The sequence below is a fragment of the Eucyclogobius newberryi genome, unplaced genomic scaffold (assembly GCF_026437365.1).
Source record: "Eucyclogobius newberryi isolate DKJ021-1_F unplaced genomic scaffold, fEucNew1.0.hap1 SCAF_7, whole genome shotgun sequence".
Classification (NCBI taxonomy): Eukaryota; Metazoa; Chordata; class Actinopteri; order Gobiiformes; family Gobiidae; genus Eucyclogobius; species Eucyclogobius newberryi.
The window spans coordinates 9390754-9462842 of NW_027316389.1; the positions used below are offsets into that span (position 1 = coordinate 9390754).

The following is a 72089-nucleotide window of genomic DNA, read 5'->3' on the forward strand; positions in this document are numbered from 1 at the left end:
GTCACATATTGAAAATCAGGAATGTTTGGGCCGTGTGCATTCCTTTGTAATCAATAAGGAGTATTATACTGTGAACTCATGAGGCACACGGCCACCACTGTCCATTCAGTTGCAATTACAGTTTGATTTTGAAACGAAAATCAAGTTTATAGAGCACAAAATCAAATTCAAAAGTCAAAGTCAGATCAAAGTTAAGAGATGATGATGAAAATATATAATTAAAAACAAAATTATATTGTCATTCATGCGTTTTTAACCTGAAAATAGAACAATTTGGTGAAATTAGGACAATACAATAAACTATTCAAATACACAATATTGAACCTAATTTCACATGTGTTTTAAATTGAAATTATAACAGGCGCCATTTAATTTTGCTGTAGTGATCCCTGGTCGGATGCATAGTTATTTATGGGGTATTTTTTGGGCATCAAACGTTTGGGAACCCCTGCTTTATGGAACTGCCTATTTGCAATTCCAGCTGCAAGTCTCCTGGGGTTTGTCTTTATCACCACCTACAGACCCACATTCTTCTAGAACAGCTCAAGCTCAGTCAGATTCGATGGTGAGCATTTGTGAATAGATCAGATCTTGCCACAGATTCTCACTGGATTTTGACTGGGGCCATTCTAACACATGGTTCCCTCCATCTTCCCATCCACTCTGAAGAAGATCACCCCCACAGCACCACCAGATTTGACAGTGGGAATGTTTTCAGAGTGTAGGTTACGTTCACACTGCAGGGTATGAAGCCCAATTCGGATTTTTGTTTGAACCGGATTTTTTTTTTTATGTGGTCGTTCAAATTATCAAAAAAATGCTGTTTGTGTCTGGTGTGAACAGAATGCATCCAAAAAACAGAACAAAATGTCACACGTAGCGCACTGTGTAAAGTAAAAAATAAATAAAAGGCCGCATCATGCTAATATAATGGATCCATGGTCGTACAAAGGCTTTATATTTCCGCTGGCATTGCAGACAGGAGTGCTTGATCCTAACTCCTTCACAATCTCCTCAATTACTGCCCGATTACGGTACGAAGCCACTATTTTTGCCTGAATCGATGTGTCGCCCCGTATATTGATCAGTTCACACAAACTTCTCCCTTCTTCCACCGGCTCCTTCGTCCTCCATCTGCCATTTCTCTCCACTTTGACTGAATCATCACGTTTATCCAAGAAACGTTATCTATTGATGTGGTTAAGATCGGACCTGGGGACGTGAGCGTTGAGTAGCGTTCTAAAAATCGAAATTGTGCCGTTCACGCGATCCTGAAAAAAATGTGATACAGGTCAAATCTGGGCAAAAAAATTTATCAGATTTGACCCACAGTGTGAATGTTCAGAAAGACATTCAAAAGGGTCAGATTTACACCATCAGAAAGGTTATGAAGACCAGATTGTAATACTTTTGGAATAATTAAGTTATCCCAAGGGAGATATTCAGTGTCTTCCATTTCAGCCAAAAAAGCTGTGACCTCTGCTGTGACCTCTGACCTCTGCTACTGTTACCTGTGTGTATACAACCACCACGGAGCCAGTCAGTGTTACTGGATTCATGCAGCTGACCACATCATAATATTTCATGATATGTCAAAAAGTTATTGAAGCGGTTTCATTAAATGTTGATATTCTATAAATGTTCTATAAATGTATTAATTAAGGAAGTAACAGAGTAATATATCTGAACTTTCTAGGCATGTATTTTCACAACTAATTTTACGACGTGTATAGTTTCATACAGTTGGGGCAAGCAACAAGCGTTTGAGGCAAATATTTATGACCCGATTTATGTTCCAACGACGTGGACGTCCCGGGAGCAGATGCCTCGACCAGAAAAGCAATATTGGGGCGGCTAAAAAACATACTTAGCCTTAATCAATTTTCATGAGGTTTGTTGCATTAAATTACAAATCTTTCTATAAAGACAATTAGGGTGACAAATGATCTTACCTGTATATTTTCAGCATTTCCGTGAAGTACATTTTCTTCTTCGCTTTGTTTTATGGCGAGTGGCACTCCACATTTAGGTGCATTTCCGCCATCTACTGTCTACTTGTTTTAATTGAGAACAAAAATATAGTCTATTCAGGAATAGATTGTAGGCGGATTAGAACATACTGGGATGTACTCGCTAGGGTTAATTTCCCTCCATAAGTCAATCAATCCTATATTCTTCCTTACATTCAAAACTGTTAAAAACTATTTGGTTTGAAATCAATGTGTTGAATAATAGAATTTCATTAGTTTTTTTATGTTCAGTATCATTCAATTGTGTCTCTTGTAAATATACAATGTCAATTCTCTCCCCCCCTGGCCGTCCTGAACCATCAGGGAGCTCATGAATTATCTCCTCCCAAAAAACACAAGCCAAAGGTTAGGACGACTGGACTCACTTTGGCTCGCAGCGCCTCCATCTCGGCCCTTACTGTCTGCAGATCACAAGTATTGTCTGAAACGCGCTGCTTGACTTCATCCATGCGTGCTCCGGTTACTCCCTCTACTTTCAGCTGAGCGGCCTCTGCAGCAGATACGGCCGGGGCTATGGCAGCTAACAACTCCATGGCACGCGGCACTTTGGACATCTTCATTCATCTTGGGCCAGCGGGATCCCATTTGTCCAGCGTGGAGGGACTGCGGTTCTCCGAGTCAGGTTTGCTAGCCATGTTAGCCTCGTTAGCTTTGTTAGCTTGTGATGCGGGCCGTCAGCTTTGTTTGTCTTAGTTATGTTACCAAACTTGTCTTAGTTATGTTACCAAACTTGTCTTCCTTGTTTACTCGTCTCTTGTTCTTGCTCTTAGGGATTAGGTGGGTCAAACAATGCTTTTAAAGCTAAGTTTTGCAGCAGCGCTGCCATAACCAGAAGTCCCCACTTCATGCTCTATCACATAAATGCAAATACAATTTATTTAAAGATTTATTTGAGTGCCCCTTTTTTAAAAATGCGCCAGAGCACACTCAGCTCCACCCTCCTGTTCTTTCCAAGAGGCCACCTGCCATCAAACCTTGTGCGGAAGCAGCTACATCCCCGCTGATACACGTGTGTTTGTTTGTTAGCGCGACTGGATCCCATCGCATCTTCTGTCTCCGCAGATTTCCGTCTCTTCTGAGCAGCTTGAACAGTCTTTTTCTGTCGTCCCTCAGCGATCGATTTTTGTACTTCACGTCTGAAGCGTGGAGCTGCACTGAAGGAACTCGCTGCTCGCTTCGCCACGCATCAACCACGCATGCGCAGCCAGGGTGCAGGTGTGCAGTAGCACGCAGGGAATGATTGATATGTGGGAGAACGACTCAGCTGTCCACGCCATGAGGAAATGAGACTGATTGGTCGCCAGAAATCCTCTAGTCAACCTTTAAGATTGTAGTTGTGACAAACTGTTGAAAAGTTCCAGGTGTAAAAATACTTTTACAAGCCACTGTATCTCTTCATCAGAACACAAGGACATGTTTGTGTGTGTGACATCTTTGTTTATCTTTAAATGACAGCCATGTCCAGTGAACTGGCTTCTTCTAGTCCGCTTCAGTGCTGCTGCTCTTAAATACTCAGTTGTCCACAGAAGGTCAGTTTGAGCAGGTAATCAAACACAGGTGCATGCTCAATGTGGTTTTTGTTCATGTAATTCGTTTGATGTAAGAGGTCACTATATTGTGCAGCAGTGTTTTCTGTTGCTCTCTACTGATCTTTTCATGCCTGTCTAGATATGACTAAACACATTACACGCCGCACTGGTGTTTCACATTATCACGCTGCAGGAGAAAAGTTTCATCCACAGACGTCTGACTCTTTTCTGTGTGTAGTTTTTTATGACAGCATTTCATAGCTCATAAACACAGTAGACAGTGGTGCAATGATTAAACACTGAAAATGTGATCGTTAGGAGTGAAATACAATTTAGCAGCAGCTATGACAGTGCCACACATGTCAATCTCCTGAAAGTATGACATCTAATTGTAGAACACCTGTTACTGGGAAAAAGTGGACATTTATTACAAATATCTGGTTTAAATTACAATATCTTTATTATTAAATCATCACAATCTTACTAAGAATTGCAAATTGACCTTAAATAACATTTATTTATTTATAATAACATTTAGATTACCGGTAGATTGAGATAAAGTATAATCCTTATAATTGCAGTTTTTAATAAGAAATACGGTATCAGAAAAGCGTAACTTTCCCTCTTATGCATTTCTTGTTAAATTAGTGCTAGCGTTTCATTTTCCCAGAAAAATAAGAGCTTTATTAAATTTTGTACAGTTAATCGGTTCATCTTTTTTTTTTTTGCATTTTTTTATTGTCAAGGATACTTTACATTGTGTCTGAAGGCTTCTTGCAGATGGATAAAAAAAATCTATTGGGGATGATTTTTCCACAAAAGTTAGAGTTTGCTGAGTACCGCAGGTGGTGGACACGCACTGGCCGTCCCTGGAAAGCCTCCATCAAAGGCGCTGTTGAGCACCTGGTCCAGGTTTGAGACCATGATGAAGTCCAGATCCGCTCGCACGTTAGCCGGCAGATCCTCCAGGTCCTTCTCGTTGCGCTTGGGCAGAATGAGACACTTGACTCCGGCCCGGTGCGCCGCCAGGACCTTGTCTTTGATGCCGCCCACCTGAGGAGACGGAGCATTAATCCAGCAGCAGCAGGAGACACCTGTTGTGCAAAGTGGTCAGAGAAACATACCGGCAGCACCAGCCCTCGCAGGGTGATTTCGCCGCTCATAGCCACGTCCGAGCGCACGAGTCTTCCGCTGAACAGAGAGGCGAGGCACGTCACTATGGTAACGCCTGCCGAAGGGCCGTCCTTTGTGACTGCTCCAGCGGGAAAGTGGAGGTGGATGTCTGTGCCTTCCAGTGGATCTGACGCCCCTACAACTGTATCGAGAAGATTTAAGAACAGGCATGTTAATAATGCAGTGTGTATGGCAGATCTCATGCAGCACTTCAAATTAAAATACACAATTTATGTTTGGCCAACATTTTGTGTGGTGAAATCATCAACATTTTCACCGGAGTTTAACCAATATAGCTTTTTTCTTGACTGATTCCAATGTTCTTTTTAATTTAGAGCAGCTGAAGACCCGATAAGCTCAAATAATATTTTGAAGCCAGTGTCTATGGCAGATCTCATGCAGCCCTTTAAAATAAAATACACAATTTATGTTTGGCCAACATTTTGTGTAGTGAAACCATCAAAATTTCCCCGAAGTTTAACCAATATAGTTTTTTCATGACTGATTCCGATGTTTTTTTTATTTTTTAAAGACCCGATAAGCGCAAATAATATTTTGAAGCCAACATAGAGGGCCGTGTTGGATTTACCCCAAATTATGACATGCGATAACTTTAAAACACAATTACGTTACTACAGCCTTGTTTCACTGCAACCCTTTAAGAGAGCAGACACATATACAGGCCTTTTCCAATAGCATCTAGTTGGTTCTACTCTTCTCTGTGCGACTCAGCCCTGCTTTAGTGCATTTCCATTTGGTGCTCCTCACTTTTAGTACTGTCTTTGTCGAGCCGCGAGCGCGGACTAAACGTGACGTCCACAGACCGTCATTGGTTAAAAGTGTAATGTTTCATGTGACGCGAGCGACTCCAGCAGCAGCAGGAGAAAGAACACCGCTGTGTCCTCCATAAACATGCTTCTCACTGGAGGAGACATGAAGAGAGTCATAAAACTATTGTATGAATCCCCCGGGAGACTGCACACTTAACTACCATAAAGAAGGACAGTAGGACAGATACATGCTTTTGCTCAGAAAGTTTACGATTAACCAACTCTTCCAGCATTAATTTGATAAACTCACGTGAGGATCTACACTCGCTTAATTTCATTTAGTGTTTAATTTTGTAAAAGAGCACTTCAAGCTGGATTAATAGTGATGCTTTTTTCGACTGCGCTGCATTGAACTGGGGAGTCAAATACGATAAGGACATGGATGAACGCTGTGGTTAATCAATTAAAGCTCCTCTTTATTGGCAGTTGCTCTAGCAGTATCGCTGATGTTTTATAGTGTCGATATCGTGGTGTGTAGCAGTTGTCATGTGGACCAGCTTTACACAGTGAGCACCAGATGTAATGGAAATGCAACTAGGGCCATGAGCGCAGCACAGAGTAGTTCAAGACAAAAGCATTAATGTTACACTTAAATATTCAAACAGAGCATCATTTATCTGCTTTAGTCAGATTGTTTTTAGTCTACACACTAAATAGTGTTAATATGATTTAATGACTTTTATATAGTAATAATATGTACATAAAACTATCAGTGTTGCGTACCGTTAGTGAGCTGGTAGGTTTTAGCGCTTGCGCGTAGCCAGCTGATGGCAAGGTGGGCCGACTCCTTCATCACGTCCCCCAGCTGACCAGTGAGAGTTAGATGTCCCTCCCCTTCTGTACGACTGGCCTCCACGAACATGATCTCACCGCCCAGAGGAGTCCAGGCCAGACCTAAGGCTACACCTGGCAGAGTGAGGCGCTCTGACACCTAACAACACACAACACATGTGAGACGGCAACGGACCGACTTCAAACAAAATGACCCAAATATAGAAGACAGTCAAACATAACTGAAACATAAAGATATGAACAGAGGTGAGACAGCTTTCCAATCAGCCTCATGAAATTGTCTGTATTTGTCTAATGCAGGTGCAGTGTGGTTGCAGAGCTTTACCTCCATGTCAAACACAGGAGGGCCCAGGATGTCTCTGATGGCAGCGTGGTCTATCACTATGGGCATCTCAGGAGGAGCTTCCTTAGCTGAAAATAAAACACTGAATTATTCATCTTTACCAAACATTAGACGTTGAAACTTTAACACAAGACATTATGTGAGACACTGTTGATAAGTTTAGGGATCTTCTCAAAATGGGTTGAAGCTGAAAAGACTTAATATTTTTCGTCTCTCTCTGGACCCCCTCCCCTCCTCCAAAGACTTAAGACTGGCTTCACATAAAATGTTATGCGTTGATAAAACGATAGTAGCTTGATAGATTCTGCTCACCTCTAGTGAACATCCCTGAACATCCTTTGGTATGTTTATCAGTAGAAGTTATGAACTCTCCAAATAATGTCACCTGTCGCACATGTGTGTTTACTCAATCCACATGGTCCACGGCGCGCCGTGGCCAGCGCGGGGAGCGGGGCGGGTGCTCCCTCACACGGGCCGCTGCGCGTCGTGATCCCCCGCACGGGCGAACATGGCGCGTCGTGATCCCCCGCACGGGCGAACATGGCGCTCCGTGCTCCCCCGTATGCACTCCCCGTGCTCCGCGCCCGTACTAATGTTGGCCTAATGCTCGTTGCTGAGAGAGTTTTGTAGCATTTCAAACAAACAATTACTGCCACAACCTCCCCCCCCCCCCAACTAAAGTAAAAACTCAAAAAGACTCTGCTGGTAATATGAAATAGCTGGTGTTTTTGTGAGCTGCATATTACATCTATTAAGTGGAGCACTGTAACAAGATGAACAGCTTTAACAGATTCATAAAAAATGCATGACAGGTATGAAAAAGATGAATACATGCTATAAATCAAGGAGCTCCTTACAAACAACCCGAGAATGTCAAATTTGTTGAAAGACTCAGTGAATCATTCTAAATTTTGCATTTGACATAGTTTCAAAGACTTGGAACATTAATATTATGTTGGTAACATCAAATGCTTGAATCAAACAATCAACAAAAATTAGTCTGAGGGCCGCATTTGGCCCCTGTGCCGTAGTTTGGACATGCCCGTCCTTACTATTTCACTTTTAACATTGCTTTTACATTAGCCGAGGAGGACCAGGGGGGCCATGGAAAAGCTAAGCCTGCTAAATCAATACATTTACATAATTGTTTGACTTGTGTCCTACTGTATTGCCACAAAATGTACTTTTATATGGCCTTCTGCGTGTTCTGTTGGCAATAGAAGTTTGTTTTCTTCTTTTCTGTAGGCCATGCTCAACTTACAGACAGTTACATGGTGTCATGACAAGAGGATGATTTAGGATGGCGATGTGAGAGGGCACAAACAAACGGACTGCTCTCACCCGCCTGCTGAGCCTGGCATTCAGGGATCAGACCCTTGCTGTTATTTTGACCCTCAGCCACCTTCACAGCCACTGCACGGCAAACAGTCCCAATCTTCCTCTCTAGAGAGCGCACTCCAGCTTCACGAGTGTACCTGGAATCACAAAAAACACTGCCCTTGTAGAAGGTTTGAAAACAGTTGGTTAAATCCTGCTTACTTGACACTCAAAAAAATTTGACAAGATTATTAGGTTAATTGATAATCATGATGAATCAAGTCACAATACAATAAAGAACCAAAAATAATAATACAAAAATTATTATCTTGACTATTTTAGTGTTAGAGTCTCAAAAAATATACCTAAATGTTAAGAACTATTTTATTTGGCTGTTTTTTTTTAAATCAAATTTAACTTTAGTTTATCCTTCTGAAAGTTCAATTCCATAAAGCCAATCACAAACTTGAGGAATAGTAACATGTTAGACAAAGGGAATGACAGAAAATTCAAGATTTATTATTATTATTATAAATCTTATTTATAAATCTTATAAATCTTATTTAGACTGAGTGGTCACTCACTCAGTCTAAATAATCTTGAATGATTTTAAAACAAGATCTTTCGACAATCATCCAAGAGTCATCAAGATTATCTTATCTTATCTTAATCTGCGGATCTATTCTGAGAACTGGACATTTATCCTGCTCTTAAGTAAGTAAGTACCCTCCTTATGATAGCATGTCCTGTTTATATATTTGTTTGCACCGTTTTAAGTTTCCCCACAAATGAATAATCTTTCTTACCCTAGCACCCCTGTAATGGGCCATATAAATCCTATTGTTAGCTGTCTTCAGCTCCCTCATCACTGATGAGTACCTGATCTGAATGACCAGGGCTGATGTCGCCTCATGGCCTCAAAATGCTGTTGTATATTTCCGGTCAAATGAAACAGCAGCACTTAGTCCCATCCTGTGTAGCATTTACCTGGAGATAACAATCTGAGTGGTGCATTGTGGGATATGAAGCTGTTGAGGAGTTAGTCCATGCTCCTCCAACTGCTTTGGGATCAAGTGCCTGTGAGCAATCTCCATCTTTTCCTCCTGCGTGTACCCTACAACAAATAAAAACATGTTGAGGTGTATAAAGCCTTTCTGCTCCATTCATGAAAGAATGTGGTTAAAAATATACCACAGATTATTTTACAGTTAACTTAAATTAGAAACATGCTAATGTTTCACTAATGTTCTAATGAACAGTATAGCTATGTTTAATCTATTTATTTAACATTCTGTGAGAATAGTTTGAAATAGACCCGTCCTGACATGTGAACCCACCTGGGACCTGCAAGACCTCCATTCGATCGAGCAGAGCTGGGGGAACGGTCGCTGTGGTGTTGGCAGTGGCAATGAAGAGGACTTGAGAGAGGTCAAAAGCAACATTTAAGTAATGATCTGTGAAGCTGTGGTTCTGCTCTGGATCAAGAACCTATGGAGGAGCAAGATCATTTGTCAACCTTTTGACAGTTAATGAATAAAATAATTAGAACAAGCATGTGAAATCGGCACGTTAGGCAACAATCCCCTCCTTGAAAAAAGGGGTTTGATCAGGGCAGTGGTGAATGTGAAGCATTTGCCTGGGAGCCCATTCGTGGGGTTTTGGGGGTTGCCAGAGTTCTGGTCATTACTCGGACCCATCGGGCCACAGATCAAGGAATTCAATGCAACGCATAAATACCCACCATCCAATACCATGAGAAAAGGTGGCTAGTACTGGGCCTCACGAAATTTCCCCTTGTGTGGACATTAAAGGATTATCTTATCTTATCTTATCTTAGGTCATGGGACTCAGAGTCAGGTCACGCTGACTGTGAAAATATGTGAACTGAATGCCAACCCGACAAGGTTAAACTAACCTTGACAAGGTTAAACTAACCTTGTCGGGTTGGCATTCAGTTCACATATTTTTGGGGAATTATGGCTTCTGTTTTTTGTGCACAGTCAGATAAAACAAGTGTTTTATTGTGTCGGTGAAGACGAAATCAAAGACATTCTAACTGCACTATTTGACATGGGTGTCCTGGCAGCAGGGGAGCCATAGTCGAGTTTACCAGTTAAATAAAAACCTGCGCTGGACTCAGAACCTTCTGAAAGGTTAAGCTTTGTGAATATAATTGTGAATTCAATTAAATACAATACATTTACTTCTGTTCAGAATGATGTGCTTTTTCAATGCAAAACCTGGATCAAAGCCCTTCGTCTAATCAACAGTGTCTTTGAAAACAAGCTGTTAGCTCCAGTTATGTAATTAATGATTGTTAATCATTGACTGAGGTTCAGGAGGTGGACCACGCCTCAACATCCTCCTCCTGCAACCATTCCTCCACTCTTTAACCACACCTCTAATTACCCAGAAGCCCTATCCTAGCATCTCTGATTATCCACACCCTGTGTCTCTATTGTCTTCACCTCAACACATCCCCATCTAAATAAGGGGGGGTTCTTAATCGGCTGGGTTGATCACCTGAGATGGAGCCCCTCTCTTGAGTTGCTACTCAGCCAACTCTAATCAATCTACAGTGGGTACGGAAAGTACTAGTCTTTGTTTCATTGCAGCCATTTGCCAAAATCAAAAAAGTTTATTTTATTCCTCATTAATGTACACTCAGCACCCCATCTTGACAGAAAAAAACATATTTGTAGAAATGTTTGCAAATGTATTTAAAAAGAAAAACTGAATCACATGGCCCTAAGTATTCAGAGCCTTTGCGCAGTATTGAGTAGAGCAGGGGTGGGCAAACTACCAACTACAATTTTTTTTTTTTTACACCAATGGTCTCGGGCTGGCCCTCCAATACTTGCCTGGATTCGAATATGGCCCTCGGAGGAAAATAGTTGCCCACCCCTGAAGTAGAAGCACCCTTTTGAGCTAGTATAGCCATGAGTCTTCTTGGTAATGATGCAACACGTTTTTCCTCCAGCTCTGCTTGCCCATCAATAAAAGTTACTGCGTTTTTGGAAAACAAAATTGTCCATATTTCTCCTAAAATGGGCCAAAGTACAGCCGTTGTTGTCTTGGTTGTTTTGACTTCCGCCCAAATCACAAACTGCTCTGCCATTGGATTCAGTCCCGCCTGGGGGCCCTAAATGCCATGGGATTGGCCCATTAATCCACTGTTTCAGACTGCAAACAAATCAGCGGGAGCCCAACAAGATTCTTAAAGAGTTTGTGAACTCACAAACATCATGAGAATTCATTTTGCTGGCAAGGTTACTAAACACAGGTAATGGGAGAAATAAAGCTAACCTCTAGTAGGGCAGCAGCAGGGTCTCCTTGCAGACTCTTTGCCAGTTTATCCACTTCATCCAAAAGGAACACAGGATTATTCACTCCTACAGTCTTCAGCCCATTGATAATTCGACCTGGCATGCTGCCCACATACGTGCGTCTGGAGATGTGGGAAGGAAAATGACAAGTAAAGTTATTCTCAACCAAGGCAGCCTTCATCGGGGTGGCATCCTGAGAAGGCTTCTGGAAACCACTATGAAGAAATCAGTACATACCATTTTAAAATGTTTTGAAAAAATGACACAGACAAAATAAAGAGTGCTTTAGCTTCCCTTTTTCTTCTTATGACTTAGTCATACTACAAGGCAAGGCAAGGCAAGTTTATTTGTAGAGCACATTTCATACACAAGGCAATTCAAAGTGCTTCACACAACATGTGCCTGTCAGGATTTACAGCTTAAGATGTACGCAAAGCATAAAAAAACTATAAAATGAAAATCTGAAAAAACAATGTGGACAATAAAGTCATTCAAGTTAAGTTATTGCATGAAGACATGGAGGTATGCACTGTGAAGACTATACAATTCAAAGAAATGAAAGGGAGAAAAAAACTTAATTCAATGGAGAAGATCATATCAACCTTCAGCATAATTTATTTAGAAGAATTGTCTGTCTTTTAGCCTTGTGCCGATGTTATTTTGAGCACATGGTTCTCATCAGACTTCATATGTGTCCGGATTCCTAAAGCTCATCAAAGCTTTTCAGATTAGTCCGACAGTCCATTTACTGCTGTGCAAACCATAAATATACCCTAAACCAAGATGAATGACATAAAAAGCATGAACAAAAGGTTGAACAAGTATTTAGACTTCAATACAATATTCAGGTTTGCAAAAAAACGTTTTATTCAAGTAAACATGTTTTTTTTTCCTGGTAATTGGTATTGAACTAAGTAGATGACCATTTGGAATTTTGTCAATTGTAAAACTATAATATTCATCCAAACTGGCATAGTACTTGACTTCCTGTTCAAAACTGCAGAACTGAGACCCTGCCTCTTCACAATGATATTTCACAGTGAAATTAGCAGACTTTTGTGTACAGTTTTTTACTTTTGAAGAATGGCTATTGAAAATGTGTGTGACTCGATTTCTTAATAAAAAAAATAAAAGCACATCTAAATATAAAGTTGTGTGAAAACAGACGTTTGGTGAGCACTTTACTCAAACATGCATGAAAATACAACTTTGACTAAGCTAATGAAGGGCCGACCATTGTAACGTTGTAAAAAGTAAGTCTCTCCTTGAATGACCTGAATGAGTCTGTTTGCCAAAATCGCATTTTAATTTCCATTGGACCTGCTAAATCCAATAAAAAGCTTTACAGTATCAATTTGTAGGGTCAGAACATTCATTCCACTTGTTCAGAAAACATGCTCAAATGTCTCTATGGGGTAAACTTGTCATTACTTTGATTATTGTTTTTTTATTTCGTTTTTATAATGATCAGTTTAATTGTTAAGTGGCTACATAACATAATATATATTCATCAGTGTCAAATTTCACAGTTGTACAATCAATTCAACAATTTGGCCAAACACTAACATAAACCTTTTCTGATTTGGAGTTTGAAATGGTTTTCAGACTGACCTATGACCTCTGATGTCTGACTGGTCACAGACTCCTCCAAGAGCGATGCGGTGAAACTCTCTGCCCAGGGTCCGAGCGATCGAGCGCCCCACACTCGTCTTACCAACACCAGGTGGGCCCACAAAACACAGAATGGGGCCCTGGCCAGAAATGAGGGCACATTATTTCTTTAGATACACACTCAAATAAATGTAGTTTCAATGCACCTTTAGTGAAGACTTCAGCTGTCGAACAGCGAGATACTCCAGCACACGTCTCTTCAGCTTGTCCATGGCATAGTGGTCATTGTCCAGAAGAGTCCGAGCAGAGCCAATATCCAGGCAATCTGAAAGTGACAATTAAGAGTAAATACAGTCTATAGTATACACTAATGCCTAATGTTGGGTTAGGTGTCTTTATTCGTACCCTTGGGTAAATTGGTTTGCAATGATTAAGAGACAACACACCTTAAGAGTACAATAGCTGCTGGGAGTCTCTGCATATATACAGACTCCACACTTCGTTGTGGCCGTCCAAACAGCTTGCTAGCCCATTTCACAATATGAGAAAGTGCATTTGTGTTCTTCACTGACACATTTATAAATCAAGATGACATGCAGAAGGCTAAGATGGACTCAATGAAAGCAGAATAAAACAAAGACATAAGAGTCTTGTCCACACCAAAAGTTGCTAGTTTCCTGAGGCAGTGCAGGCGTTTGTGTCTCTTCTTGCACACTGCCTCACAGTTGGCATCAAAGTTAAGATTAGAGTCAATGATTGTGCCCAGGTACTTATACTGAGTCACCAGCTCCACAGTCTGACCATTGACTGTGACCGCTTCACAACTGTGTGTGCGTTTTCTAAAATCAACGACCATATCTTTAGTCTTGTCAACATTCAGAAGTAGCGACGACTCACACCATTTTGCAAAGTCTTGTACAATTGGCCCATGGCTGGTCTCCCCCTCATAGAGCAGGCTCACAATGACATCAGCATATTTAAGACTGAACCTGTTATCATAGTGGCTCTGCAGCATACTGGTATAGAGGATATGAAGTGACGTCACGCCGTCACGTGGCGCCACTGTTGTGGACGCCAAGAAAGACGAGCACGCACGTAAACACGCCAGAAAGATCGCAGCTTGCTGTGCAATTGGATGCACCAATCGTCATCCAAGCTCTTGTAACTTGTCAGTGCTTCAGCAGTGTACGAAGACGATTTGTTGATCAGGTAATTGTATATGTCCGGGTAGCTTGTTACTGCAGAAGAGCCGCGACTCGCTGAAAACACTGGCTGTAACATCGCTTTCGGCAGGGAGTAGGGGTCTGGGCATCCTATCTCACCAATCTCTGATAAATAACGCTCTTTGTGAGGGTCTGACAAACTCGCAGCTTATTCAGAAAGTCCATAATTTGCAGAAAGGTCCGACATCACAGTGAGTGTACGTGTATTACGTGTATCCGTGTGCGTGTATCCGTGTGTTCTTGCAGTCCGCAACGATTGCCCAACTGAATCACAAGATGGCGTGACGTCAGGTGCACGTCCTCTATACAGGATGAACAACAAAGGTGGTCAGTTAAAAAGCTGAGAATTCATCCAACAAGATTCTTGCTCAAGTTAAGAGACAATTCATGAAAATATGGGGCTGGATGGTGTTAAAAGCTGAGGTAAAATCCACAAATAAAAGCCTGGTATGAGCTTTGTGTCCATCCAGGTGGTTAAGAATCAGATTCAATAAAGTAACAGTGGCATCATCAACTCCCCTGTGTGGCCTGTATGCAAACTGTAAAGGGTCAATCAGTAGACCGTAGGATTGTGGGTCTAATTATTTTCTCAAATGTTTTCATTACAGTCGACGGAAGGGCAACAAGTCTATAGTCCAAGTGCTTTTGGGCGATTTTGTTTTTGAACAGGGACAATCGTGGCATCTTTTCACACTTTGGGCACCGTCTGTTCTTTTAAAGAATGAAGATGAAATGATAGATGGGGCAGAGTTCTACTGCACATGTTCTGAGCAGACGGCCACAAATTTTGTCAGGGCCAGGGCTTTTGTTTACTTGAGTTCTTTTAAAAGGTTCTTTCTACCTCAAACTTTTCAATATTAAAGTGCTGTGTGTCCATAAGTTGCCATTTTAGTCTCTGAATTAAGTTAAAATCTTCAGTATTGAAGCGGTTATAAAAACTATTAAAAGCACTTGCTAATTAACTATCAGGATTAAATTAAGATTAAAACCCTCCACAAACACAGTATAGGTTGTGGGGTTGTGAAGACCTACACTCGTCTTAGATCACACTGAACCCATTTTATTTGCAGACAGGTTTTCTTCCATTTTTTGCTTTATAAGCCCTTTTAGATTTTGTTATCTCCATTTTTAGCTCCCTGTTGACGTTCTTCTGCACATTTGAAATGACCCAGTTTAAGAGCCTGCTTCTTTTAATTATACGTTTTTATTATAAGTGCATTTTTCCCTCTTTATTATCAAATTCAAGCTTTAACTGACTATCCTTCGCAACACGCTATGTCATAGTGTATGTTCTACACAATTTTGTGAATATCCACTAATGTATCTTTTTTTCATTTACGTTTTCATTGTTAGTATAACTGCACCGTGTGAATATTTACAATGGTTAAAATGCAGAAGAGGTTTTAGAGACATTGCTTACTCCAGAGCTTCTCAAAGTGGGGGGCGCGCCAATTTGGTGGGAGCAGTGCCAAGACCACGTCCGCCTCTGTGCCCCTCACACACGTCTGCCTCTGTGCCCCTCACACACACGTCCGCCTCTGTGCCCCTCTCACACACGTCCGCCTCTGTGCCCCTCACACACACGTCCGCCTCTGTGCCCCTCACACACACGTCCGCCTCTGTGCCCCTCACACACGTCCGCCTCTGTGCCCCTCACACACACGTCCACCTCTGTTCTGTGCCCCTCACACACACACGTCCGCCTCTGTGCCCCTCACACACACACGTCCGCCTCTGTGCCCCTCACACACACACGTCCGCCTCTCTGCCCCTCACACACACACGTCCGCCTCTGTGCCCCTCACACACACACACACACGTCTGCCTCTGTGCCCCTCACACACACGTCCGCCTCTGTGCCCCTCACACACACGTCCGCCTCTGTGCCCCTCACACACACGTCCGCCTCTGTGCCCCTCACACACACGTCCGCCTCTGTGCCCCTCACACACACGTCCGCCTCTGTGCCCCTCACACACACGTCCGCCTCTGTGCCCCTCACACACACGTCCGCCTCTGTGCCCCTCACACACACACGTCTGCCTCTGTGCCCCTCAAACACACACGTCTGCCTCTGTGCCCCTCACACACGTCTGCCTCTGTGCCCCTCACACACGTCTGCCTCTGTGCCCCTCACACACACGTCCGCCTCTGTGCCCCTCAAACACACGTCCGCCTCTGTGCCCCTCACACACGTCTGCCTCTGTGCCCCTCACACACACGTCCGCCTCTGTTCTGTGCCCCTCACACACACGTCCACCTCTGTGCCCCTCTCACACACGTCCGCCTCTGTGCCCCTCTCACACACGTCCGCCTCTGTGCCCCTCTCACACACGTCCGCCTCTGTGCCCCTCACACACACGTCCGCCTCTGTGCCCCTCACACACGTCTGCCTCTGTGCCCCTCACACACACGTCCGCCTCTGTTCTGTGCCCCTCACACACACGTCCGCCTCTGTGCCCCTCACACACACGTCCGCCTCTGTGCCCCTCACACACACACGTCCGCCTCTGTGCCCCTCACACACACACGTCCGCCTCTGTGCCCCTCACACACACACGTCCGCCTCTGTGCCCCTCACACACACACACGTCCGCCTCTGTGCCCCTCACACACTCGTCTGCCTCTGTGCCCCTCACACACTCGTCTGCCTCTGTGCCCCTCACACACTCGTCTGCCTCTGTGCCCCTCACACACTCGTCCGCCTCTGTGCCCCTCACACACACGTCCGCCTCTGTGCCCCTCACACACACGTCCGCCTCTGTGCCCCTCACACACACACGTCCGCCTCTGTGCCCCTCACACACACACGTCCGCCTCTGTGCCCCTCACACACACACGTCTGCCTCTGTGCCCCTCACACACGTCTGCCTCTGTGCCCCTCACACACGTCTGCCTCTGTGCCCCTCACACACACACGTCTGCCTCTCTGCCCCTCACACACACACGTCTGCCTCTGTGCCCCTCACACACGTCTGCCTCTGTGCCCCTCACACACACGTCCGCCTCTGTGCCCCTCAAACACACGTCCGCCTCTGTGCCCCTCAAACACACGTCCGCCTCTGTGCCCCTCACACACGTCCGCCTCTGTGCCCCTCACACACACGTCCGCCTCTGTTCTGTGCCCCTCACACACACGTCCACCTCTGTGCCCCTCTCACACACGTCCGCCTCTGTGCCCCTCTCACACACGTCCGCCTCTGTGCCCCTCACACACACGTCCGCCTCTGTGCCCCTCACACACGTCCGCCTCTGTGCCCCTCACACACACGTCCGCCTCTGTTCTGTGCCCCTCACACACACGTCCGCCTCTGTGCCCCTCACACACACGTCCGCCTCTGTGCCCCTCACACACACACGTCCGCCTCTGTGCCCCTCACACACACACGTCCGCCTCTGTGCCCCTCACACACACACGTCCGCCTCTGTGCCCCTCACACACACACGTCCGCCTCTGTGCCCCTCACACACACACGTCCGCCTCTGTGCCCCTCACACACACACGTCCGCCTCTGTGCCCCTCACACACACACACGTCCGCCTCTGTGCCCCTCACACACTCGTCTGCCTCTGTGCCCCTCACACACTCGTCTGCCTCTGTGCCCCTCACACACTCGTCTGCCTCTGTGCCCCTCACACACTCGTCCGCCTCTGTGCCCCTCACACACTCGTCCGCCTCTGTGCCCCTCACACACACGTCCGCCTCTGTGCCCCTCACACACACGTCCGCCTCTGTGCCCCTCACACACACACGTCCGCCTCTGTGCCCCTCACACACACACGTCCGCCTCTGTGCCCCTCACACACACACGTCTGCCTCTGTGCCCCTCACACACACACGTCTGCCTCTGTGCCCCTCACACACGTCTGCCTCTGTGCCCCTCACACACGTCTGCCTCTGTGCCCCTCACACACGTCTGCCTCTGTGCCCCTCACACACACACGTCTGCCTCTCTGCCCCTCACACACACACGTCTGCCTCTGTGCCCCTCACACACACACGTCTGCCTCTGTGCCCCTCACACACACGTCTGCCTCTGTGCCCCTCACACACACACGTCTGCCTCTGTGCCCCTCACACACACACGTCTGCCTCTGTGCCCCTCACACACACGTCCGCCTCTGTGCCCCTCACACACACGTCCGCCTCTGTGCCCCTCACACACGTCTGCCTCTGTGCCCCTCACACACGTCTGCCTCTGTGCCCCTCACACACACGTCTGCCTCTGTGCCCCTCACACACGTCTGCCTCTGTGCCCCTCACACACACGTCTGCCTCTGTGCCCCTCACACACGTCTGCCTCTGTGCCCCTCACACACACACGTCTGCCTCTGTGCCCCTCACACATGTCCGCCCGAAGTTTTGCTTCTGACCGTTCATTTGGCGATATAAAGCATATGTATTGTAGCTGTGGTTTTCAGTTACTGCAATAACCTCATGAAGAGTTTTGAACCTTGAAACAGCACAGCCTCAACAAAGTATGAGGAATATTCTACTGTCCATACAATTGCTAATAATTTCAGCATTTTTTTTTTTTTTTACCTTTACTGCTTTTGTTCCATGGCAACTCCACCATTAGGTCCAAGTAATTTCTTGTGAGTGCATACTCGGGCATTGACTGGGGCATTTTTTTAAGCCTATAAACAAATAAGACCATAAAATCATATTTGCTTTAGAAACGATATGTAGATCAAAATATCGTATGCAGGTACCTCTTGAGCTCTTTGATGCAGACTTTCAGTGCTGCCTCACTCATGTTGGCTCCATAAATCTTCCTCTCCAGCGCTGTGGTGTCATCACCATCCTCATCCTCGTTCTCGTTCTCCTCATCCAGATTAAACTGCCGTCTAGGGAACACTTTATGCACCTGAGCAGACATGACATGAAATATCAGCTCAAATATAAACAAATGAGGTATTTTAACTGACCCTCTTTTCGTTGTAAGGATTAAACTTTCTGGTTTTCTGAAGGAGCTTCAGTGCCTCAATTTGTCTGGTCAGCATCGGCAAAGCCATTTTGAATCTGTCTTCCAAGGTTACAGCATCCAAAACCTATAGAGAAATATATTATATGGAATGTTCTATAATACCGTATACTAATTATGTCAATTTACCTGATCATAATTAAGAACAAAATGAGTTGTTTCACCTGGAGTTTTTCCTTGTTTGAAGTGCGAATCATAGACGCTACGACATCTGGAAGCGTTTCCTTGGGCAGACTGTCCAGAAGACGCCTAAACTTGGCAACCACAGGAACCGACATATCCAACATACCCAACAACTGCACGCAGAAACACACAGTGAGACCAGGGTTACAAACAGCACTTCCATCAATCACTGCCTGCTTTGGTCAAAATCCATCATATTCCAATGAGAAACATTGAAACACAATGCTGCTTATTTCTATGTATACTCCTCGATTTTGACATTTTTAGAAACAGATCTGTCATTGATCTGGCATAATCTGTGACTGTAAACAAATGTGGTTAGTTCTTTGCTTTACATTCAGGTTTTGGTACTTAAAATGTGCTATTTTTTTAAGCTAATTGATCTACTTCTTTAATAAATAATATAAATCATTTAGCTTGATTGCTACAGGCCACTCCCCCTTCGGCACGACTGCTGCTTTGACACTTATTGGATCTTATCTCTCTTTCAATCCTCAAACATAATCTGTTTCTCGATACCCAGTGGCTGCTGATATTTACCAGTAAGTTTGCCACTGTACCTGTTGTGTTTGTGACTTAGCCTAGCGCTATTTTTATCTGGTTCAAAGCATCTAAAACTCCTTCGTCTTCTTTGGTGTTTTATGGCGGTTGGTATCCACGTCTTACATTACCGCCATCTACTGTAGTTGTACGTCTTAGACTTTATTCATGTGCAATTACTGTCGTAATCACAAGCAATTAAGGCCATATTCATGTGCATATAACTGATGTAAATAAGAGTGTTTACTTACCATTAGTATTAGTATTATTTAGTCTTATGTTGTTTTTTTTTACTTTATTTAATTTTATTATTATTTTATTTTTATTTTTTATTTTTTTTCCTCCATTCCCTATTAAGATATGAGAGGAGTTTTGATAAGAGTTTTTTGTTTTGTTTATAAGAGTTCTTCTATTTAAAACTTCCTATAAGTTATCTGTCCTTTCCCCCTGTATCTACTGCGTTGCAACACCTAAATTTCCCCATGTGTGGACAATAAAAGGAATATCTTATCTTATCTTATTCTTTGGACTTTATTCTTGAACAATTTGGCATCTAAAACAAAATTGTTGTTACTTAATACATATTTTTCCACAATGTTATTACGATGGGATTTTTATTGCTTTTATTATAGTGTGATTTTGATTTCACATTAAATTAACGTGTTAATAATGCTGACTGAAACGGTCAAATGTCAAACACCTGTATCGCAGCCTGATGAAACTTCTGGGACAACTCTCCAAGCTCTCCATCTTCTCCTGTGACACCCGGTGATGAAGGACTGGTGTACTGCTCCAGTTTGTCCAGCTGCTCCACCTGAAAAGAAAGCCACTCTGTATTAAACTGTATATAGCCTACTAAAATTATTCATTGTATGCATTTCATTTTCCAGTAGGCCTATTTGACGCGTTACCTCTGCGAACACAAAAGGCCGATCTTTGAGCACACTAGACACTCTAAAACGACACAGTCCAGTGATGAGAAGAGTGTAGTGGGGCTTGGGCCAGTTACTACCCACGACCTGCACGGATATCCCAGCAGTGCCAATCCTAGACAAAAACAAAGACCTGAATGATATACAATACACAGAAAGATTTAACAAAACAGAGCACAATACGCAAGCAGCAAACAGACATAGAATATACAGCAGGCATGTCCAATCTAAGGCCCGGGGGCCAAATGCGGCCCTCAGACCAATTTTTGTTGGTCCAAACAGTACTTTTTACAGTAAAATTTGGAAAATAATTCTTGATGTTTGCATTTTGATGTTATACCAACTTGATATTTACGTTCCGAGTCTTATTAAAAGGCGTGGAGGCGCATTGAAACTATGTCAAATGCAAAATTTCCATCGATTCACTTTGTCCTTCAACAAATTTGACAAAGTTGGGTTGTTCGTGGCCCCCTGCTCTGTGTAAGTTTCAAAATGTGGCCCTCGACACCCCTGATATACAGACTTAAGGTAAATCTGCTGAAGCTGAAAACTGTAGGTCCAAAAGGTTTAACTTTTGTGGACTGTCCTTTGGTAAAAACATGCTGCTGAACTTGTCTGATCTGTCAATGCAAGGGTAAAGTCCACATCTATACAGGCCTACTGCAAAGTGCAAGCTTACATGTCACAAGCACACACACTTTTACAGAACAATGTGTTATCTCCCCCTTGATAAAGAAGTGGGAAAAGCATTGACTTTGTAATAATAAGCATGGACATTAGAAAGGGTCATAAACTCCCCCCCCCCCCCCCCCCCCCCCCCCCACGTCCCCGGAGATAATGAGGTCACATGTTATGAAAGTAAAAAGACCGTGCGTTACTTGTGCAAAGAGGGTAAATCCGTGTCATACTCCGGGTCCTTAGTGTCAGGAATGACTCCGATGATGGTGCTTTTCAAAGAAGTTCCTGTTAAAAGTCGGTGCTTCACCAGCTGCATGTTTCTCGGAGAGTTGACGCTGAACCTGACAGTGGAGCCCGGCAGGAGGACTCCTTCATGGGTCAGGAGCAGCGGGAGACGGCTCGGTATCTCTATTCCTCCGCTGGAAGACATTTCTATTACAACCACCGCAGCTGCGAGTGCGACTTCTGCTCTTCTCCCCCGGATTCACCACAACAAACAGGTCAGGCACGCTCACCAAGCACTTCCGGGTGATTACAAAATAAAATAAAAATAATGAGACAATCTTACTTTGCCTATGACTGACAATTTTACCTGGTTTTTAATATTTTAAAATACTACATTATTTTTATTCCTTGTATTACTCGGACGTACATTGTTTTATTTTTTTATGAATTGCATTGTGTTTTTATTTTTTATTTTTTGTATTGTGTTTGAAACACTGTAAAGCACTTTGAATTGCAGTTTGTATGAATTGTGCTTTTTAAATTAATTTGATTTGATAATGTAATTCAGTGTCTAATGCAAATTTAGATCATTACATTTAATATTTTTGTCAGCTGTGGCTGTACAGGATATAGGCTATGGGTTTCTGTTCATAGGTGATATTTTGAGAAACCCATAAATCGGATTAAGGGAGCAAACGCAGTATATTTATAGCTAAAGGAGCAGTTGACATGGTTCCAGCAGCCATCTTCCCACTGTAAAAGTCTACTCCAAACTCCTGCACTCTAAAAGTTGGTTCCATTCCATACGTTGAACACATTTTCAATGAGTTTGCGTAATTAGCCTCCAAACATCACAAACTATGAAATATCAGGGCTGTTTTGGCGACTGACAACCACCTCAACCACACCTCATTTGAAAACATTACCGCATGTTGAAGTGTTTTATTTATTTTTCAGTGATAAGAACCGAAATAGGTTTTGTTGCAGGTACCTGTGTGTTTCTATGGGAGATTCACTGTTTTTGGAATAATTATTTAGTATTTTATTATTATTATTATTATTATTATTATTATTTATTTATTTATTATTTATTCTCATGGTCCTTTCAACTAACGACAACAATGGCGCCACCTTTTCCGGCTTTCGTGAACAAACATTGTAACTTTTGTTTGTTTTTGCGGACAGAGTGCAGTTCCACGATAAACCCAGTAATGAAAGGGAATGAACCATGGATCTATTATATTATCTGTATGATCTATAAACCAGGTCAACAAATCTTCAATCTGAAGTTGAACGGTAAATTCCATTTTAGAAATCTGGCCTCACTTCAGCTCAAGTTTAAACTACAAGGATTCTAGAATGTTGGGATTAACATAAGACACAACACTGCACCGTCCACAACAGTATGACACATTTAATTTATTTCATTAAGCACCACCAAAAATGACCAGACAGACGTTGTAGATTGTTCGTATTACCCGTGGCCAAATGAACATAGGCCTATTGCCTAAACAACAACCATTTGTCGCTGCGGCTTACAAAGTACAATTTTATTTTATTTTTTCAAATTTTCATTTAAATTAATGCAATAAAATGTCTAAACAGCTGTGTGCACAATTAGTCTATTTATGCCGAAGAAATTTTCTTCAAATGACTTTGTTGGTTTGACTTTTTTGTATATGAGCTTTTGCATCTCGATGTTCAACCCTGTTTTATTATCTCACTTAATCCTTAGATTTTCATCCATAGGAACATAAAGATCAGCCTTTAAAGTAGTACACACTCCAAACTTTACAATCTTGTACTTTAAAAGGAATTTTTTTACAGATTGTACATTGTTTTATATATATCTTTCTACTGGTAATTCTGATCCTGATTTATTTAATTTTCAACTTTCAACTTAATTTTTTTTTTCTAAATGCCCATTTTCACTCAGATCTGGTTCACTCTGTACTAAAACAGATATCATTTTTGCAACTAACATGACAACAGAATTAACTAAAGAAATTCAAACATCCTCTATCCATTTATCAGTATTCATTAAATGCCTTATTTTGATTTTTCTTACAGGTAAACTACAGAAAATGTTTGTTGTCGAGGTCATAAATAAATGGTTTTGATTTTTCTTTAGCGGTCACAAATTTCCAATCTAAAATGTTCCCAGATTGTGTTTTATGAAAGCCTACATGCATAACTTTAGTCCAAATTAAATGCTAAACTTGAACTAACATTGATACAGTATCTCATATTCACAGTGTCTCAACTTCAATGTCATTTCTGGCTCTGTTTTCAGATGATTTTCTCTTCATACAGTCAAGTCACAAAATGGCTTCTGCAATTGCCACATTAACATTGGTCAATCTCCAAGACAATATTTTATTTATTTATTCAACACATGGATCTATTCGATTTTACAGGACAATGTATTGTATCAGTGGTACTATAGCTTTATTTACCAAATCCAGGAGGGCGTACTTAACTGTATCTATAGTAACAACAATAGGACAAAAACCTTTAGAGACTGAAACAATTATGGCAACACTGCTATTTATTTTTTTGATTTCTTCCAAAATGTTAAGTCTATACATTTAAAAAATATTGTAAAGTATTGCTGTTGTTGTTTTTGTGTTACTTTTAATGGCGGTTGGCGGCCAACTGAAAAGGTGCATTTTTTTGTTTTAAAGAAAAAGGACAGAGAAAGAGAGAAAATAAAATAATTCAATATCTTGCATATCATTTTTTTCCCTCAAATGTTATTGTCGTTGCCCGTCAGCTTTGGAGAATTCGATTTGTGGTATTTTGTTGAGACAGTGTAGCTTGATTTTGTATAAATAAATCGCCAAAACGTAGTGACAGCATGGAAATGTTGTTGATTATTTAGAGAAAGTAAATGTATATTATATAATGCAGTCGGTATATTCACAGTTTGGATTAAATTGGGCACATTTCATAAATGGACTTTGTAGTAGTTTGAAAAGGAAATGCTGTAGTAAATACTGTATGTATTTGTTCTTTTTAAAACAGTGATAAATATTGCAGAATATAATGATCAGTGTATCGATTATGTCACGTATCGCCATATGATATGATTGTATTGTGAGCCAGGTATCATGAAACATATTGAATTGTGATTGTGATTCCCAGCCCTGGCATGTGTGTATAATTATGCCTATTTAAGCTCTATGATTGTGACATGATCCTTCTCCCTGCCGAACAGTTACATATAATTATAAATACACTCCAAGAGTAGCTGATGTAATGTTGAGATAACACAATATTTTTACTTTCAAATGATTTGTTGATATATTTTTTCTTGAAATTCTAGTTTATGTAAATCAATGTGCTTGTTGTTATTGCCATAAATGTATTGTTTGTTGCTTTTTTATTTAGTGGTCACAAATGTCCAATCTAAAATCTTCCCAGATTTTCAGAAATATAAGTTTGGCTTTGAACTAAACAATTCAAGATTCAAAGCGTGATGAAATGTAACTAAATGTAACATATGTCATATTACACAGTTACAATCACAGTCCCATAGTCCATACAGCGTTGATGTCTACATTAGTCCTGGACATTTGGACAGGCTGCAATGCATTACAGAATAGCACATTAAGGCATTAGGAGGAAAAAACTCAGTTTGGTTAATTTGCTGGTTCTGGCTATAGCTTTCTACATTCACAGCAGTAATATTTACTGATAATACAAAGTCAGGAGGATGTGAACCTTTTGTGCAGTGCAAGGCAGGTCCATTGGTGCACAGCACATATGACAGTGATTGTATCCAAACCACAGGAGATCGCTCTACTATTCCAGAGACACAGAGCTGGAACAACTCCAACTTTTCCTTCTTTAAACACCATTTAACACTATCTAATATAGCCTATAAGCAAATATGTCAGTCACAAAGAAAATATTTTTCTTTCCTCTTTATAATGATATGAAATAATGGCAATATCATATTTGGCATTAACTGCTTGTCCCCGAATGTAAGCATATGAACAGGCTTCCTCTTCATTGCACATATGTCCATGAGTCAAGACTAACGCTGCCAGTGTGAAATGTCCTTCTGCAGTCCTCTTTGCAGGACATGTTGAAATGTGGTTCCATGAAGTTCACCTCCACGGCTTCTTCTCAGCTTTTGGCTTCATGTTCTTCCTGCCTTTCCTCCGATGGGATGTGCCACAGTCTGGAAAAATGGGAAACCCCAATTATTAAATCATTACTAAAAGTGTTTTTCAATTCATCTTGGTTTAATTAGTAACTAATTAGCTCATATTGACACTAGAATTGCTATTTTAATAAACAAGAAATTAAAAAAATACCATAAAATACCATTTATATTTTTTTTGTAGTTTTTTTTTACTTTTGAGGAATTCGTAACACACATCCAAATAATGGCTACAATTGCCTCAGGTTAATAGCACATACATTACTGTTACGAAAGCACTTCACATTGGCAAACTAGTTAATGCAAGCATGTAACCTAAAAGACAATAAATAAAAGCTTGTGCTCCAACAACCATCACTCCTCAAATGTCAGTACATAGCACTCTCACATGTCTTCACAGGGTTAGAATTAGGTTAGGTCAGGATTCTGGAGAAAGTTCAAATATACTTGTTGACAGAAAGGATGACTACTAAGGAGCCTTCAGTGGCTTTACAATGTCAGCAGTGTTTCATGATAAATGCAGTCACATGTACCTAATCCTGACATGTTGGAGCCAAACCTTGACCCGTCTTGGATAGGAATTAGGAAAAAAATACAACTCCAAAAAAAAATCCTTTCTGCATTCATCATCATTAATTCTGTAAGTGTCTGATGTCAACTGGATTCAGGCTATAAGAAACTCAAAGAGTATCTATGTAAATTATTTTGAACTGATATACCTGGTACATAGTAAATTAGTAAGTAAAATGTATACAACATAGAGGTTAACAACAAATAGCCTTATTAGCGATCAGCACATTTTGAATTTGTACAATTTCTTATAGTAAAAAGATCTCAACTAAATTCTAGCAAGGTTTGGTTCAGTCTCAACATTTACCCGTAATCCATGCTGATGTTTAAAAGATGTGCTGATATACAACATGAAAACAAGGACATATCACCAGCTGTTACATATTTAAAAACAGATATTGTAGTTCACACCTTTATGTCATGAGGACATTAGCCACATGTCCTACTCACAGTCGTGCTGTGCTTCTGTAGTAAAACACTGGCTGAAGAGACAATGCATTGTGTGGCACAAGTTGTCCATGAGGGACTTTGGAGTGGCATATCTCCAGCTGGGCACCTTTTCTGGCTCTTCAGTTAACTGATCCCAAATGTCTTGGACTGAGTCTGGAAGCTCCTGCTGGAACACCTGAGAACACACACACACACACACACACACACACACACAGAGTCTTATTTTGTTATTATTTTTGGTATAAATAATATGGTTAAAAGTGCTTGGATATATATACCGTATTTTCCGGACTATAAGTCACACCTTTTTTCATAGTTTTGGCAGGGGTGCAACTTATACTTATATTTATTCTTATATACTTATACTTATACTCCGGAGCGACTCATTATGTGATATTATTTGTTCTTTTCACACTTGTAACCGCATTTCATACTCCAGTGCAACTTATACATGTTTTTATCTTCTCTATTGTGCATTTTTTGGCTGGTGCGACTTACACTCCGGAAAATACGGGTATATATAAAAACATACCTCAGCAGGATGTGCTTGAACAAAGACCCCCTCTGCATCTCTGAAGCGTGTCTCTAACTCTGCCGTGTACCGCCTGGATAAGTGTCTCTCGGGCATCACTCGAATAAGCTGCAAATGCAGTTTATCAGAAACAGTCAAACTTAACAAATGAATAAATATTTCAAATTTCTGGAAGTTGTCTTCAGTAGCATTAAGAGCTTCACGAGTACATATTATTGACATGCATCAAACCTCAAAAATACATCAATCAAAACCTGACCTTTAATTTGAAATCTTTAATGGTCAGCTGCTACAACACAGGTGTCAAACATGCAGCCCAGGGGCCACCTCCGGCTCCCAGACTTTTAAATCCGGCCCGCCGAACATTTCTAGTTTATATTTATTAGTTTGTGATAGATATATAGCGTTTTTATTGCTAGAACCACAAGTCCAAAAATCCTTTGGAGCTGCGGCCCCTCCCCTGTGCTGCTCTGCGCTGTTGTCTGTGCAGTAGGCCAGTGTGAGATAAAGTGAATATCAAACAACTGAATTTAATAAAACTTAGGGATTTTGAACTGGAAAAACGTGAATGACCTGATAAAAGGCATTATTTTAGTAGCTCCATGGTGCGCACAGGGCGAGGAGTGAGCCAGCTGTCACTGCGTCGTCATAAAATCAAGCCGGTTCAACATGGATATATTAAAATATGGGGTTCACCTTTAAGTCTCGCTCATGGTCTGGCCTAATGCTGTTGCCGCTTTTTTACTTTTACAACATTTACAATATATCAGAACATTTGCTTACATTTTGTATATGAATTTACCTAAATCTATTAATTATCATGGCTCTATCAGTCAATATTTTACTGTTATTAATCAGTGTTTTGTGGCGTATTGCAAATAAAATATAAAACCATAAGTAAATGTCTAGTTTGCAAACTTTTTTATTGACAATAGAGATCATTCTGATACTTATTAAGTACATGGAATATATTATCTTCAAAAGGTTTATTAAATTACAGATTTTTTATCTGCCAAATGCCTATCATTCTGCAACATGTCAAATGTATTCAGATGACATGTTTATCTATCTACATCCCAACATGCTAAAAGTCATCAAAAGTATTTAAGCTACTTGGATGGGTAATATAGGATACACATATTATCGATGGACACTAAACGTAAACATCGATTATCTTATACCTGGCTGGCAATACATTCCATTTCCTTGCTTTCCTTCCGTAGCATTTCTTTGGTTCTTTAGTTTTCCAGGCATAAACATTCAAGAAAACGCATCTGAGAAGTAGATCCATGGCCCTCAGATCCATGATTAGTTTGATGATCTGTTCAGCTATTAAACCCATGAATCCATAGTTTTACGCCTGCTCGTTCATGGCACTGCAGCTTGTTCACATCACCTACACACGCTGATTGGTCTGGACGGTTACTGTTCTGACCAATCGGCGCACGAGCTGGGTTAGAGCCGCATGCTAGAGTGAAGCCGAAGCTAACAGCTTAAAATGCGTTTTAAAGACAACTGAAGAATTTTAAACTGAGAAAAAGTCAATGACCCGAAAATAGGTAAAAATTGCCGCTATATCCGAAAATTTTGCAAGCTGTAGGTTTCTGTCAGCCGAACACAAGCAGTTTTTCGTTACATTGCGCTCTATCAAAAAAAAGCTTTCTGGGTCACACGTTTTTTTGGGCTGCAGTAACAATGGACTGGCCACTGGGGCCATTTGCAACATGTTGAGAATCGCAGTACCCTTTTCAGATATATACCGGTAATAGACCCATGGTGCAAGAAAGTACGACGCGTGTCGTCCACTATAGACTTGAGTAGATTTCTAAGCGAGGAAAAAGACCTGTGGTCTTGGGAAACACATGGAATAAAGAAAGAAGGCGGTTTTATGGACGTTAGAGCTGTGCTAAAAGCGGCGCTAATGTGGTGCTAACAACAAGAAAACAAACTTCTATTTTGAAAGCTCTTTGAGGAAAACCTGGACAGATCAGGGGCAACAGGTAAAAACACAGGTCAGAGTGTAATAAAGTATGAACATGACAGGGTAAAGCTGCTGTGAGGACTCATTTGATTCACTACATTAATAATTTGTCACTGAAATAAGCTTAAACTATAAAAAATAGTGAGCTCATATTGAGTTGCAGCAATATCAACATGTCACACTTCATATCAGAAATAATATATCATGTCCACATTCCTGTTCCTGCTGCTGATGCATGATGAACTCAGTCTTTCACCTGCTGCAGATTTGTGTAACAGTGTCCACATAGAACTACATAGGCTATAGAAAGTTATTTATTTTTCGTATTTTTTATTGTTTTATTTTCTATGTTATGTCTGGCCTACTCCCCAGCCTGAACGTCCCAAAATGAGTTTGACACCCCTGTGCTACACAAGAGTTTTATGATTAAGAATCGTCTTAAGTAACCTTTTTATTGTATTATTAATATTGGCCATGCATTTTTCATACCTTTTTCAAGATGCCTTGATTGACTTGGAACCAAAGCCTCTGGAGCGTCAGCTCATCCAAGCCATCCACATTAACCCTCTGAGGACAAACCCAAGAAAAACAGGAAACAAAGATATGCAGTTCAAATCCAGTTCAAAGCAGACTGGTGTCACATTTCAATAACTTGACCTTTGACAAACAAAAACCCAATATCGTAGAGCCCATAAAGCACAGCACTCATGAAGACAAGACAATAAATCAAATGGTACCTAAAGACACAAAAGAAGGCTTAGTGCATACCATCCAGCTTATGTTGGAGAGTTTGAACATTTCTTCATAATGAATCCGAATGCCATAGTTGATGGGAAAATTGTGCTTCTGTAACATAAAAAGACACTTTGTTGTTGGTCTAATATCAACAGAAATATTAAACTTGAACTATGAATTCACTTCCACTATTTTATTTTATATAGACAAAAGGTTATACAAATTAAAATTCTTGGAAAATGTTTTTTTATAAATACCTTTTTGTTATAAAAACATAATTTATTACATACAACTATAGTAACTTTGTGACTTTGTGGGATCATACAGTACATCAACTTTTGTCTGCATAAACTCAAATGTCCCCATAATCCCTCTGTCAATGAGACTTCTCTCACCATGTAACGCCGCCTGTGGCTCAGACTGTCGTTCAACGTCTTCAGAGGGGTGCACAGGCTGGAAGGTGTGGGGGCCATGAAGACAGGAACCAACAGAAACAGGCCTATAGCAACATCACAACATATACACTATTAGATTTGATTATTAATCATAATAAATATAGCCGCAAGCGGCAATGATCGGCCCTCGCCCCGCCGCCGCCCGGCAATGCAAGAATTTTCCTTTTATTACACCTACTGCTGAATCGGTGGCTATTGCATCCTTTCCCCTTTGCTTTACAAATAAAGGGAAAAGTTTCCGGCTGCGTCACACAAAGTCCGTAATTTTTAATCCTGAAGAGCAGTCTCACCAAATTTTAGGTCAGTTGGGCTAACGCCTTGAGAGGAGTATGGAAAAGTATTTGGACGATTTTCCCATTGGAATAACATGAGATGTTTCTGTCATCGCTACGGCTACGCGGTAACAAATATGACATGGGTCTCATTGACTTTTTTGATTGGCATGGATAGAATTTTGTGTCAAATTTCAAATGAGTAAATATTTTACTCCCACATATTAAATTCAAATGAAAATGACCAAATTTGTTTCACTTCAAGTAGGTAAACCTAATTAGAATCAGGGTTTAACAACTGATTCAAATTTGACACAATTTGGACTTTGTATGCGCAAATGGCAGCGGCGACACATTGGACATGGCCAATGCTGTGCATAACCACTGCAAATTAACATAATTGTCAGTCAACTCTGCGGCTCCGCCGCACAGAGACCGTAACACTTAAAATTTAAAAAATTATAAATTTGTATGCCCCAATTTTAAAGTTGGTTGCGGTAACGCCATCCCTAACATGATAAATCAAAATGGCCCGCCATCCGATTTGACATGACATTAAAACAAACCATCTCTAAAACCATAATTAAAACACTACTTCAAATAAACAAGTGTGCTTTCATTCCGCCGCATCAAAGCGTCCAGTTTACATTGAAAGTCTAAGCCTGATGATCTTGACTATGAAAAGGCTAATGATTTCTAATGATTTCAGCATAATAATACTGCATTCACCCATTAGCTAAAACTGTATCAATTTTCATTACATACCAAAATTGTGAATACAATTGTGTATTATGATACAGTGCTCACTGGTAATACATTTAAATGACTATGTCTTTGTGTTTATTTATCATTTCCATGATTCCATTAAGTTTTGGGTAGCTAATATTAAAATTTCTTTATGATGGATAGGCCTATACACAATGTAATAGTATGTTTAGGGTTCATGTACCTTTGGAAATAATGAAGGTAAATTAAACCATCCTTGGAAGAAAATGCAACCCCATCTGAGGCATATTTACATCCCTGTAAAAGATTCTGGGGAGAGCACTTGGAGATTTTCAGAGCTGCCACAGACAGTTTGGATCAGTACACGGACACTGTGAGGTCATACATTTGATTCTGTATGGACAGCATTATACCAACACACACCAAAGTCACTTTCAATAATGACAAAGCCTGGTTCACACCAAAAATGAGGCAGTTAAGGCAGCAGCAGGAGTCAGCGCACAGGGCTGGGGATAGCGAGTGCTACAAAAACGGATTAGAACGGATTTAGCAGGGAGGTGTCGAGAACTAGATCACTGTACAATACCCGTCTGAAGCAGCAGTTCTCCAACAACAACCCCGCCTCTGAGTGGAGTGGGCTCCGGCTTCTCACCAACTACAAGCCCAGAGCCCCCCATGCTACATTTGTAAATTTTACTGTAAAATGTATGTACATAGGGCTATTTTTATTACGTAAGGCTATTTTCATTTTTATCCTTAAGCAGATCTAAGTTGTTTCATTAATTCATGCCCTTTTTATTTTATATAAGTTGTTTTATCATTGTTCATTGTTGCACCAAATGACCAAAGCAAGTTCCTATGTTAATATGTTCATTGGCAATGGCAATAAACCTTTTCTGATACTGATTCTGTTTTCTTGTATTTGGAACTATTGGCCCAATTTATTAGACAATAAATTCACAGCGTTGCAATTGATGGGATAGAACATAAAGTTGCCTGCTTTGCAGATGATGTTCTATTGTATTCGACCAAACCAGACATTTCCATACCCAATGTGATGTATTTTCTTCAAGAAATGTGTCCAATTTCTGCACACAAATTAAATGAACAAAAAAAATGAAATTGTTTCTTACTGGCATGTACTCCCCTATGACCTCTTAAAAGATTTACCCATTTAAATGGCAAACGGAATCTCTTAGATACAGATGTGGTATTTCATATAGACCTATCAACAATTTTGGGGAAAAAATATACCCCTCTTTTTAAGACCATAAAGAAGATCTTGAAAAATGTATCCATATCTCCTTCATAAGTCAAAGACTTGAAACTATAAAAAAAAAGTTTTACCCAGATTTCTCTATCGGTTCCAGACTCTTGTGATTTCCATTCCCAACCGGCTGTTTGATGAGTGAAATAAAACAATCTCTATATTTGTATGGCAACGAATGAAAAAATTATATTCCGATTCAAAACTTTACAATTTTCAAAGGAAAAAGGAGGCTGGGGTTTTCTCTGTCTGAAAAAATACTTTATTTCAGCTCAAATCAGAGCCTGGCTTTACTGGTGTGATCCAGAATATGAAGCTCAATGGAAAAATATTTAGATTAATGTTGTGCCGGGGGTTCCTGTACAGGCTTAATGGACAGATGACAAACGGTTGAGTCATTTAGGGGAGATGGAGAACCCTTGGATTCAACATGGGAGCTAATCAGTACATGCAAACTGAAAAAATATGTTACAATTTTAAATTGGCTGGCTTACGATCATCAACATTTCACACCTAACAGCACAGACTCAAGATTTAAAGTCTGTGGTATAACATTTTTTATCCAGATTGTAAAGGAGAATAATCTGAAGAGCTTTGATGAGTTGAAAGAATATTTTGGCTTCAAAAAACATACATTCTATAGGTATTTACAAATGATGAGTTATTTTAATCAAGAACTCAAAAATAATCATCATAGCCTTTTGACTGAAACATTCATTAAAACTTATACATACAGATTTATAAGGGGATTAATATCTAAATTATACATATGTATTAACAATCAGCCACTCTACTGATTACATTAAGGGTTACTGGGAAAGAGAGGGTCACTTTGTTCTGGATGATGAAGAGCGGGACGGTATAAGTACATCTCACTGGAGAACCACAAAGTCACATGTTTGGAGGGAATTCTGCTGGAAAAGTGTGTCTCGTTTCTTTATAACCCCATGTCAAAGTGCCCATTACTCACAGGGAAATGCAGACTGTTGGAGAGGCTGTGGCAGCAGGAGGTGAATCACTATCATGTGTTGTGGGATTGCCCTGTTATTCAGAAGTTTGGACTGAGATCAATAAAGCCTTACAGACAATTTATGACATCACCATCTCAATGGATTTCAGAACTCTGTTTTTGGGCCACATGACTCCTGCCATGTAATTGTAAAAGCAGCATTACACTACAGCACATAAAATGTACAGGTATGAAAAGAGAATTTGAATAAAAAGGAATCATATTTGAACAGGTAGTTGTTGCTGTCAGCCAAAGTAACAAAAAAAACAACTTACTTTTGAGTCAAATATTTTACAATGATGCCATAATCAAATAACACTTAGAGTTATATATTATCTTTTTAGTGGTCATATTGTGTCCATGGTGCTTATTTATTGTATTGTAGACTTAGGTACCTTTAATAAAATAAAATCTTGGCGAGTTAAAAAAAAATGATCAAAACCTCTTCTAAAAAATAAATAAATCATAATTTCACATCAAGCTGTGGGTTTAGTCTGAACAACATAACAAAACGGGGTCAACCCAAATGTACAATGAGCACTCGAAGCCTCCAAGATGAAAGACCGCAGCTGCCATAACAGACTGACCACTCTGTAGATAGGTGAAGTCAGACCATCTATTGTGTTGCAACTCACAACTACCATCAACAAAACACTAAAATTAAAACTGGTCAAATCCACAGGAGGGTTTTCTTTGCACACACCATGAAGAGAAGAATGCCCGTTGTGAGGTAAACTTTGCAGAAGCATAACATCAAGCTGTCAGTGCTTCTGTAAGCCTTTGCATGCAGGACGCCAATGCCAGTCGCACAGAATAAATATACAATCATGGGATTTGCTAACCTCGCCAGCAAGATGAATTCTCTTAGATTTTTTTGCTTTGTTTTCACACTTTTGAGCATTCATCTTGTTAGGCTCCCCACTGATTAATTTGGAGTCTGAACCAGAGGTTTAATGGGCTAATTCCATGGCATTTAGAGCCCGCAGGCAGGACGGGAACCAATCACAGAGCAGCATTTTGGTTTTGGGCGGAAGTCAAAACAACCGACCCAAAACAAACATGGCGGCACCAAGGGTCGTACTTCGACCTATTTTAAGAGAAACACGGACTATTTTGATTTTCAAAAATGTGCAGATAATAGCGCTTTGTACATTTGTGGATGAGAAAGAGGACTGTGCTTTTCCGAACCCTGAATTTAACACAATTTAGATATTTCTGCTTCTTCCACTGTTGTGACAGTGCAGCATCCTGATGGCTTTTGACAAAAGAGCTTACCCAGACTGATTCATGTGAAGAACTCATTTCAGAGTTAGACACAGATCAATCTGGCGTGAGACGTTAGGAATCTGCTGGATCAATCAGTCAAATATAAAGTCTTCAAATATGATTGGCTGTTGTCAAATAACTAGTCTGCTGTGGCCAAAATAAATACCACTGAACACACCGCAGGATAAGATGGTTTCAATGTTTCAGTGTTAAACTGGCACTTTAACTACATCTATCGAACATTCATGTGTGACAAAGTGGTTTAATATATCAATTATATCAAATATCATTATAATATATCGAAATGTCTGTATAACAGGGGGTCAGGCTCATCCAAGTTTAAATCTAATATCCCCCACCCAAAGTACGTCACTGGAACTGTAGTCATAGTGATGGACACGCCTTTTAAACGTGCCAATATATAAAGGTTCAATTGTGTAAAATACGTAAAAAACGTATTGATTGAAACAGTTTTTCACTGTGGGTGGGTCTTACCCAGAGGGCCTCCCAGCAGCCAGGCAGAAGACAGGTGGACCATGCTCGGGCTCCAGGGCGCGCTGCAGTCTCTCTTCACCTCACTCCTCACTGAGAGGATTGGCCAGGACATACATGGGTTGTCAGGCACCACAGCTTCACCGTATTCTTAAAACATGATTTGTATTTTGGCTCCTCCACTCTGTTAAGTGAAAACAATACACAAAGTCAGAAATCAAGAGGGCAATAGCTTAGCAGTCAAACAGAAGTCAGAACAGGTATAAAGCCAACCTGATAAAAAGATGGACAGAACAAAAGCAGGGCTGAAGCCTGATACACCCTAAAAGTTGAAGAATGTTTTAGACATTTGGTTTTAATCATAAAATCTAAACTGTTGTTTGATTTATGCTCAAGTGCTAAGCGCTTCTTATTCTCTTCTGAGTAGGAAAAAAAATTAAGATAGGGCACTGTACACCAAGGAAATATAAACAAAATATTCTAAGAACGCTTTTCTTCGCAACATTAATTTTTAAGGCCTGCTCAAGTCATAAATTAATTTCAAATTTGAATATGTTGTAATAATTACATTTCATGTAACACTCCACACAGCTGATATTAATATAAGGAATGTTGCTTTTTAAGCCTTTGACTAAAATAAAATAGATATATTGTGTTGATGTCATGGGTCAAAGATCAAAGGACAAGCTCATATGTAGCTTTAATGTATGATCAGATATGTCATATAAAGTATACTTATTATTATGAAATTATTTATTTACTAATAAAACACGTGAAATATTTTATATATATTTTAACAATCTGATAGAATGAGCCACAGTTATAAAATCTTTACTAATAATACTTAAAATTACAACTTAGATTAGTCTGTTCAAAGCGCCGCCATAACTGGCTTTGGGCAGACGCACCTCTCACCGCCGCTGCAAAACTTAAAATCATTGTTTGACCCAACTAATCCCAAAGAGGAACAACAAGGAAACAAGGAAGACACAAGTCTGGTGACACTACGGGACCAAAACAAACAAAGCTGACGGCCCATGGTCCCAATGGAATACAGCTAACAAAGCCAACGAGGCTAACATGAGCACATGGCTAGCAAACTCGAAGCGGAGAACCGCAGTCCCTCACCGTCGGAGACGCGGGGCCCCGCAGGCCCAGATGGAGATTCTCACGACTTGTTTGCATCAGAAGGGGGAAAGATTTTAACTAATCATAAGATTTGGCTGTTTAGAGCTGAGTTGTTAGCTGCCATGGGCCGTGTCCACTGCAGAAGGAAGGAGGAGTAACCGGAGCACGCGTGGACGAAGTCGAGCAGCGTGTTTCAGATCATACGGACGATCTGCAGACAGTAAGGGCCGAGATGGAGGCGCTGTGGCCGGGCCAGGTTGACAAAGCTGGAGTTGGAGAACAATAATATGAAAAATAATATCCTCAATTTCGAGTCCAGATCTACCTACCCTTAGGCTTGTGGAGGCCTCGGAGAGAGAAGAGGGAGAGGAATACGAAAGTATTTTGAAAACGATTATTCGTCAGCTCCTTGATTGCTCAGGAGTTGAAGTCCCTCCCATCACAATCGAAAGAGCACATCATCTGAGCAAACCAAGACCAGCAGCTAATAAACCACTAGGCCTTATAACGAGGGGTGAGTTAAGGGGTGAGTTTTGGGTTCAACGCCAGTTTTCAGCATGAACCCTTTTGTTTTCTATTCTATTTTTTATTATTTTCAGTGGCTTTGTGTTCCTATTGTTCTTTTGTGTGTTTGTTGTTTACGACCAGAGAAATTAAAAACATTCAAGAGTTGAATGGTACGATCAATCAACGGTACGATCAATACAATCAACCCAATGGCATCAGAACTGTTGCTAGTAGCATCCTTCAATGTGAATGGCATACTGAAGCCAATCAAACAAATGGAAAGAGAGAGAATAGACCTTGTATATTTACAAGAGACACACTTCAATGACACTGAACATCTAAAGCTAACAACATTCTGTTATACAAAATCCTATTATTCATCATACAGAGGCAAACATAAGAGGGGAGTTGCTATATTGATCTCAAACCGAATAGTTTCTTCACATTTTTGAAAATAAGGATGAAGAGGACGGACATGTAGTGGTTAATGGGAATATTAATGGAAGGTTTTCACTGTTCTGAATGTGTATGCTCCACCAGGAAGTGATATCAAGAGGCCCTGGAGGAACAATAAATAATAAGTTCTGTATTTTATTGAAGAATATAGGATTGATTGATTGATTGATTGATTGATTGATTGATTGATTGATATGGAGGGAAAAGGACCCTTTACCCATTTTTCTAATCCGCATACAATCTAATCCAGAATAGACTACTTTTTTGTTCTCAATGAAAACAGATCTAAAATCACGAAAGCAGATATAGGCACAATAGAAGTAATCATGCTCCTATCTACATTTCTGTACATTTGGAGGAATAACAGTTTTGGAAATACAAGGCCCAATCAACAGATTAAAGAACAATACATCTCAGGGGAACAATGGGTTCACCTCAGAGTGGAATAAAGCTTTTAAAAAACACACTTACTCCTTACCTTTTGGCAACTTTTAACAGGGCACATAAGAAGACTCGGACCTGATTCCAAGCAGACTCCTCAAAGACATTCTCCCCCAAATTATAGACTCTATTCTTAATATAATAAATACTTCACTCGAAAGTGATAATGTTCCACAGTCCTTCAAACCTGCAGTCATCAAACCACTTTTGAAAAAGCCTAATCTTGATCCTGACCTATTAGTAAACTACACACCTATTTCAAATCTTCCCTTTGTCTCTAAAAAGTTGTATTTAAACAGTTCTGTCGCCATCTAGGGGAAAATAACTTATTTGAAGTTTTCCAGTCAGGGTTCAGAGCCCACCACAGCACTGAAACTGCACTAGTTAAAGTCACAAATGATTTGTTATTAGCCGCTGACGATGGACTGGTCTCAATCCTGGTTCTGTTGGACCTCAGCGCAGCGTTTGACACCATTGACCACAACATTCTACTGCAGAGGTTAGAATGTGATGTAGGTGTTGGAGGAACAACTCTCAGCTGGTTTAAATCCTATTTATCTGATATATACCAATTTGTTAATGTAAACCAGAGCTCCTCACCTTGGTCTGAAGTAACATATGGTGTGCCACAGGGATCAGTACTCGGTCCAATTCTGTTTACTCTTTATATGCTGCCATTAGGCAACATTATCAGAAAGCATGGCATTTACTTCCACTGCTATGCAGATGACACTCAGCTGTATTTATCAATGAAACCTGATCAGAGCGATCAAGTAGACAGACTTAGTGCTTGTGTGAAGGAGATAAAAACCTGGATGACACTTAATTATCTGCTTCTTAACCCTGAAAAAACTAGGTCATGGAGCAGGAGCTTTTGTTTAAAGCGCATATAAATCTAGCTTGTAAAACAGCCTTTTTCCATTTGCGCGATATAGCCAAGATCAGAAGAATCCTGCCTAAAAGCGATGCATTTGTAACGTCTAGATTAGACTACCGTACTGTAACTCCTGCTCGCAGCGTGTCCAAAAAGCTCTATAAAAAGCTTTCAACTGGTTCAAAATGCAGCAGCAATATTACTAACAGGAACTAAAAGAAGAGAGCATATTTCGCCGGTGCTCAAGTCTCTTCACTGGCTCCCCGTCGAGTTTAGAATCAAGTTTAAAATCCTACTCCTGACTTACAAATGACATGGGCCCCATCCTACCTTAAAGATGCTATAGAACCATATCATCCAAACAGAGCTCTTTGCTCTCAAAAAGCTGGTCTTCTGGTGGTCCCAAGAGTCTCTAAAAGCACAGTAGGAGGTAGAGCGTTTAGCTACCAAGCTCCTGTGTTATGGAATAAGCTCTTGTCCATGTTAAAGAGGCCGACACAGTCTCTTCATTTAAGACCAGGCTTAAAACGTTCCTCTTTGAAATCGCTTATGGTCAGACTAGTTAGGAACACAAATATAAACCTGCAGTTCAGCTACGCTGCCCTAGGAGCAACTATGCTGGGAGAAGTTTGAGCATTATCCTCTGCTTCCGACTACTTATTCTAGCAAACAATATTTAATATTTAATTTCACTTGTAATCTGTTGATTGCCTTTTCTTCTTCTTTTCTCACTCCCTTCCACCCCCGGGGGAGTGGGACAGGCACATCGATGACCTGTGGACCCTCAACTGCCCGGAGAAACGGTCTCTACTCCATATGAACGGTTCTTCATCTGCCTGGAAGAACTGGTTCTCCTCCTGAAGAACTGTCGCCCTCCGAGACAATCGGCTGTTGTGATTTTGGGCGTTACAAAAATAAATTAAAATTGAATTGAATTGAATAATCAAAACATACAAACTGGACAAGAATGTTAAAATCTTGAACTAGTTGGCTTATGGCTTTATACCAAATAGAACAGACCCGAGTCTGGATTACAAAAGGTATAAAGGTTTTTCACCAGTTGGTAAAAGATAATCAAATGAAAAGCTTTGATATGTTGAAAAAATCCTTTGACTTGGAGAAACAGGACTTTAATAGATTTTTACAAATAGAAATTACTATAACCAAGAAATTAAACAAACTAATAACCATTGTAGCCCTCTGACTGAGATGTTTATAAAGGGATATAAATCTGAACTTTCAAGGGGAATTATATCTAACTCATGCATTTCTAACCAGGACTCTACTAAATATATTCAAACAAGTGGGAGGGAGAGAGGGGTCTTGTTTTAACAAAGATTGGGAAGATGTTTGTACAGCCCTGTGGAGGACAACAAAATCACATGTTTGGAGAGAGTTTTGTTGGAAGAATATATCAAGTGTTTTGGACTATGTACTTGGGCCTGAGGACTCCTGCCATGGACACAATAAACAGTTACATCTGGAACATACTCTTGGCAGCGGCTAAAAAGGCCATCAGAAAAAAAATTATGACACAAATTGCACTGATAATAAAGGACTGGACAAACGTTACATTGGACATTCCAAAAATGGGAAAACTTACATTCAGCTTTGAATAGAACAAATTTGAAGCACTATGGAATAAGTGGGACGTATGGTTGGGTTTACAGGTGCCTTGATTCTTCCTTCTATTCTTTTCTCACCTGTTGGACGTCTACTTACTTTGCATTTTGTTAATTTCTCTCTCTGGTCTTGGTCTTGTTCTTGTTCTAATGTTGTCTTTTTATGTATTTTTTTTCAAACTTAAAAAAAATATATATTAAAAAATGAAAGGACACTTAACACCTGCCACTTTAACAATACTCAACCAATACTATTCATACACTGTTCACTTTCTGCACTATTTCCGACCATCTGTAAATTATTGCATACTGTATTTTTCAGACTTCAAGCCGCTACTTTTCCCCTTGCTTTGAACCCTGCGGTCATTACAACCCACCGTTGTAATGGTGGGTCCAATTTATAGATTTTACTGGCTAACGGCCACCAGGAGGCAATCTAGCTGCAGAAAGCGCAAGCGTTTGACACATTGTAGAAGAAGACGTCAGGGGGAAACATTGTGTTTTCTTTATTTTAAGCTTCAAAACGCTGTGTGTTTTATTACAATCAAACTCATATTCTCACAGAAATGAGTGAGGAAGTTAATCTAGACACTTTCTTGGCCAGATGTGACTCACGGGTCAAAAGACAACCTGTGCATCACAACCATGGACCATATTTCTGTGTAAATATCTCATCTCAACGTAACACTCACTCAATAAGTACAAGCTCAGGAGCAAATGAACCAGATGTGAAATCACAGACACAGATAAGTCAGCTCACACAGTCATCAAGGACAGAGGGGACAGTAGGGACAGATGTGATGTGTTTTCTGTTTGTAAAACTTCAAAATGCTGTATGTTTTTGAGAAACGAATCAATTAGTCCTGCAGCCACAAAAATCCCGGTTCAAAAGACACATCACTACCGCGTATATTTATGTGTAAATATCTCATGTTACAACAAGTGCACCTGCGGTTTATTGACTGGTGCGGCCCGATTATGTACAAAGTGTATTTTCTTCGTAATTTCGTGTGCGCAGCTTCTATTCAGGAGCGCTGTATAGTAAATACATACTCAGAATCAGAATCAGAAAGGATTTATAAAGTGCCATTGTCAATGAACAGAATTCACAAACATAGGAACTTGTCTTGGTGATACTGAGACCAAGTTTATTTTTACATTATTTAATTGTAAATTCTTTATTTATACATGCCATATTTGATTTTATAGACGTTGCTATCAAAATTATTTTATTTTTCATTGTTTTATGTTGCACCTTAACGTCAAAACAAGCCAATGACAATGGCAATAAACCTTTTCTGATTATGATTCTGATCCTGAAAAAACTGTCCAATGACTACAACTGAATATTTTTCTACACGACTATAAACTTAAATAAATTGTATTGGCATTTTTTGTCAAAGAGCAACACAAAGTGACACACAATTGCAGCAAATTGTTGCAATTACAGATGCAAGTCTCTTAAGACATCTTTACAAGCTTTGCTCACCAGACTGACATTTTTGCCCATTCTTCTTTGCAAAACAGCTCAAGCTTAGTCAGATTTGATGGAGAGTGTTATTGAACAGCAGTTTTCAGATCTTACCGTTGACCTTTCTATAACGTAACCTTGTTTTAAACTTGAACATGATGCTGATTGCTCCCCAACATTCTCCTAACAAACTTCTGTGGCCTTCAAAGAACAGATTGATTCATACTGAGATTAGCTAAAACACAGGAAACGTCACTTTAATCATTAGGTCAATCCTCAGGACACTTCTGACAGTAATGTGCTGCACTCAGGGAAAAGAGGCAGAACACGTTACATGCTGCACTTTTCAGTTTTTCATATGTGAGTAAAGTAGAGCCCCTTTGTGGAGAGAAGAAGATGGTAGAAGACGGTAAATGCTTTTTAGACCTGTTTAATAGTTAATACTGGATTGTTGTCACTTTCAGAAGAGAGCAATAATGTAATTGCGTAAAATTGCTAAAAATTACAAGAGTCTCTGTAGAATTTTAATATTAATCAAGGCATCTGTGCTTGGGATAATGAGCTGCTTCCGCTGACTTCCACTGACCTCCTCTGGCTTTGTCGTGGTAGTTAGAGCTAGTTAGAGCTCATTAAGTAGCCAACGGACAAACTCAATAAAGCCATGGTCACATTATTGTGCAGTGCAACCGGTGATGAAGTCAGTGGGGCAGATGTGCAACAAATGTAAAGATGGCACAGGCCAAGCGCTTCTCAGCTCATACAAAAAAACATCTAATACGTAGGCTAAATGTATTCAGCAAGAGTAGAAGTAGTAGTAGTAGTAGTAGTAGTAGTGCTGTACAACAAAGAAACAGCAACATTGTGCTTGTCACGTCACTAGAGATTTATCAGTGGCTCCTCCCTAAAGGGACACCTTTCTGCACATTTGGAAGACATCTACAGGCTATGGCTTTACCTTGCCTCACTTTATCAAAAGAGTTTTTTTAGTTATGGACCTCTAGCAGTCCACATTCCAACCATAACTACAACCTTGACCTCATACACTGTGCGCTGTACACAAATTCCAACAGCAGGTCAAAACATCAAACCTGCAGCAATTAAGAGGCTAGAGGGGTGTCAGGGTCTCCTAACCTCCTCTCTTCACACGCACGGCTTGGGGCAGATTGCCTACTGGGATTTCTATTATTTCCCCTAAGTTCCTTCAAAGGGATGTGTTTTTTGTGGAAAAGCATGGGATGAATGCGATCTTCTACACCTGGAATCATGTCGAGCACACAGGGGCCCGTTAATGAAGTGTCCATGAGCCGTTTACCTGCGCAAAATGTACCAAAATATCAAATATCAATGATCAAAATAACATGCCAAATGACTCTGTTCTGCGTTGGATTCATCCCAGTACGTGGCTTGGCCTTTCAATCTCTCTGTGATGATTATTCCAAATAAAAGTTGAGACAAATTATCAATGTGAAATACCTCACTGTTGCTTTGAAGAATCTCACTTTAGAGAATGAGGATCAATAACTGCGGTTTACAGAACAAAGCCAAATGTCCAATGGGTTCACAAGTCTCTCTCCCTGAGTGGTGTCACAGCTTCTTTTATGACATCTGACGAAAGTGAAAGTGCCAAATTGTTGAGAGAGCCCAAATGTGACCCCCTGGAAAGATTAAGACATGTGGCATCTAGAAGTTTACTGGACATACCCACAGTTTGGTGTGGAGCGGCTCCTCTGGACACAACCTGGTCCCGGGACGCGCTCGGACAGGAGGGTATCCGCGCACAATGGACCGGCACTAAAGAAAAAAAAAGAAAGTCTCCTCAACTGAAAAACGCAAAGCATCCAGTCATAATATCACGCTGCAGTGTCTTCACGAGAGTCCTGTTCATCCTCAGTGCGGCCGGGCGCCTGGTCTGTGCGCGCGTCAAGTGAGCGGCGGGCTCTGGAGCGCTCTACGCGTCAAGCCGCGGGAAATAAGGAGCTCAGCAAACCTTTCAACATAAAAGCGCGGTTTCCTTTGAGTATGACTAAACATCACAACCACCAAATTTCCCAGGCACACCCTCGTCCGGCGTCTGTCATAAGTCTTTGCGGTACTATGTGGCCCTAAGTGGACTGCAATGAATCGCCAATTTTTTTTCTTTTTTTTCTGCGCAATATAAGGTTTAATAGCGTACGTTTATAAAGGGATATTAAAGAAAAATCTTAATATCCCTATAGAAAAATCTACTCTTTTTTTTTATAACTGCTTCGGTTTGAGTGAGTATGTCATGCAGACTCAGAGGCTGCGCTGAAATGATGTGCGTCCGTGAGGGCCGGTCACACCCGCTTTCTTGACACTGGGGTAATAAATACACATTAAAATAACCCTGCATGGCATCTGAACTTATGCTACTCATGCAGCTGCTGTCACTCTCCCTGAGAAGAGGCCAACCTTTCATCAGTGGGAAAAGCTTGTCAGACTGACTGCCTAGTTCTTCAACACCTTCTCAGTTCAAAGCCTTTCACTCAGTCTCCTTTTACTATACTAATTGTGTACTGTTTTAATGAAAATATAAGCCTAGAGAGAAAATATAAAAATGCGGACACATTTTGGAACGCTCACTTGTCATTGTCTTATTCTATTATTCCAAATGTACATATTTCCCATTACTTTGCAGTTGATATGGCTTTTCACCTCATCACTTTACTCCGCTCCCACATTTCTTCACAGTGATAAGGTTTTTTTTTATTTCGAAATGGGTTGTAGCCGGAACCTGTGGCTTCGCTTTAAACAACTTGTTACCTGAGACTCCAGACGCGCTGTTGCACGTGGGCCAACTCCGACTGCAGACAGACGTCCCGCTGAACAGCCTCATCTCTTCTATCACCTCCCGTACACTTTCAATCAGCAGTGACAGTTCTGTATTTCAACAAGACAGGACTTTTCACATCATTGATAACGGCTCAAATGAAAAGAGTCATGTCTGGATATAATCTTTCATGATGAGGAGATTCCCAGCGCGCTTTCACCGTTAGACCACCACCACTATATTAAAAGACACAGTGTGTAACTTTCGGGAGTTGGAAAATCCCCTGCATAGTTCCATTAAAATAGAAAGTTCAATTGCAGATAAATAGTTTTATGTCATACAGTAGAATATTAGCTTGTTATAAAATGAACAACATTTCTGGAAACAGGCAGAAGAAGCTCCTCCAAGCCAAGTAAGAGTCAGTTTTGTGGATTCATAGCACTTTATTTTTTGAAACAGCCAAAATCGCAACAACAGTTACCTCGAACAACAGTGAAAAACAGATTAAGCAATGTTCATAGGAAATTGGTAAATGGATAATGTTCCAGCAGCTCCTGTCCTTAGACCCTCCTTCTCGGCAAGGAAAACCCCCAGTGGGACGGGCGAGCTGCAGACGGTCAAAGACGGACACGCTTCCATTCGCAGATGGAGCCAGAACCACTCAGGAGGAGAGAGAGTGGTTCATCTAACCAGACAGTTCATCCAGGCAGGTTCATCTAGAGTAGAGAGCGTTCCTCCAGGAGCTGAAGAGCATCCGGGTCTGTAGGTCAGCATCAGCAGTGTCTGAAACGGGAAGGAGAAAACCTGTGAACAGCGATGAACAGACGACAGGTGAACTAAATATTTAGTTCACCTGTACAAATACAAATACTTTTTGTTCCTGCACGCTCCATTTTCAGAACGGATGTGCGTGTCTCTCTTTTATTCATTGGATTGGGTTGTACTGTCAATGCCTGGCCTAAATGGCATGAGGAAAATAATAAGTAAATACCGGTAAAATAAGTATAAAATAAGCTGCAAACACGACAGACGACAGACTTTTGAGATATTGGATTGGAAAGAAACATCTAAATGAGTCAAATGTTTGTGGGGTGTTTTAGGCGTTACAAAGGTTCTGTAAAGCACTTTGTTACATTCTGCGTATGGAAAGCGCTTTATAAATAAAGTTTGATTTGGTAAGGTGGCATTTACTGTATGTTGACAATTTGCAAATTTTCTGTAGTTTGAGGTTTTAAGTTTAAAACCTGATACAGTTCTGAAATGCTAATTATTCTTAAATTCCTGTAAATGTCACTGGAAGATGCCGTCACCCACAGTGAGAATTGATTAAAATATTGACATTTATACAAGCTGTTGTGTCCCTTCCGATGGGAAGTGTGGGACATATGACAGCGTTATGAAGCTGTGGCAGATTGCACCAAGTCTCACCTTCACCACAACCACTGCTGCTGAGCTCAGGAGGGAAAACCCAACCAGGGCACAGCAGTTTTATATCAAGTCATAGAAGGTCACTTCATTTGTACTATTTTAATGTTTTTAGAAACATGCATGACTAATTTAATAGCTATCCAACCATTGCCAACCATTAGCCCCGTTAGTCATTGTGGATTTACAGTTTAAATCTACAGGCTGACATATCAAAATAAGGGCAATACAGATTAAACTTGTCACTTGTTTCCTATTGATGCATCGATACATCAGTTCCGATATTGATACGTCAGCTTTAAGTATCTGCCAATAACCAAAGTCATCAAATACCAAGGCATATACAGAAAATGGCAGTATTTCTTTCCATAAAACATAAATGACACATTTCAATCCATTTTCCAGCAATTGCACAAACCCACACATTTATAGACTATAGAGTTTCAATTGGAAACTCTAAATTGGCCCTAGTGAGTGAATGTGAGAGTGAATGTTTGTCTGTAATGTCTCTGTCTCTGTGTTGGCCCTGCGACGAGTTGGCCCCTGTCCAGGGTGTGCCCCGCCTAAGGCCCAAAGTCACTGGGATAGGCTCCAGTCACCCGCGACCCCGAACGGGAACAAGCGGTAGAAAATGAATGAATGAATGAATGAGTTTGGGATTATGTCGTCACAAATCATAGAAATGTTGTTAATTCAAAGATGTTTTGTATTTAGCAAATAGGGACCCAGCAGCTTATCAGGTTTGTGCACAGCTCTTTTGTTTTACATTTTAATATCGTTTTGGCTAATGCATCTTGATGAATGTTGGCATTGTGGCTGCAATGGCAAATACTGACACTCACTTTTTGACGCTCAAGCACAAGCTCTTTCAACAGGGTAAAGTGTTTCCCACCAGAACAGCAAAACAGTCTGTACTTTTTAAACTGAAACCTTTAAGATGCATGAACAAGTGCAGAAACCACCACCACCACCACTGTTGCCCTGAGACCCTCACTGAGGATTCCAATATGAATGAGAGAGCGTGAATTTTGCATAAAGTAAAGACGTAAAAGTAAAACAACATTATCATCGTTCTATGGGTTTGCACAAATTGTATATCCATTCCAGAGTTCAGATGGGTACGTTAGTATCGAAACAAATAAGGCTGCTTTAATCTTCATTTAAGAACAGGCTTAAAACGTTCCTCTTTGAAATTGTTTATGGTCAGGCCAGTTAGGAACACAAATAAGTATGGCAGCTTGAACACTATCCTCTGCTTCTGACTACTTAATCTATCAAACAATAACTAATATTTAAAAGTTGCTTGCAATTGATTAAAACACATGTTCAAAATCCAGCAACCACTCCACCGCGCAGCAGGATAAGTACTTGGGAACTCTGGTTAACCCTGCTTCCACCTTCTGACCCCTTTTTCTGCTTTCCCGAGGTGATAAATAAAGTTCTGTCTCAGCAGACATTTCAACCGCTATAGGAGATTTTGTGGTTTTATATTTGGTGCTCTCAAAACCTTCAAATCCTGAGATAAAAACACATGAACGAAAATTATTCCAAATTAAAATGTTTGATCTTGGAAAGTTGAGCACCTGAGGGCCACATGAATGCACCATTATGCTTAACCACACAGAAGCGTCTACTACTGAGTGAATCATGCATTAATATCTAGAAAACATGACCGTAACACTGTGCAAAAATGAATTGTTTTTGTCTAATCAATTGGGCCAATGGTTTCAAATACAAAGCAAAGGGGAGACTAGGTACATTCCTACCTAATCCCCCTTTCCAGAGTCAGATGACCATTGATATTAACTATTGATGTTGGAGCATCATAAAGATCCCCAATATTTTTTATAATTAAATTCGATGATTTTAAATTTGTTTATCTCTTTGAATAAATATTAAATAAAAAACAAATCAAAAGCCTTCTCAGAGTGCAAACTAATTATTACGGCTTTCTTTTGTTGTGTTTGTATGTGCTTCATTATGTTTAAGGATCCTCTTATGTTGTCTTGTGTTTGTTGTTTGTTAATGAATCCTGTTTTATCATTGTGGATCAAGTTTGGGAGTATTTGTTCCATTCTTTTGGACATAATTGAGGTGTTTATATGATAGTCCACATTCACAATAGAAATGGGTCTATGTGAGGCACAATCCAATCGGTTCTTCCCTTCTGTAAGTATCAGGGACATAATGGGAGGGGTCTGAGGTTTCTCAAGAGCCCAGTTAAACATTGCCAAAAGGAAAGGACTAAGTGTGTCTATTAAAGCTTTACACTACTCTGAGGTGAACCCTTTAATCTTTTGATTACGCCCTGTATTTCCAAAACTGTTAGTTCAGCTGCTCATTCTTTATTTCTCCAGAAAGGTCTCGTAACTCATAACTTTGCCTGTCCCGTATTTTAATTATAGTTCTTTCAGCTTGTTGTTTTTTAAGTTTCCAAGATAGTAATTTAGAGAATGTTTATTTGTTTTGTAAAGAGCATTTTCTTAACTATTTCCTGTGACGTCAGATTATTAATTTCTCCTCTTATTTTTTTAATTTCTTGTAGCATTTCAGGACACTCGTTTTTGGCATGGCTATCCTCCAATAATTTACATTTTCCTTGCAGCTCTTTTAGCTTTTAGGCTATGGCTATAATTTGTCCCCTTAAGACTGCTTTGGAAGCATCCTTAAGGATGGGCGGAGGAATTTCCCCTGTATCATTTTCCTCCAGATAAGTCTTAATGTTGTTGGACATTTTCTCCTTAAACAAAGGGTCATTAAGCAGGCTGGCATTGAACCGCTGTGTGTTTTTCTGTCTTTCCTCCAAATGTACAGAAATGTAGAGAGGATGATCACTCTTAGATCTATTGTGCCTCTATCTTCCTCAGCGATTTTACATCTGTCTTTATTGAGAACAAAAAACAAGTCTATTTTCTATAGAATAGATTGTATGTGGATTAGAAAAATGTGTATACTGGCATGTCCTAGGATTCATTTCCCTCCATATGTCAATAAATTATATATTTTTCAATAAGATACAGAACTTCTTATTTATTGTTCTTCCAGTTTATCCTGAACTCGACACGTCTGATGTAGGCTGAATGTCAAGATTCCAATCATCCATCCATCCATCCATTTTCTACCGCTTGTTCCCTTTCGGGGTCGCGGGTGACTGGAGCCTATCCCAGTGACTTCGGGCCTTAGGCGGGGTACATCCTGGACAGTGGCCAACTCGTCACAGGGCCAAGATTCCAATCACTGCCACAAATTAGTGTTCCCTCAGAGTGGTTCACAATCAGGTCTATGACATAAGCATAGAAAGCAGTATCACTTCCTGGTGGAGCATACACATTCAAAAGAGTGAAACTCTTTCCATGAAGATTCCCCGTAACCAGTGCATATCTGCCCTCTTTATCCTTCCATTCAAAAAACAAAAACTGTTTGGTTTGAAATCAAAATTGCAACTTCCTTTCTATGTTTGCCTTGACATTCTGTTTTTTTTCCATATAATTTTCATTAGTAAATTTCATTTGGGTTCAGTATGCCACATTCAAGGTTGCAATGGCTTCTGATGCCATCAGGTTAATCGTATCAATCTAACCGTTGATAACTCTTGAATGTTTTTAATCTCACTGGTCGTAAACAACAAACATACAAAAGAACCATAGTAACACAAAATCACTGAAAGGGTCAAATAGAAAACAAAAGGGTTAATTCTGGAAACAGGCATCAAACCCCAATCCTGATCAAAAAAAAGATCATATAAGGGGAGGGAATGTCACTCCTAATGAATGGTGCCCGCCCCAGGCCCTCCTGACCCCTGTCCTCAGAAGGAACTGGATGTTTGACCTCTTTAGCTCACCACACCCCACTTTGTTTCAGCTACTACTGTACCAGGGGGTTCCTGTCCAGGCTTTACTGGCAGATGACAAACAGTTGTGTCATTTGGATGAAGTTAGGAATCCCTGGGTAAAATCTGTGCTTACGACATGGAAGGAGCATATCAAAACATACAAACTAAACAAAGATGTTAAAATCTTAAATTATGACCAAGGTTTTGTACCAAATAGTACTGACCTGAGATTCAAGGTCTGGATTACAAACGGTATAAACATTTTTCACCATATATTATAAAAGATTTCCAAATGAAAAACTTTGATATGTTGAAAGAATTATTTCAAGAAGATGTTATAGTTATTTATGAATAAGTTTTTATAGTTATTATAACTAAGAAATTAAACAAAGTAATGACAATTACTGAACTAACTCAATTTTTATCAAGGCTTCATCATCATCAGAACTGTCGAGGGGAATAATATCTAAATTATATCAATGTACTGCTAATCTGGACTCTGCTAAACATTTACAAACAAATGGGAAAGCGTAGTTAATTTAACAGACAAAGAGTGGGAAAGTGTGTGTACATCCCAGTAGAGGACCACAAAATCACTAGAGGGAATTTTGCTGCAAAAATGTGTCACATTTTTTGATAACACCATGTCAAATTGGCCATTATTCATAAAGAAATGCAGGAGAAACTGTGGCAGCCAGGAGGCTCACCGCCATCACGTGTTGTGGGATTGTCCTGTTGCTCAAAAAAATTGGATTGCAAACTGTTTTAGACAATCCAATCCCTCTCAATTTTGGAACTATGTATTTGGACCTCAAAACTCCTACCATGGACACAATAAACGGGTTCCATTGGAAAAAAGGCCTTCATAAAGAAATGGATGACATGAACCTGGACTGACATAGTAATCGACATTAGACAAATGGAAAAATTGACATTCTGACTCAATTTGCAAATTAAATAGAGACTCTGTTGTTTTCTTTAAAGAAGACAACAAAGAGTCTCTATTTAATGCAGATCTTGCATGCAGGACTCACTCACACAGCTCCGTGCTCATGAATGATGTCACATGTACAGAACATATTCAACCATTTGACATTATTTTCATATGATTGTGTAGCATTCTTACTTACCAGAACTTGTAGTTTTCTGCACAGTTCTTTATCAATGCTAAGGAGTTTTAACAAACTAAATGGGAGGGGTAATTAAGTCAAAACTTGTGTCCCGACATGAAGGTGAATGAAAGAGACTGATTGATTCGTTTAGTAGCTAAACCAAAGGCAAATTCAATCAGTCTAATATGGTCTAAATATAGCTTCAGGTTTTTTGGTAATTGACGTCTTCAAGTGAAATGTCCTTCATGTTTTTTTATTTAAATAAAACAATACAAATGTGCTTAAGGTGAAATGCATTTATTAAAGTAGTTTGGTGGTAATTTTTCCCAAAAAATGTTAAATGGCACAAATGACGGCTACAGTTTGCCATTCCGGACATCCTAAACATATTTGGATTGTAACTTTTTTATGATCGTGGCAGTTGGTGTGAATAGTTTCTGATTGTGAGAGAGCCAAAAATCAAAGGTATGTGACCTGGCTGGTTTGGGCAAGACAAATAAATGGCAGTACAAGCTCATAAAACAAGCTGTAAAAACATTTATGGCAATCTAAAATGTGTGGAACATATGTTGGATGTCAGCGTAGTTGTTTAAATACATTTGTTTCTCTACTAGAAGCAAAGACCACATTTTAACAAAAAAATAAATGAAATGACATTGCGTAAACTGAAAAATACATTAAAAAAATATCAAATAAACATCACAACTGATGATGCATTTGAGCATTTAAAATCTGTCATTTAGTACCATTTCAATTGTGTCTGGTAAAGGATAAACTATAGCTGTATACTGAAATAATGATGCTACTATAAAGAGAGTGTGATCCAGAGTGGTTTGCACGGACGCCTTTTATAGTTTGGCCAAAATGACTGCAGCGCTCTCCTGGTTGTCCCACTAGTCACTACATGATCCCAGGAATTTGAAATGAATGACTCGGGAAGTACTATTCAGGGCTCTTGAGAATCTCAAACATCCCAACAACACCTTAGAAGTCTGTATCTGGTCATATTGCTGCTGCGTATAACAGTGCAGTGCTATAAAGACAGGAGCAGGAGAGACATTCAACTGCATTAGAAATAAGGAAAAGCAACAGAAATATTAGACATTTGGACAAGTACTCACTTGTTTCAGGCCGGCAAAGATTACAAACTACATTTCATCCACCGCCGTCTAAGATAAGATATGATAATAAGATAAGATATTCCTTTATTGTCCACACATGGGGAAATTTTGGTGTTACAACACAGTAGATACAGGGGGAAGGACAGATAACTTATAGGAAGTTCTTAATAGAAGAATTCTTATAAACAAAACAAAAAACTCTTATTAACAAAACTCCTCTCATATCTTAATAGGGAATGGAGGAAAAAAAATAACAAAAAATAAATAAAAATAAAAATAATATAATGATAATAATAATAATAATAATAATAATAATAATAATAATAATAATAATAATAATAATAAAGTAAAGTAAAAAAAAATAGCTAGCATAAGACTAAATAATACTAATGGTAAGTAAACAAAACACTCTTATTTACATCAATTATATGCACATGAATATGGCCTTAATTGCTTGTGAATACGACAGTAATTGCACATGAATATGACGGTATTGCACATGGTTAATTCAGGAGTGATTTTGTTTTGTTCCACTGCATTAGAAATAAGGAAAAGCCACAGAAATATTAGACATTTGGACTCGTACTCACTTGTTTTAGGCCGGCAGAGATGACAAACTACATTTCGTCCACTGCGGTCTATAACAGGAGTGATTTTGTTTTGTTCCACTGCATTAAAATAGAAGTAAAAAACAATATGTTTATTTGCGCTGCAGAGAGCAAATCACTTGTAATTTCCCAGCACATCTTTCATGTAATTATGCAAGGGAAACCCAGAGAGAGAAACTTCATGTTTGCCAATAGTGTGATTATATGTATGAGTTTTATTAGCAATTATAGCTGCAAAGTGTTGGTGCTAATGCTAATTTACGAGACGATCCTGAATGCACCTACAGTAATGGGTAAGCGGCATATAGACTGCGGCAAGAGCGGTTTGACAGGTTTAGGGACAAAGACCAATTGAGTGCCGTTGTGCACTTGGAGCGCTCTGTGCAGCTAAAGTGAGTGTGAGCGATGCAGTAATGCAAACTTCTCCATTTGCTTTAATTAATCACATTATAGTCCCAGTTATGTCTTCAAAGAGGTAACTTATTAGAGGCTGAGATATTTAATTTGGCTTGGGGATATTTAATCAAAGATATTTAATCAATAAACTGTGGAGGGGGCGGGTACCTTCTACAACTTCTCTACTGATTGGCTCTCATTTGTTCAGTCGATGGTCTGATGCTACTGCAGGGATACGAAAACAAAACTCTTTTAAATAACGATGTTTTTTAAAATCCATCAAGTTTATTTTATAGTCTAAGTTAAGTTTTATTTGAAAGATACTTGTGGTGAAATTCAACTTAACAAACACATCTAACTTTAAGACTAAAGAGCCGGCTTGTGGACAACTAATTGCAAATTGCTTTCTTTCACAATAAAATAAAAAAAATTACAGCGCACATATCTTGTCGTTTCATAATATAATTGGCTCAGAAAAAGACCTTGAAAAGACCTCAGACCTGTCCCAAAAGCCCGCCGCCTCTACCTGCCTGAAAAGTGGAGCGACCAGCCCCCCCAGCGTCCGCGGACCCCCCAGACGCGGGCCCCGGTAATGCCAATTCGGGCAACGTAACTGGCCTAAAACACACATGGAGCCAATGCAGTGATTTTAAATCCAGTGTAATGTGGTCCCGCCCCCTGGTCTTAGTCAGGACACCTGCTGCTGAAGGTTGTAGTCATTAAGAATAGGTGCTAGCACAGCATCAAAGTATTCTATACAACTGATCAACTGGTCAACAGGTGACAAAAGCTTTAGCATCTTCGTGTTGGATCACTTCTTCGTATTAAAAGACTGTGCTTGTTGTTTGGGTAAAAGTTTCTCGCTCTGGGCCAAAGGACTGATGACTAAAACTTGATTCATAACTATTCGTCCAGTGTGGTTTACTCGCTTAGATCCAGTAGAACCAGCCACCTTTTTAAAAAATGTATCATAATCTAGTTTAAAATCATTTGTCATCTTTGTCAGGGCTGTCTCATGGTTTACCCTAAAACCAGAGAGTCCTCAAGAATGTCATGGGACTATAAAAAAAACAATTAAGCTGAGTAAAAACAGGTTTTTCTAAAATGTGGGTTAAAAATGGTAGATACTGCCTGTACTTGCTAAAGGCTTCATTCACCACTGCAGATTTAAAGACGGCAGGAAAGACCTGTCTGAAGAGAGCAATTATGTTTCAAAGTTCATCTCGAAAAATTCATACAATTACTTTAAAATGACTGGGTTGGAACGGGTCTAAAAGGCCCTCACGGAGGAGAAAATATGTCCAGCATCTCAGCATTAACCAAGACATGACGTGTCAAAAGCAATAGATTGACTGGATAAATGATCACATCTGATTGTGTCTGATCTTTTCCGTGAAGTGGAGCTCATCGCTCACAGAAAGAGTCAGAGGAAGCGAGGTGAGACTAAAATCAGGATTTAAAATACTGTCAGTGGTGGAGAAGAGGGCTTTGGGTTTGTTGTTGTTTATATTGTTTGTGATTGGCATTGTTGTATACTCGTTGTTGGTTACTGAATAGTTGATGGTTTATTGTTATTTAGTTTATTCTCCATCTTCTCTCTGCCACTGTATCATATTTTCGTATCTCCAAATTTCTCCATGGAAGTTTAGATGCTGTTTTTATCTTTCTAGAGTGTAGTCTACAGTTGGAATTGTCAATCATAAACTCACAGGAGGCAGGTAAAACTATCAGAGTTCTCCTAGGACCCCACATGATTGGAGCGGTACATTGTAAGTGCTTTTATAGGTGCAGGAAGCAGGTGCGCACGCCCCATTATGAAAAAAATATATCACACAAGTATAAGAAGGCTAAAGTCCTTTATCGTTGACCTTGATAAAACATACAAAACATTTTTTATTCCAGAATACTATTTTGTGTAATAATGTGCACATGTATCTGTTTCACAAATTACTATTATATTTTCATATTTATTCTAATGTTAAATAGTCACTGCTTTGTCATCTTTGTGGTCATAGTGTGGGCATATGTTATCGTCAGAACAGTGGTCACTTTATTCATCAGGAAAACTACAAGTGACCACAGACCAGAGGATTTTCCATGGAGGTTTAACAACAGCAACAAGTTATACCTCATTTCTCATGTCCACATGCTTGGAGCGGTTCACCTGGATTAGGATCAGTACTAAATGTCTGCTTCTCTTAAGAAAAGTGGACTATCTGGAGCTAGCATGCATATGCCACCATTTGTAACAACTACACTTGAACTGGACTTCCTCAGCACCAGACGCTCTTTTCCCACAACAAAAAATTCAGTAATCAAATAACTTAATGTTTGTACACTTCTAACTGAAGACTGAATTAGCTTTGATAAAAAAGAGAGCATTAGACTGAAGCAGGCATGGGGGGTGAAGAGGGGTCACTGAGCCAGTCTATGTGGAGTCTGGATATTCTTGCTGTGTTTAATAAGAATACTTTCCACCCATCACCAAAAAAGCACTTAAAAGTTAAACGTTAAAGGAAATTAGCGTGTGAATAATTTATCAGCTCAGCCAAGAATATTCGTTTTTTAAATGAAAAAATCTACATAGAATTCAGAATTTACTGCACCAAACTCTACACCTGTGTCCAGTATCTATAGTGATGGGACTTTTAGATGGGATCTGTTAATATCAAACACGGTTAAAATGACATGGTAAAAAGCCAATCTGAAAACCCATTTTATCCAATAACTAGGCACTGGGAGGAACTTTTACATTAAGCTATTAAAGGCTGTATGGACGATTTTTCGGCGATTTGAGAACTCAGGTGGAAGTGCAAATGCCACTCCCCCGTGCGGACTGATACAACACACACGTGCGTTTGTTTATTACCGCGACGGATCGCATCGCATCTCTCGTCTCCCGTAGATTTCTTCTGCGTCAGCTCGAACTGTCTTTCTCTGTCTTCATTTTGTCCCGTACACTGAGGGAACTATTTTATGATAGATCAATGCGCTTAGACACGCGGAAACGTGCTGCTCTCATGGGGACGAGCGGCACGCGGCTGCAGGTGAGCGGTAGGTGCGATTTATGATTGATACGTGGCAGGACTAATCGACAGTCCACGCCACGAGGAAATGAGACGCAGATTTGGGCCAAAAAAATCGTCCATTCAACCTTTAATAAAATAGCTTAATGTAAAAAACTTTTAATTGATTAGTGAAAAACAGCCAACATTAAAAGCCAGGGAAACCCTATTATTTGAACTATTTTAGTCTCGATAAATTAAGATTTATTTAGACCCAGATTGGAAGTAAATCTGGGTGGCCAGTAACTGGATCCTGAACGGATCTAACAGGCCAGCTGTAAAAACCACCTGAGTGAATGATGATGTAAATGAGCGACTGCAGACAGGACATCTTGGTGCAGGGAAACATAATAGAAAGTAATGGGTGTTTTTACAGTGTAGTCGGGACCATTTCATCAGTCAAGTGTGATATGGAGCTAAAGCTAGACTTTTTGTTAGCTAATTATTGTTTACATACATGGCCAGGTTACTGTGCCTTTACTGAAGCTGCTTCAAAGTGAGGTTAATGTACGACTGCCAGGGTGTGACCTTCTCACCTCTGACCCAGCTGTGAAGAATAAATCTCTCCAAATATCAAGAACACAACTTGGGTTGCGCAGCCTTCAGTGGAGACAGATTCCACAAGACTCAACGACTTTGACAGACCTTTTCCACTAAAAACAGTCATCATTAAAATCCAGAAACAAAAGCTGTAGAGGCTCTTTTTGTCATGGTTCAGCACTGCCTTTGTAATGGCACTTCCGGTTTACCATCTGCATTCACTCAAGTGGAGAATTGATTTGCATAAAATGTCCGATGTGACCAACTTGTCAACAATGCGCCGATTTTCTGGACAGCCTGAAAACAACACTTTGGTCTGTGTAGAACTGTCACTCAAATGTAATATAGCTGAAGAGGTTTACCAATTTTAGAACTTGTACTTAGAATCATTTTCCTGAATGACACAAACGGCACCAACAATAAAGGATTGGACCGACATCATAATTGATATAGAAAATGGAAAAAAATCCCAGAAGGACTGAAGTTGGAAAAGGACAAATTTGACATAAACTGGACTAAATGGACTCAAATCTTAGACCTGGTTTGCTTTATCCTTGCTTTTCATTATTATCTGGATGTAATTTTCTTAAAATGATAAATAATGTACACTTTGTTTCTTCTCTACTTTCTTTTCTTTTTTTTAAATTGTTATTGTATCTTTATGTAAACATAAAAAATATTTAAAAAGAAAGAATTATTTTCCTGAAATGGCCACAGATTTTACAGAGGGTATTAAAGAAGCTTATTAGGCTGTATTTATTGTAGACGCTTTGAAAATGTATTTATACAGAATACTGATAATACTGAATTAAATGGGTCACTCGGCCCAATGCTGTACCGGTATTCGGAGTAGGACTTGTACTTGAAATAATTTAAGTTAAAATATGTCATAGTGTAGCAACAAAGCAAAGAAATAAAACTGCTTTATGTCTGTATCACTATTTATTTATCAGAAAAGAGAGAAGGGAATGGCCTCACACACATTCACCACAACAGCTGTATTCTTTTTTTGTATTTAAATTTCCTGATCAAATCCCACAATGTGTTCCTTTGATTTAGGGAACATTGTATTTTCAGTAGGACCATTGTATTCACTTCCCAACAGCGCCTAGAGGATAATGCAATGTACCGGTATATTATATTCTTTCATTCAAGAAGTATTATCAGAATGGACATTTTGGATGAAGACATTGTTTTATATTTTGTAATTATTTAAGATTCACTATTTACTTTCATTACGGCGAGTGCCCAAATGAATTGGATAATGAATTTCTCTTTTTGTTATAAATTGTGATACATTTAACTGGGTTAAGCCACTATTTTGGGTTTGATGGGTTTTGATGTTGTTGGTGGATGTTCTGTGTTACCTGTGTTCTTTTATATGTTTTGTTCTGCTTTTCCCCCCTTTTTTTTATAACATGTGAATAAAAAATAATAACAAAAATGCCATTCAAGTTTTTTGTGAAATGAAAGAAACGCCTTAAATTAAAAATGTTTTGGCTGAAATCTTAAACAATGGACCTTTAAAATAGGTATATGATTAGCAGAATGCAAATAAACTATTCAGAATAAGAATGCTGGTGCATTGTGTTGCCTCAAGCCCATTCCACTGCATCTTATTCTCCTTATCCAGCTCAGACAGCCCTAACAAAATGAAGTCAAATGGTCATTTATTTTAGCATAAGTATATTATATTAATTTCGTATAAACTAAAAGCCTGCATCTGCAATTGGCATGTACGACGACAACGACCCCTTAATATCTCAGTCATGCTCCAGTCCCACCAGGGGGTCTTTTTGGTCCCATTACCCAAACAGAGGCGGGTCTACACGCTTCTACTTCAACAAGAATAATGCAATACTTCCTCAGAAGTTTTCATAGCTCCCTGGATTTTTTGATAATGTATTTGATCAAATTGCACTGCACCTACATTTAATCAATATGTTGTTTTTGTTTAGAGCAATGTAAAGTAAGTGTGAAGTAGTTATTTGATATGTGAACATTCTTTGAAAATCTTGACATACTTATATATACAACGACAGTTCTAATAGATCATTTAAAAAATATTTTTAAGAAACAAAAATGATTTAGAAACAAATCATATCACCTATACATCTTTATAAACAGTCTGAAAAACATGTACATACAATGCAGTTTTAGAATGTGTTGCATATAGCATTTTTAAAAAGAGGTACAGTATGTGAACAGTGGTGACAGAGGAATGTAGTGAAAAATTCAGTTCAGTCTCAATACAAAGATAATATACATGCAGCAGCCTAAAATGCCCAAAAAATAATTTGAGTCAAAACACATATATCAAATGAACATGGCTAAATAGGGAGGAAATAATTCAAATGCGAGCAGCAGCAAGACCTTTTTACCCACTCATCCTATGGTTTATTGTGGTTTAATACAAGAACACTATTTAATCTTGTTCAACAAAAACATGATCTAATGGTAGTCTAGACAACAAGAGATACTACAGCTAGCATTGTGCCTTTTTAACAGCCACAGTTATTTCTAGAGGGAAATGTCAAATTAAGAACCTAACCCTTAACATTTGCATGTCACAAGGCTGTACGCCGCTACAGCAAGGCTGCCATAGGCTCCAAAAAAAAAGTCATCCAGAAATGAATTGGTAATGAAGCATGTGAAGCAACTGATTTCCATTAGTACTGGTATTCTCATTGATAAGGTTTTTCTGCGGCAGTTCACTTTGAATCACCCTAAATTAGAAGCACATGTTTCCAGAATAAAGTTGATTGTAGGATTTTGTCTTCGACAGGTCTGCAATTCCTCAATTTACAGGTAAAGATGCTCTGATAGGAATGTAGGCAATGCATGTATAGGAATTAAGAAAACAAAAAAAGAATTCTGCCAGAAGAATAATTATCCTGTCCAAAAAATGCAGTCAGTGGAGGTCAGACTAAACAAACACGACTTCAAAAAGAACGACAATGACAGATGAGTGGTCAAGTCCACAAAGTGTTAGAGAGGAACTCAACACGACAACACAAATTCAATAATATCAACATCTAATTAGCAAAGACAATCTCAGATTTTAATAGTTAAATTCTGTCAAACGCTTATTGCCTTAAGTCTACTGTAATTTCATTTGTGTGGAATCCATGTAATGAAAAAGGTCTTTTAGAGGTCTTGGTGGACAATGAACTGCAAGACACATTCAGGAAATGACACAACACGGGCAATTATAAAATACAAAAACAACTTTATTTACAAAACAGACCACTGGCTCGTTCCACAAAACCCTAAATTCTGTGACTATGTTGGAATGCCATGTCTCAGGCCTGTGACTGAGGTTGGGAATTTTCAGCAGGGAGAAGAACACCACCCAACACAAAACTTCAGTGTCCTTCCGCCCACTTATTTAGTCTGAGCGCTACCATCGCGCCGCAAATATGACCAAGAATGGGTCACTGGCAGGCTTCTGTTTGGTCAGCACTACAGTAACTAGAGGCCAATAGGGCAAGAAAGGTATTCTGATAAAACACATTTGAACAAACGTTGATAAATCAAGGACATTGTAAATTGTATACATTTTCCATCATCTTTTAGCTTGAATTGTTTTTCTATGGTAAAAGTAAATTTTAAAAAATGTGAAGAAATGACAATTCAGAAAGGGTTTATAAATTTCCCAACCATATGAAATATGATACTTTCAATAGTCATTTTGTTTCTAAAATGCGTTCAGAAACGAAATCATGAAAGTCACCCTGCTATTGGCTGAAAAGGCAGACATCCACACTGTCCATAAATGAATCTTTTTCAGGGACTCTGTATCTCAACAGTGTGAGATAGTGCGCAGTACACTTGAAAGCATATTTAGAAAGCATAGCGTGTGCGAATGTCCTCTAGCTTCTTTGATACTTCAGGTGGAGTTCTGTCTAGCTCCTCAGCCACGCTCTTCTGTTTATGAGGGTCCATGCTGTTGAACTGCTCACACAGATCTCCATCAATCACGTTCTGCAAACAAAAATAATTTTACCAACATACCATACACCATATCATAGACCAAGTGAGTGTACAAGTGTGTTGTTAGAAAAAGCCTATTAACTGAACACAGGGACAAATGCTGTTTATCCAAGTGTTCAGGCGCCTATTTGATTTGAGTTCATATTTTGTTGTAGGAATGTGCAAGAGTCTCTAAAAGCACAGTAGGAGGTAGAGCGTTTAGTTACCAAGCTCCTGTGTTATGGAATCAGCTCCTGTCCATGTTAAAGAGGCCGACACAGTCTCTTCATTTAAGACCAGGCTTAAAACGTTCCTCTTTGAAATGGCTTATGGTCAGGCCAGTTAGGAACACAAATAAAAATCTACTGTTTCCCAGCTACGCTGCCCTAGGAGCAACTATACTGGGGGAAGTATGGCAGCTTTTAGTATTAACAATATTTACTTTTTAAATAAATACAATTTTCACCTGTAGTCTGTTCATTGTCGGTTACATGTTTTTCTCCTTCTTCCACTCCCCTCTGGGATTTCCGTTTCAGACGCTAATGAAGCCCAATCAACTCTCACCTGTAGACCTGGATTCCCCCACCACTCAAACCCTCATCTGCCCGATGACCTCTCTTATCTGTAATTGGTTAGTCCTGGACCATCTGCAGCCTGTCTGTGGGAGTTTTTTTGTGGTTTTTCCCAAGAAGGGAGGGCCTAAGGACAGGGACTGCACGAATTTATTATCAATTTGCTAAATCCATGTGAACACTGTTTAATATGCTTCTCTATTTCATTGTTGCCCATCGATGCAACTGCCATTGTGATTTTGGCCTATACAAAATAAATTTGATTGAACTGCCAATGCCCAATCTTGATAGATTGCAGTTTTGTCCTTGGGCAAGACATTTCACCTACATTGCCTTGTACAGAAGTCGGCAACCCATAATGTTAAAAGAGCCATATTGGACCAAAAAAAACAAACAAATTAGTGTTGAGAAATCTTATATTAGAGGGAGGTCAGATCAAAATGAACCAAACAGTGTTAAATACTGACCTTTACAGGGAAATAGTAGGATCTAAAGCTGAGGTGGTCTCTGCCACAAAGTGGAGGGAACTCTGAGCGCATGTGCATCTCTAAGTGCTGGAAGAAGTCATGATCCTGAAAAAAAAGAGGAACAAACGTCAGATGAGATTTTACAGCAAGATATTTGACAGCAGCGGTGTTGTACCTCATGTGACGTGAATGGCACCAGAATACCAATGCCTCCCGACAATGTGGTGTAGACAAGCGATTCAGAGCCTCCTGGAATCAGGGTGGTCTTTTGGAGCGACAGCACAGTCTCTCCGACGTGGTAATTGACGATCACATCAGCCTGTAGCAAAAACATGAGCTTTACTTACATTTTATATCTGACAGATTTCTTTGTGCATTGAAATTTCATGAGCAATAACTCTAGCGGTCAATGGCCAATGAACAATGAATCTTCACTTAGACAGCGATTGACAGAATGCCCTGTAGTGAGAGTGTGGTGAGAAAAGACTAATGACTACTGGACACGGACATCATCATAAAGCTGGATATTGTTGCTGACCTGAGGGCAACAGACGAGGGAAATAAATTGTCCAGAACCACTTTAGTTACTGACAAGGTCAAAGACAAGATATCATCACCTTAATGGTCTTTGACCACAACCATGACAAACTGCATTTGAGCAAGGAAACGTGTGTTGAAAACCCCCGGATCTGTCACAAACATACTGAAAAATCACCTCCTTGCACTACACAAAAAACACAGGCAATAGATGTAAACTGCTGCTGAGGTGACTAACCCTGTATGCGTCATTACGGGTGAGATGTTCCACTTTAAAAGCAGAGGGGATTTTACCAGGGTAAAATGTGGTCACATTGAAATCATTATCATGCCCAAATGCCCTAAAACATACCAGTAATCAAATGTTTCATCAGCATTCATGGCAAAGCAAGGATACGTTTATTTGAAGGGAATTCAAAATACTTCTATACACACTATATTTTTCTGCTGAAGTTATTGCTTTGACATGGCTGTTAAAATTCAAGTCCATTATTACCCCCAGATTTCTCATTTGATTTTTAGGTTTTAGAGCAAGACTCTGGAGGTGACGCTAACACGCTCTTTGTTTCTTTGGGCCAAAGACGATGATTTCAGTCTTGTCTGAGTTCAGCTGGAGAAAGTTGTTTTGCATCCACAAACTGATCTGTTGGATGTGAATCCACTGGTCCATATTCACCTGCCGACAGTGAAACATAGATCCGAGTGTCGTCTGCATAATTGTGATAGGACACATTTTTACTGCGTATCAACTAGGGCTGGGTATTGCCTAATACACGGCTGCCCCACGTTTTCGGCTCACAAGATACTTTTATATTCAACAAAGCCCGAAGATCTACCTATAGATCTAAATTATTCTATAATTTAGTATTATTTTTATTGTCAGTATTTAACAGGTTTTTATTTTTGTTTATCCATAATAATTAGGCTATAGAAACACAATGTAGGCTTTCATTAATAGCCTAATATTGTTTATCATATACAAATGTGCAACATAAAAAAAGGAAGAGAAAATCTGATATTTAACTAGACCATTTAATACAGCGGAGTATTTGAAAATAAAATATACTGGCCACAACTACGCTAAATGAGAGAAGGTTGAGCTTAAGCAGAACTTCCCGTCTCCTCCTCCTGGTTCTCTCCTCTCTCCTTCGACAGCATGAGTTACACGGCGTGTGTGTTGAGCCCAGAGCGGTGTTCTACATTTCCAGCTCCTCAGATTCAGTCTTGATGCAGCAATGTGTAGATTCAGACGTGTTTAAAAGTATCACGATACGCATCTATGTATCGATACACGTATTGCAGAGAAGTCCGTAAAGATATATCACAATATCGGTATATTGAGCACAGCTCTAGTATCAACTGAGCTAATGGCAGCATGTAGAGGTTGAACGGACTGGACACTTGGGGCACTCCACAGGTCAGGGTCATGTGGTCTGAGACACAGTTGCCAATTTCAACAAAGTACTTCCTGTCTTCAAGATAGGACCTTAACCAGTTTAGGGCAGTGCCAGTGATGCCCACCCAGTCCTCTAGTCTCTGTAAGAGGATCCCATGATCGACAGTGTCAAAAGCAGAACTCAGATCTAACAGAATTAAGACTGAGGCTTTGCCCGTGTCAGTGTTCAGGCGGATGTCATTTATCACCTTGACAAGAGCAGTCTCAGTGCTGTGATGAGGTCTAAAACCTGACTGAAAAACATCAAATGAGTTGTTTATTTAGAGGAAACCCGTGAGCTGTTGGTTTAAGACATTTTCAAGCACTTTGCCCCAAAATGGCAGATTAGAGACGAGCCGGTAATTACTCAGTACTGCGACATCAAGACTGCTCTTCTTTATGTCTGCACACACATTGGGAATGTTCCAGATTGAAGCACATGTAAACTATGTGAGTGAGTGGTGCCAACAAGCTGTTTGGATTGAAGATCAAACTGTTCATCAAATACAAAAAAGTGAATATTGCATTTTTAAACAACTTTTACTAAACAAGTTTTTCCCCCTATTTGACCTGGATCTTATAGATACATTAACTGAATTAGAGTGGAATGCATCTAATTGAATGTGCAACAGACTACAGCAGCCCCTGGTTAAGTACCGGTACATCTAAATACCAAGACAGCCTTCGTTTTTCCCCATGTATGGTCAGACCTACAAGATCAATATATTTTTTAGTAGGACCAATGTCTTAAAATGCTGCGCCTCAAACCATAACAGATTTAAAATAAACACAGAAGAAAATACAGTTACTTGATTTCTAAAATGAGTCCTTGTGCAACTCCAAATAAGATAAACTAGAGGAATGACATTTACCCAAACAAGCTGACAAATGCCACAAATGACAAATGACACAGCCAACTGGCAATGTCTAAATTGGAGGTACTTTCCCTGTTGATGTGCTACCTAAACAATATTTGGACCAGAATTGAAGTGTGGCATGTTTGACGCCGTCAGACTAGGTTAAACTTGTGGTTGCCAGCGCTGTGCAGCTGCGGCCACGTGTTGCACTTTTGTAAATTTGTGGTTGGAGGCAGTGGCGGCTGGTGATTCAAAATATAGGGGGGGCTATTTCATATTGCTTTGTTTTCATTGTTTTTTATGTCCTAAGTGAATATTTTACATGACTGTATAAATACACATTTACAGCTTCTAAGTGGCATTAGTTTACCTGAACTACACGTGTAACATTTTTACATGTATACATTGAGTCATCACAGACAATGTTGCTATATGGAAAGTTGGTCTTAAAGACATGTCATTTATAGCATTCTTTCATGGGTTTATGAATACATTTTCAGCTATGTTTTCAGCGTTGGAATTATCCAGTGTAATAAACTCATCAAAAAACACTCTTGGTGTGTTTGCAGTTAACGTAACGGAGCACATGTGCTATAGGTTTGACACATCAGATGTCTCCATCACATGTCTCGGCATCATATAGTTTTTATTCATAGCCAGCAAACAATCAAGCAGCTCATTCTGAATCGTTTTGGACGTAGCAGGTTTTTAAAAAGTAAACAAGGCGTGCAGCACTTCTGCGTAGAGTTGACGGAGAAGCATATAGCCGCCTGCACCACCTTTATCACGTGTGAGGTGCGCGCAACGGCTACACTGTGTCTCCAGGGTAAACAGCATAGCTCCGTGGCATAAACACTTAAATGGGCGATGAAAAATTTTTTTTTTTAAAAAATCACCCATTTCACCCATAGTGACGTAGTCATTTACCGCGGGATTTGATTGGCTAAAGATTCCCATTGTTTTTCTACCTCGGGCGATTTTCAAACAGCCCCACGACGTACGTTGAAAAAAGACGCAGCAGATCGTAGACAAATATCCTATGTATATATATTTATACATATATTATTCTTTAACATATTTAAATTAATCATAATATAACATAATTTTGAATACCATTTGACATAATTGGCTGATTGAAAGGAGGGGCGTCGCCCCATCGCCCTAATGGACCAGCCGCCACTGGTTGGAGTTTGAGTGGAGGCAGCAGATTAGTGCTTGACTAAAGGAGCTGACTGATTATGTGAGTCTACAATGATACAGTACAGTGCTTATGAAAAGGGTAGTCAACTTGATGCCATAATAGGATGTACAAGCAAGTAGAGCTGGGTTTCGATTCAAATTTCAAGAATCGATTCTGATTTTTACGTTTCAAAATAGATTTTTTCAGATTTTCTCAGATTCCATCCGATTCGATCCGATTTCGAGTCAATCCGGGGGTTAATGTTATTAAAAATGAAAAATGTATTTGAACCGTTTCCTTCACTACATGACTGTGTAGAGAAGCAACATATTAAAACTAGTATTATATCAATATTAAACAGCAAATCTTACAAGTATTGGTAGTTACTGATGGCTGGAAGACTGATGAAAAGGTTAAGGGTCAATCTACCTTCAAGAAAGATAATTCAGGACAATAAATGGAGGACATCATTGAGGTGACTACATCTGCAACAGTGGATTCCTACTGGGACACTAACCAGTGCATTATTATTATGCTTGAAAATAATTAAGAATTCACCCAAAAGCGGTTGCTACCAAAAGCATTTTTATTTTAAAACTGCTCACACACTGCCAGCACTGAAACTGGAAGTATAAAATGTAAACGTTGAGCATTTTTCAATTTCTTTTTAAAAACTTAAAAAAAAAATATATATATATATATATATATATATATATATATATTATATATATATATATTTATTTATTTTTTGAATAAAAAAAAAAACAACGATCTTTGGACGTACGAATCGATAATCGGTCATTAATATGCAAATCGATTAAAAATCGGAAAATCGATTTTTTCAACCCAGCTCTACAAGCAAGAGAGCAAATATCTAAGATTGTGTACGTGTATGTACCTTCTGGGAAGCTCCATTAAGAAGACCTCTGTCCCATAGGGCTTTGTTGCCAGTGGGGTCTTCATCTACGTCATCACTTGTATTTGGGGGAAGTCGGACCTGGAAAAACATCAGATTAGGGATGTGAGGATTATTTGGTTACCGGCAAATCGTTAATCAAGGCCGTGACCATTTCAGAAGCATTTCAGTGTTTTTGCCAGATTATCTTTAAAGTTGGGAAAGTTTTGATTTCATAAAGCAGGTCACACACCAGAGGAATGGTGACCTATTAGATCTGTGAAAAGTGAATTAAGGCTTTCCGTTTTGTTTGGTGTCAATCATAACAGTAATAGTAATGCTACAATGTGATAAAAGTGATTAAAAAAAACAACAACTGCAAAATGATGATATAATTATACTTTTTGCAGACAGACAAGACAGCTGAACTCACAATAGTGATGTTTCCAAACTTGTCGGCAGAGGCCATGGTGTCATAGTCTAGTAGACAGGCCGTAGTGACCCATCGCGGGTACGTGTCGTCAGCAAAGATAATCAGCTGGTTTTCATTGCGCCTGTAACGGACCCAGAACAGACTCTCCTGGACGTCCGACACGATGACACGCTGGCCAATGGTATAGATGCCCGACACCAGATTAGGCACATGCTGGAAGGAAAACATTGTATTCATTAGAAAAGAACATAAATGTCTGTATTGAAGCTATACAAATGGTAACAGAGGTGCATTTAGTCCGGTCTCAGGACAGCAAATGCGATAATATACTTTCAAGAAGCAGTCATTGATGTTAAAACGGGTACAGAGTTGACATATTTGATCAGGGTTAACTGGTTTTCTGCTCAAAAGAACAGCAGAAATGAGACAACAGTGACAGAAACAGAATGAAACAAAACAAAACATAAACTTAAACCAGCGCAGTGGATCACACCTTGTTTTCACATTTCCTCAACAGCTTCTTTTTCCCCAAATCGTAGATTCGAAGCAGCTTCCCGACTCCGACTAAGATACGTCCTTGGAATGGAGCAATGGCCAGTGGCACATCCTCAACAGGGGTCTGTCAAAAAAAGGAATAATAATTGAACACACAAAAAAAAACATTCTGGCTGGAAGGCTTAATTGGATAAGACAGTTGTAGAGTGAAATGCAGAAAGAAAGTAGAAACATGCGGTTACAAACACACATGTGCAACGTCTTAAACCAACAGCGAGCACTGTGTCTGAAAAGTAATCCACCAATAAAGATGCAGAGGAGTTATTCTTCAGGTTAAAAAAAAAAGCCTCTCTGCAACATCAGCAAATTAGTCACAAAAATGCAGTAGTGTCTCTCAGATTTCACCAAAACTAACTAGATATACAGAATTGAATCCATCTCTCGAGCGGTCAAGTGGTTGGGGAATTCCTCTAATGGGGATACAAGTGCGTGTCCCGACACTGAGTGAAACCATGACTCATTTCCTCGGCTGATCCACATCATCAGGTAACACATGTAGGCCGTTTCACCCCAATGACCTCCAATAAACTCCACCCGGCTCAGGTTTCTGTGGAATTGCCTTGCAAGTGGATCATGGCGTCATGAGCAGTAACCTCTGCCTATGGTGTCATTAAAATAGGACTTTAGGCTGCATGGGCCCTTTCCGCAGAGCATCATAGATAAAGCATCACCCAATAACCTGTAAAAGTGAAGGTTTCCTCAGGCTATTTGAACATATTTGCCTAAACCTTTTTTTGTGTGGCTAGTTGGCTTTAATTACAATGCCAGCAATATATGCCAGTATTACCCACACCCAAGTCACAACACCTCTGCAGTAGAACATTTGCAGACAATCCAGTTAACTTACCTTGTGCACAAACTCCAGCTTCTCCCCACCTCCAATGAGCCGGTAGGTGTAGATAAAGCCCCCACCCACTGACCTGGGGTTTAAGATCATGTCTCGGGCCACACCAACAAGGACAAACCAGTCATCGCTGGTGTTTGGGAAGCGGCACACAGCAACACTGCAGGGTAAAAATAGAATTAATTGAGTGAGTAACAGTAGTTTTGAGGCCATTCCCCCACACTGATTCAAGACATATTTACTACTATTATCGGTACTATTAAATGATAACTCGAGTTTGTTTGGGTGTATCTCTTCTTCTCAGAGTATTCTAAAACTGTCTTAGCAAGTTAGTCCAAGCTTCATGCTTGCAAAAACAACTTTCTACTTTCAAAATGCAGGTGGGAGTGCAGTGCAGTCAAAAAACTGTAAAGTGTGTCATTTACAGAATGTATTTACACTGAAACGCAGCTGACTCTAGTGCAGGGGTGTCTAGTGCAAGTTTTTTCCACAGAGGGCTGCATTTTGAAACTTATACGGAGCAGATGGCCACAAACAACCCAACAATGTCGAATGTCAAATGATTTTAAATTTTGCACTTGAAATTGTTTGTGGAGGCATTGTTGCTTCTAATCAAATCAAGATTACCGTCATCTTACCATGTCTTTACCCCAAGGGTTTAATCATTACACTTAAAGTTTGATAAAGTGAAATTTAAGACTAATTTCAAGACTTTTTAATGCAGTCTATGTAAAAATGTAATGCCAGGTAAAAGAATACAAATTTGAAATATATAGAAAAATAATTCACATACAAAAATAATAATCATAAGTATTGAATACAAAATTGATGCATTGATAAAGATACATTAAAATGTAATAATGAGATTTTACACTAATCTTATTTCAATATTTTCAATTTTGTTAATGCATTGTTAGTCTAAATTATGTTATGATTGCAAATCCAGAAAACACCCAACTTAAGCGAGTGCAAAAATGTAATCATAAAACCTGACAACTTGTAGATAACAAGAAAATGTAATACCATTATATTTGAAATATAATACATTTGACACTATCTCATGATGCAGCATTACTAGATTTTTAATTTAAGCATAGGAACATGTTTTCAGTCCATTCAATTTAATCCTGTATACTCAGACCCATGGCTCACCTGAAAGCAGCTTCATTCTGCTCCAGCTGGACTTGGTCCAGTGTAGTGCCTTGTATGGGATTGACCAGTCTCACCAGGGAAGCCCACTGGCCAGTCCCTGCTTTAGGGGAACCAAAAATGGCTTCTGGGAGATTCTCATTAAGAAAAGCCGCAGCCATCTCAGCAGCCAGTTCCCTTTCATCCTCCCCGGCAGCTTCCACCATCTCCTGCAGGGGTCACCAGGATTGAAAGGTTAAAAGGATGTCCTGAAGGCTTCATTAATACAATTACAGTGCTTAAGGGGCTTTGATTTGATTTCCCACAGTCTCTGCTCTGGAGTGAGAGGGACAACAGATTCTTGAAATCGGTGATAGGAACTCATTTATGACCCAGCCTACCTACTGGTTCTGTCGCTCATTAAACAAAGATTTAAGGCATCTTGTGTGTCTGTGAATTCACATTACACTGTAGTAATTATTTTGACATTAACTGCGCTTTTGATTGGCCGGTACAGCGGCTTTGTAGAGATGAGGACTACGATAGTTATTTGCCGTTTTATTTTACTATTTGGATGAAGAAATCCTTTTATGTCAAACTGGTTTGTAGGTCTAATGTCTGTGGGAATTAAACTGAATGATTTTTAAGTCCTTTAAGGCAATATTTTTGCCCAAATCCATTTAATAAACTTTTAGTGTCCCGCGGAAATCTGCCGCCACGCACTCAGGGCACAGGCTGACCAATGGGAGCAATGAGTCAGAAAAAGTATCCGTCTGAGCAAAAAGCAGCATCCAAATAGAAAAGCATTAAATCACAATATAACAACCTCATTAATATAAAAGATTGACTCAGGCTTAGATCACCATTTCATTTTTATTGCTTTATCGCAATGCCCTAGCTGCAAGATATAATCAAGATAAGATAAGATAAGATATTCCTTTATTGTCCCACATGGGGAAATTTCAGTGGTGCAACGCAGGTAAATACAGAGGTAGATACAGAAGAACAGATCACTTATCATAATCTCAAACAATCAAATCTAAATTGTAGTTTGAATAGCAAATGTCTCCCAAATATTGATACTTCTGGACGCATTTATATATATTTCCCCCCCCTACAATTCTACAATTAAAGCATTTGTCAGAAAAATCACAATTGGGTGTTTTTCCAAAATTATTCTCATCTCAATCCCTTCTAATCAATGCCAGAAAGACAATCTCCTGCCAACAGACTGAGATCTAGCTGAACTATTTAAAGACCTGTGATGTAAATGTTTTCCTTTGCACTTGCTGCTAGATGTTCAAAGATGATACAATTTATTACAATACACACATACCTCGGCCATCTGTTGCTTTCTCTGGGCTTTGGTTGCCTCGGTGTAGGCGTTGTGGTCGGTCTCAATCAAAACAAGGTTGTTGGTCTCTGGATGAATTACAAACTTTCTGGGAGTGTACTGAAGGGGAAAGGCCACCTGGTTGAAGACGGCACCTAGTTTCTCCAACGCTAAGATCCTGCAAGACAAACATTGACAAAGGAAGAGTAGGAGTTGAATGATAAAAAGAAAGGTCAAAGGGTACCGGTAAGTACCGTTAGATCTGTTGGTCAGGGCGGTGCTGGTCTCTTTACAGACACTAAAAATGATTTTGAGTACACACAGAACTTTTTTATAGCAGTAACATGAGACATATGTTTAGAGGGACCATAGGCCAAGTCAGTAGGTTATTTATCCCAGTCTGCTTGCTTTGTGATGTTGAGCCAAGTCTGGTTTATTCCCCATCATGGGACGACCCTGTTGGGGGGAGGAGCGATCTTCAAATGGTGTTTTGCGCTTTGTCCTGTTATTAATCAAGCTTTTTCTTGTATATTTTCTGCCACTCAAAAGTCTCTTTACAATCACGTGCACAGTTCATTCACTTCCCATACCGAGTGGCGGTAAACATGGAGCTCAATCTTTGCAAACAACAAACAGTCACTTCCTCATATACACATGGAGTGAAATGTCTTGCCCAAGGACACCCGAAGAGCCAGATTCAAAATGCTTTAGAGTTGTTACCATCCTTGTATGGTATATGGTGTATTGTGTAAATAGTTAACATATTATTTTGTATAAAATCCTTGTACCTGAGAGTGTTTGTGGAAATGGCCACAATGCCTTCAGGGCACTGCTCTGAGGCAAAGCCAGAGGCGT

The 72089-nt window shown here is 39.8% G+C and overlaps 3 protein-coding genes across 4 annotated transcripts in view; all 3 read right to left on the reverse strand.

Annotated features, from left to right (window-relative positions):
* Positions 1-4274: 4274 nt before the first annotated feature.
* lonp2 (lon peptidase 2, peroxisomal) lies at positions 4275-21987 on the reverse strand. The gene is made up of 17 exons (XM_072434825.1): positions 21693-21987; positions 20794-20929; positions 20583-20696; positions 19324-19455; positions 19104-19226; positions 18888-19042; positions 18718-18812; positions 13158-13276; positions 12952-13091; positions 11321-11462; positions 9352-9502; positions 9002-9128; positions 8039-8172; positions 6680-6765; positions 6286-6493; positions 4684-4874; positions 4275-4612 (listed from the first exon to the last, which is right to left on the reverse strand). The coding sequence occupies exons 1-17, from the start codon at positions 21920-21922 to the stop codon at positions 4382-4384; spliced, it is 2514 nt and encodes an 837-aa protein (XP_072290926.1). The 5' UTR covers positions 21923-21987; the 3' UTR covers positions 4275-4381.
* Positions 21988-25285: 3298 nt separating this feature from the next.
* Positions 25286-35819, reverse strand: il34 (interleukin 34). Of its 2 annotated transcripts, none has more exons than XM_072435084.1 (7): positions 35644-35819; positions 30549-30652; positions 30187-30264; positions 29908-29985; positions 27438-27545; positions 26906-27080; positions 25286-25903 (listed from the first exon to the last, which is right to left on the reverse strand). In XM_072435084.1, the coding sequence occupies exons 1-7, from the start codon at positions 35753-35755 to the stop codon at positions 25830-25832; spliced, it is 729 nt and encodes a 242-aa protein (XP_072291185.1). In that variant the 5' UTR covers positions 35756-35819; the 3' UTR covers positions 25286-25829. The 2 variants fall into 2 exon arrangements, with proteins under 2 accessions (XP_072291185.1, XP_072291186.1); XM_072435085.1 differs by having other exon boundaries at positions 25841-25903; positions 26867-27080.
* A 24416-nt stretch (positions 35820-60235) lies between these two features.
* The window catches only part of sf3b3 (splicing factor 3b, subunit 3), a 16848-nt gene continuing 4994 nt past the window's right edge, over positions 60236-72089 (reverse strand). Inside the window, exons 18-27 of the mRNA XM_072434624.1 lie at positions 72023-72089; positions 71238-71412; positions 69926-70131; positions 68777-68933; positions 67868-67993; positions 67375-67587; positions 66945-67043; positions 62213-62356; positions 62038-62142; positions 60236-61010 (exon numbers count right to left, since the gene is read on the reverse strand). The exon at positions 72023-72089 is cut by the window's right edge and continues 88 nt beyond it. Coding sequence (XP_072290725.1) covers positions 60870-61010; positions 62038-62142; positions 62213-62356; positions 66945-67043; positions 67375-67587; positions 67868-67993; positions 68777-68933; positions 69926-70131; positions 71238-71412; positions 72023-72089 — 1433 coding nt within the window. The 3' untranslated portion in view covers positions 60236-60869. The remainder of the gene's footprint in view (positions 61011-62037; positions 62143-62212; positions 62357-66944; positions 67044-67374; positions 67588-67867; positions 67994-68776; positions 68934-69925; positions 70132-71237; positions 71413-72022) is intronic.

Bases quoted from the DNA above. Each gene is read 5' to 3' on its own strand.
- lonp2 (XM_072434825.1), bottom strand. From the start codon at position 21,922: ATGTCTTCCAGCGGAGGAATAGAGATACCGAGCCGTCTCCCGCTGCTC. The intron at 20,697-20,793 runs GTAACGCGTCAA...CTTTCTTTTCAG, and splicing joins GGCCTTTTGTGTTCGCAGAG to GTGGAGCAGCTGGACAAACT. The intron at 4,613-4,683 runs GTATGTTTCTCT...CCGTCTCCTCAG, and splicing joins TGCGAGGGCTGGTGCTGCCG to GTGGGCGGCATCAAAGACAA.
- il34 (XM_072435084.1), bottom strand. From the start codon at position 35,755: ATGTCCTGGCCAATCCTCTCAGTGAGGAGTGAGGTGAAGAGAGACTGC. The intron at 30,653-35,643 runs GTAAGACCCACC...ATGTTGCTATAG, and splicing joins GCTGCTGGGAGGCCCTCTGG to GCCTGTTTCTGTTGGTTCCT. The intron at 25,904-26,905 runs GTGAGTAGGACA...CCATTTTTCCAG, and splicing joins TACAGAAGCACAGCACGACT to ACTGTGGCACATCCCATCGG.